Source organism: Lygodium microphyllum, chromosome 1 (assembly GCF_053477565.2).
Source record: "Lygodium microphyllum isolate KBCC chromosome 1, Lygodium_microphyllum_v1.1.10, whole genome shotgun sequence".
In the NCBI taxonomy this organism is placed as follows: Eukaryota; Viridiplantae; Streptophyta; class Polypodiopsida; order Schizaeales; family Lygodiaceae; genus Lygodium; species Lygodium microphyllum.
In genome coordinates this window covers 64,912,224-64,984,312 of record NC_141135.1, presented here as the reverse complement: position 1 = coordinate 64,984,312, position 72,089 = coordinate 64,912,224, and the positions used below count along the sequence as shown (strand labels likewise).

Below are 72,089 nucleotides of genomic sequence, written 5' to 3'. Positions count from 1 at the left end.
AGACACTGGATAGTATTGGTATCAGTCGAGATGCTTATATGCAACTTTTCCAACTTTTACAATCAAATATGAAGCAAGGACAGGTACACAATTGCATACTTCCGAAACCATTTGTGGTTAGGACTATCAGACAGAGAGTTAATAACAAAGTGATGGAGATTCTAGGTGAGCCTTTTCATATCAAGGCTAGCTTCAAGGGCAAGAAAAAGGAGGTTACATTCAATGAATTTAACAATATTTTCCTTGACTTGCCCACCCTACAATGCTTAATGATCAAATTTTATGACTTGTCAGTAGTTGAGGCACAGGGAGTGGCTAGATTTGTGATTAAACTTGATGAAAGTGAGATTCTGAAATGTAAAAAATTGGAGAGAATCTCTATCACCTTGATGAATAGAGCACTTTCGTCAAGTCATTGCAATCACTCAACATCATTTAGTGTTCAATCTGAATATAACATCTGGTGGCTAGGAGCATTTGAGGTAGATACTGAGAATTTTGATATACTATATTGGGTTTTTCATCAAACATCAATACCTAATGTTATTCAAAGGCAACAAGCAGGAGAAGAGCTATTTGTTGAAGGATTAGGGAACTACAGGATTGAGTGGCACATAGCTGGTGACCTAAAGACACTCAAATGTATGTATAATGTATCAAAGGGATCTAACTCGAGATCTCCTTGCTTATACTGCATGTCACCAGCTGTAGAGTTAAACTCAAGCAATTGGAATAGAGCTCCCTCTAGGCACAATAAGGATCCACAGTTTAAACCAGTCTTGGACATTCCTTTAGCGAATGCCCATATTTGTACACTTCATGCACTTTGCAGGATAATCGAAAAGCTTGTTCATCTCTATATAGGATTTGCATGGAAGTTGAAGCCATTATCAACTAGAACAGATGCTATAACAAAGGTTGAAAAAGTTCTCTCTGCAATTGGTTTGCATGGTGGCAATGTTGTTATTGAACCAGATCTTCAAAAGTCTAAGGATGGTAATTGTGTCCCAAAAAAACCATCTATTGGTGGAGTGAAGGCTAGAAGGTTTCTAGGCTTTCATGGGAGACTTGGCAAGATAAACTCGAGAAATGGTGGCTCAACTATTAAATTTAATCAGTGGAAATCCCTACATAATGCAGTTAAGGATCACACTGATAATGGACAAGCTCGAAATAGAAAAGCTAAAGTTTGGGAAACACTAGACAAAGTGTTTTTTTATTGTGATAAGACTGAATGGAATGACGATGATCTCAAAGACTTTAAAAACCAATTGAACCTTTTCAAAAAGGCGATGACAGAAGCTTGGGGTGATCAACACTTTACTCACTATATGGTAAGAAGTTTGTATATGTTTGTTTCTTCATTGTCGAACTCATATAATGTTTTTTAATAACTTTCCTTATTTGTTGACTATGCAGCATATTCTATACAACCATGCTCCATACTTTATTAAACAATATGGATCTCTATCTATCTGGTCAACCCAAGGTATGGAAAAATCACATTATCAAGCAAGAACAAAATATTTCAGACATACAAGACATGGAGGTGGAAGACACAAAGCCAACAGTTTATTAGAGGTCTTTCAATGGTTCTATCGACAAATTTGGCATAAATTCAAGCTTAAAGATACAACCACATCAAGCAATACATCATCTTTAGCAAGGACTATACAAATTGTTACCCAAAGAAGAAAAGATAGATATTTAAATTCTTGCGCAAAGCAAAGATTTACAGAATGGTTACAAACCAAACAAAGAGTTGGGAAAAGATGGGTTTCAAGAAACCCTTAATCTTTGGCATCTTCTAGTCTGATTGTGTTGCAGAAGAGTCCTTAGTTTCAGGCACCTCAACAGGGCCTTCAGTGGAGTCCTTGGTTTCAGGTAGCTCGACAGGGCCTCTAGAGGAATCTTTTGTTTCATCCCACTCAATAAGACCTCTGTATTTCAAAAACTCTTGTTTTCGATAGCCCGGAAGAAGCTTCAAATTCTTACTATCTCCTACATAAGAGAGCAAATAGGAGCCAAGAACTCCAAAATATCCAGCTCTAGAACCACTGTATCCAGGCATAAAGCCAAAAACTCTTATGGCTTCTTCCTTCTCCACCAAAATGATCTTGTCCAAACCTCTGCTGAAAACTTGAGATCCAATAACCTTTGAGATAGCTCTCAAAGCCATCATTGGTAGACTTGGAGAGCTTGACAATCTACTATGATATATTACAATTGTTTGATTGTTTAAGTTTCCAATATAATGGCCAAGGCTTTGATTTTTTCCAAGCTTCATTGGCCTAGAGCCCTTGGCCCTTCCAAGAAAGTTGTCCAGATCTTCAATCTCAATCTATAGAACAAACCACAACAGTACAAGATATAAGATATTTATCTATAATGCATAATAAAGTCTAACATAAACTCAATGGGTAACTTCGAATTATATTTCATACCTTAGGGTGTTCATCTTCTTCAAGAAGACTATCATCATAAAGATTTATTGAACTCTTGGGCTTCTCATCTGATGGTGACTTCAATCTCTCTTCATACCCTACATCATCAATATGAAGTTTCTTCTGGACTTGCAAGAACTCTTCTTCTGTAGGTAGCCCCCCCTTTTCGTATTCTATGATCTGATTAATACATGTATGTAAGGCTATAGAGCTATCTTGGAAATTCTCTCCCTCAACATCAAGACTTGCTAGTGGTTCTTGTTCATAACCTATAAAATTCATGTCATTTTTGCCCCAACCTGCAAGGATTGCTAAGCAATAATCTTCTCTAAGATCAAAAAGATGTTGAATATCATTTAGCAACACATATCTCTTCTTGTTGATAAGATAAGTGGGAAATGTTGGAACACAGGCAAGAGGACCTTCTTCATCAACCTGTGCACTTGGCTCAATCTCCTTTTCTTCCACCATTGTGATATTGTCACTCTTGAATAAACCTACATCAAAACCTTGGACAAGTTGATTCTCAACATCTTCTTGGAACATCTCCTCCTTCTCTTCGACCTCCTTATCCATACTTGCAATATCCTCTAGCTTTCTCTGTTGGTCTATATCTGGAGAAGAATTTTCCATGTACTGAAGATACACAATAAATCCAACGTCCTTGTGGATTAGAAGGCATTGGTGTTGATACCTGTGGAAAGGGCAACATGTTTCTTTCTTTCTGAATTCCTCATCAATGAGGTTGAACCTGCCGAGCAAAGTTGACCTGGATGTATTGGTGGCTCCCATGACATCACTATAATGAACAAATCCATTGACTTCCAAACCTTGCACATGTCTATCATAAAAACATCTGTACTCCTTAAGTTTATCATCAAGATCCTCTAATAACTCCTTCAAATCAAAAGCAACATTGAAAATTTCCCTGATATAGCAAAACTTGGAAGAATTTCCAGTGATGTGTAAAAAATCAAAGAGCCTATCATCAGATGTCTCAATTATCTCCTCCTCATCCATTCCTTCCAGAGATAGCTTCCTCTTTGTCATTTTGACCAGAAAAATATTTATCCCTGAAAAAAAAAGCAGAAAATAACCAATATCCAATAAAACAAGATGATATCATGGAAAAAGGCCCCAACATTGATTTTCCAAGACAAAAAAATCAAAACAGGAGAATTTTTTTAGTTGACCGGTGAAACGCGAAAATTCAAGTGTGTAAGGCAAATGCCTGTGAAGGAATCGCGTTTCATCAGACACTAGCTTGAAGACAAAAATTATTCTAAAATGTGGCCGGTGAAACGCGATACTAAGAAAAATATCATCAACAGAGACATTGTCTCGCGTTTTACTTGTCAAAAATTGCAAATGAAGAAAAGAAACATGAACAATAAATAAATTCTATGGAAACACACAAATTGATGATATAATCATTTTTGGAAAAGATATGCTGCATTTGAAAGATAGAAAGCACATAACATCTTTAATTGTTTAAGTGTTATAAAACATTCTTTCTATATTAATCAAATTTATTTTGTTAAAATGCTTGTAATAAAAAAAATTGTTACCTATCAAAGATTGTTGAACTGCTCTCCACACAGGATGCAAGGACCTTGAAGGGAAGTCGAGACGAAATTTTGGCAGAGAAGAAGACAATGTCGGAGAAATGGGTTTGAAATGCTTTTATATCGACCGTTAAGCATGTGGTGATAGTTCCAACGAAAAAGTTTGTGTAATAATGGAAATACACGTGTGTGACTTAACACAGCGTAATAAACTCCTCAGAAGACGTGCGCATTCTCTTTTTCCAAAAATACGTTTTACGTGTGTTAAATAACCCTTTTCCAAGTAAATAAAAAGTTCCGATAAGCGAGGGTACGTCACACGTGTGTTATTAACACTTTGCGAAGAACGTTGAGTCCATGCAAATTCACCGCCTTCACCTTTCATCGCATTTCATCGCTACTCCATCTTTGTTTTTGGTGTTCCTTCCAGTCTCCACGCATTTCCTTCCAATCTCCAAGCATTTCACTGCTTCCCCAACAAAGCAAACCTTCAAGCATATTGTCATCTTTAGGCTGAAATTGTGAAGAACAAGCTAAGAAGAAGGTATGGTTTCTGCATCTTGCTTTTCAATAACAAGCTCCATTCAATGCATTGTTTCGATATTTTTCCTTAATCCTTTATGTTATTATTAGCTCATGACCACTACAAAAGAATTTTTTCCACAGTGAAAGCATTCCTTAATATTGTGGATATTTAAGAAAATCTTACTGTGATCTGCATGAGCTATCTGAAATCCATGCTGCTGTAAATAATTACTTATCTGAGAATTCCATGCTCTCGGTGACTGTTTCTTTCCTCCCTAATTCTTTGGGTATTTTAAGTAATCTTAAAAGCTTTCCTTGGTCAATTTTTATGCTATTCATGAGCTGTCCGGTGAAACGCGAAAATAAGGTACTTCAAGCAGGTTTCCTGGCTTAAATTCGCGTTTCACTGGACACAATGGACAACAAGTCCGGTGAAACGCGAAAAGAAGCAGCTGCAAGGAGGCCCCCCTGCTTGACACTCGCGTTTCACTAGACAGCTCGAGAAAAATTCAGCTGATACGAGAAAACGCCATGCAGCATAGATAACTCTTGTCTGGGACTTGCGTTTTGCTTTACATGCTGGAGAATAAGTAACATATGTTTTTTTGGCAGATGGCTAGGACTAAGGCAACAGCAAGAAAACAGAAGATTGATCCTAGGGATTTAGCATCAAAGATTCATCAGTCTTCAAAGCCTCAGAAGCTGTCTAGAAAGTCAAAGCCAAGGAGAAGGTTTTCTCAAAATGTCAGGTGTCTAAGGGAGATTAGGAAGGCAGTAAATGCTCTTGACAATGCAATTCCAAAGTTGTCTTTTCAGAGGCTTGTCAGGGAAATTTGTGACAGATATAGTTTGGATAGTTTCAGATGGACAAGAACAGCTCTTAATTGTATACAAGAAGCCACAGAGGATTTTCTAATTGAGTTTTTCCAAGATGCCTACATTTGTGCTGCTCATGCTCATAGGCTCACACTCATGGACAAGGACATGGTAATTCTTAGGAGGCTAAGATATAGATTTTCAAAGGTCCTTGAGCCAATTCCCCTCACTGATATGAAGACATTTAATATCCTTAATGTGCCCCCAGCTAGAAGAAAGAAAGATGATTCTGGTGTCAGGGTTGAGGATGTCACCCATGAGAAGGATACAAGGCAACATGAAAAAGAGGAGAAGGCTAAAGAGGAACAAGCAGATAAATGGAGAGAGTATAGGAGGCAAAGGGTTGAAGAAAGGGAAATAGAGCAACTAGAGTCCTTTGAAAATGAGCTAGCCACCCTTCTTGAAGCAACTAATCCAAAAGGATTCAGTGTGTTTTGTTTCTTACCTGGTGACTTAGGCAAAAGAACTGAGGTTATCTCCTTTGATGCTGCATGTGTTCAGATTCTTAAGGATAAAAGAAGAGAAGTAAATGACAGTCTTATTCTTGCTGGCCTAAGGTATGTCCATCCATAATTACTTATACTTTTTGATATTTTTTTAGCAATAAGATTTTTCTTGTTTATACTCACTATTTCTATGCCTTTTCTAGGTGTATAATGCATGAGTTTCCTTTGGATATACAACAAAAAATTGAGGTTTTTGATCCATCTATCTCATTCTTTATGAGGAATGAGCTTGATGCAAGTTTTATTGAGCACTGGCTCAATTTGATTGACTTCGATACTTTGGAGCTGCTTATAATTCCATATAATGAAAAGTAAGTGATTCAATATTCTATTAGAGTTTTTGAGATTTTATCCTACTAATTTGTTGAGATATGATTGCTTTTAGTTCTCATTGGAGCTTGATTGCAATAGACCTTGTGGATAAGCAATGCTTTTTAATCAACTCTATGAAAGGAAGCCATGGAAATGCTAAATTGTAAGTTATATTATCCAAGGGCTCCTTGATATTTCAATTCTTTTTTTTGTAAGTACTCTAAATTTCAACATATTTTATATACAGAGGTGCCAAAAGATTAATTGAAGAGCTAGAGAAAAGACCCCCTATGCCATCTGATTTGCTTGCAACAATGCAATATAGACAAGTTGCAGTAAGTTATTCATTAAAATAATTGAAACATGAGTTTGTTCTATGAACTACCATTCGTCCTCTTTATAGTTTTACTTTGTGTTGGTGGTTGCAGTGTCCCCATCAGGATGATAGCCATTCTTGTGGCTGGAGGGTGATTGCAAATGCTAGAAGAATGGTTAACTTTGTTTATCTTAATGATGATAAACATGTAAAGGTAATATGAAAGATGCTAAACTTTAAGATAGATATTAATTGAAAATAGTCCATTGATGATAAAAATATAGTCTATTGTAAGAACAATAATGAACTAAAACTCTTTTTTCTATAAATGTGTGACAGTTTTCGAAGGATTGCTATACATCTGAGCATATTTGGTACATCAGAGCAAAGCTCTTGAAGTATATGATAATCAATTGTATACAACCAACAACAGAGATTGGTGGGGATTTGCACCATGAAGGAGATGTGGTGCCTATAACCACGGAAGGCAAATCCACAGCTTCAACACCTTCTATACCCAAGACATCAAAGAAAGGCAAAAGGACTCCTAGAAAGGATAGTTCTCCAAAAAAGAAATAGCTTTGCCATATCGCCTTGTAGGCCTTCATATATAGAAATTTGCCCTTCAGCCCTTGTATATCTCATAGAGATGGCAGATAGACATCTGCTACAAAATTTGTACATGTATTTTATATTGATAGTAAAGATATCTTTTCTTGAATGTCATTGCAGTGTATTTTATTTTCTCTCCTTTTCGATATCTGCAAAAAATAAATTACAAATGTTTGTTAGTTAGAAAGTGAGATCTTGATATACATCTAAGTAGATATAATATGATGTGAAAACTTACTCGTTTCTTGTCAAGTTGGAATACAAAGGAGCATGGTAGTTCAATGTCTTCATTTTGTAAATCCATCCTCACTTGATGTAGCGTACATGATTTTCTGATCTTTAAGATTGCAATAATATACTCGTTGAACCAAATATCAAGATCCACAATAGGATCCTTGCTGAAATCATTAAGATTCTGGTCTAAAGCAACTAGACTACTACCAACAAAATGCCATCGACTATAGTAAAAGCTAAGGATAAAATTTTGAGTAGCAATCATATATTTACAAGCTATAGAGTCTTGATCTATCTTACATATAATTTTTCCTTCTGTCCTTGTATCCCATCCTTCATCAACAAATTGTATGATATGATCATATGTTAGTCTCTTCACTGAAAGCATGGTTTTTGTTATTCTTATCTCCATATTAGAGAAGAAATCAATAAATATATTAATAGGCATAAATAAAGTAACTTTGCTTAGCCTACTTGAGATATTAGATTTTAGTGCTTTCTGGATCTCAGAAAATATCTTACATCTATAGCCCTCACTAGTAGCTGGACTTGGCAAAGGCCACTCAAAGCTTGAAAAATCTGGCAAAGGAAGGAGTTTTATTGATCCCCATTGGCAACACCGCATAGGAATAACATAAGAATGGTCATAAAAGAATATTCCATTCTCTGCAAGCTCTGTCTTCTTTCTACCTCTATACATTTCTTCTCCAATTGAACCATGTATAACATCAATAACATCAATAATAGATTCCACTGGTTGCCATTCCTCAAGATTAGAGGGATAGACATCTACAAGACAAACAAATATTATAATGGAAAAACCTAAACCATGTTTAAGAAAGGAAAAACTTTAAGAATCAAATTCTTACAATTTGGTCTATGCATTGGAAGCTTTGAAGATCCAGGTTTCAAACACAGCTCTCTATGCATGAACACATGTTGCACTAGTACCTCTTTGATACTATTCTTATTTGCTCCAAGCTTAAAATCTCGGATTCTGCCCTTCCAAGCAGAGATAAACGAGCTCTCATGTCTTTGCCTTTTTCCACGTTTTGCTTGTTGCATGGTGATCCAACTACCTTTGCTAATGATAGTAGGAATCCATCTTCCATCAGTTTGGAATGAGTTAAACACTGATATGGATGTGATTTGGGAGCTTGGACGCCTTGTTGAAGGTCGAATTTCTGTATCCATGGTAGAAGAGAGAGATACATGCACACACACACACAGAGAGAGAGAGAGAGAGAGAGAGAGAGAGAGAGAGGACTAGGCTATCATAACGGAGGGAAAAACAATAGAGGAATAAAAGAAACGAGGGAAAAAACTGAGCGCCATGCTTTTCACCAATTTGAATTTCGATTACATCAGTCATTATCATTAATCTAGAAACATCATTAAATAAAAGTAGCCGAGACTCTATGCCATTAATGCAAAATATGTCATAATCACGAATATAAGAGACTAAAAATACATAATAAAAATACAAATTCATAATATTATCATATTTATATATTTTTGTAAAATGATTTTTTTTTTTTTAAATTAGAAGTTCCGTTACGGAGGCTTTGCTCTTATTGGTCTAGAGCACTCTCTCTCCACATCCTAAAAGGCATTTTCGAGACCTCAAAACTCCCCTAATGAGACTGATGCATATCATAAAGTAGCTTATGCAACCAAGCTACCTCACATGCAGCCATTGCTGCACCCCTGTACTCAGCCTCTGTGCTCGACAAGGCAACTGTAGGCTGTTTCTTGCTGCTCCAAGTGACTGCAGCACTCCCAAAAGAGAACACATATCCGCTGGTAGATCGTCTATCAGAAATACTACCAGCCCAATCAGCATCAGTGTATCCATGCAGTTGTATCTGAACCCCAGTCTCATAAAATAGTCCATACTGCAATGTGGACTTCACATACCTGAGTATGCGTCTAGCCGCATCCAAATGCGGTTTCCTTGGAGCCTGCATAAACTGACTTACCAATCCAACAGCATAGCTCAAATCTGGCCTGGTAATAGTCATATAAATCAAACTTTCTACTATGCGTCTGTACATAGTAGGGTCTTCTAGAAGCCCACCTGCATCTGTGCTCAGCTTCACATTCTGCTCCAAAGGAACTGAAATAGGCTTACAGCCTGTCATCCCATATTTGGACAGCATGTTCAATCCATACTGCCTCTGCAAGAGCTGTATCCCACTTGGTGATCTAATCACCTCAATGCCCAAGAAATAACGCAGCTCTCCCAAATCCTTCATCTCAAACTTCTGCTTCAATAGCATTTTCACATGAAGGATATCTTCATCACTATCACCTATCATAATCAAATCATCAACATAAATGACAAGTAGCATAATACCTTTCTCTGTTTTTCTCACATAAAGTGAGAAATCTGCCTTGGAAATTTGAAAGCCAATAGTGACAAGATACTGTCCTATCTTGTCAGACCATGCTCTAGGTGCTTGCTTCAAGCCATACAAGGCTTTCTTCAACCTGCAAACAAACTCAGGATGAACAGCATGCACATAACCTGGTGGCTGCTCCATATAGACCTCTTCTTGCAAATCACCATGCAAGAAGGCATTCTTTACATCCATCTCATGTAAAGACCATCCCTTTGATGCAGCCATAGCAATGACTGCTCTTACGGTTGCCATCCTTGCAACCGGACTGAATGTTTCTTCATAGTCAATGCCATATGTTTGTGCATATCCCTTGACTACTAATCTTGCCTTGTATCTGTTCACAAAACCATCTGCATTGTGCTTCACATTATAAACCCACTTACAGCCAATTGCATTTTTACCTTTAGGCAAAGGTACCAATTCCCATGTAGCATTTGCTTCCAAGGCATCCATTTCTTCATCCATGGCTTTCTCCCATTTTTCTTTTCCCATGGCTTGCTCAAAAGAAGTGGGTTCTGGTTCCTATATCACTTTGACCATATATGCATAGTGAATGGCTGTAAATCCATCATATTTCATCCTATCCACAGGATACCTAGCTCTCGTAGACCTGCGCAAAGTAGATTCACTCCCAGGTGCTCTCAAAACATCCCTGGTCTTCCTTACTCCAGGTGTAACAATAGAAGGAATACCCAACTCATCATCAATGCTCTGTTCTAAGCCACTGGATTCACCATCCACATAAGAGTAACCTGCATTCACATCAAACATGGGCTGATCAACCTTCTCTTTTCCTTTTTGTGATACCTGCATACCACTATCTGCATTACTTTGAGAAGATTCTCCTGATCTCAATCTGCCTGTCCATGGCGAAGAATGTGAACCACTGGTAGAGGACACTCCAGGTCCACTAATATTTTGTGACTGCTGCTGTGAATTCTGTGCAACATTACCATTTTGTGCATCTACATCATCAATCACATTTACTGGTTTATACCAGCTACTCATCTCATCAAAAACAACATCTCTGCTCACTGTAAACTTACAAGTAGAAGGGTTATAGCACCTATACCCTTTTTGCTGCAAAGAGTAACCAATAAAGATGCACTTCTCAGCTTTTGGATCCAACTTGGATCTCAACTCATCTGGCACATGTACATAGGCAATGCAACCAAAAATTTTCAAATGAGAAATATCTGGTTTCCTACCAGTATACCTCTCCTCTGGAGTCATTCCATGTATTGCTGCAGTGGGAGTCCTGTTCATTATGTAGACTGTTGTAGCAACTGCTTCAGCCCAATAAAAATCTGGCAAGTCTTTTTCATTGAGCATGGCATGAGATACCTCTCCAATATGCCTGTTTTTCCTTTCTGCAATTCCATTTTGTTGTGAGGTATGACTGCATGCATATTACTGCTTTATGCCATGCTCCTGCAAGAACCTTGCAAACTCATTTGAGAGGTACTCTCCCCCTCCATCTGACAGGCATTTTATATGCATGCCTGTTTCTTTTTCAACCATAGCTTTAAGAGTTTTGAAGTGCCCAAAAACTTCACTTTTCTTTTTCATAAAATACACCCAAACTTTTCTGCTATAGTCATCAATAAAAGTGACAAAATAATGACAGCCTCCAAGAGATGCAGCTTTAGTAGTCCACACATCAGAGTGGATTAATTCCAATGGCTTCTCACTCTCTTGAACATGTCTAGGAAATGGTTTCCTTGCCTGTTTTCCAAACTGACAGGCTTTACATACCTTATGCATTTCTGCAACCTTGAATTTGGGCAATCCTGCAACAATATTTTGGGCCTGCATTGATTTAAGTCGCTGTACATTAACATGACCAATGTGTTTATGCCAGATATCAATATCTGCAACTACACCGGTCCCATGTGCAAACATTGCTACACTCAATTCAGGCATGTCTGCATCCAACGTAAACATTCTACCCTTCTTCTTTCCTTTTGCTATCAAGCGACCTTTATTTTTCATATCCTCAACAAAGCATCCATGAGGATTAAATCTGACCTGCAAGCCCTGCTCAACCATTTGACCAACAGAAACCAGATTCTTGGTGATATTCGGGACATGAAATACATCGGACAGGTATTTCTTTTTCCCATCCTGCATAGACAAAGGAATTTTTCCAATCTGCACAATAGGATGTGCAGTATCATCACCAGTCTCCACAAATCCTGGTTTTTCCATTTTCCTTGCATCCTCCATCCATTCTGCATGACCTGTCATGTGGTTTGATACAACCTGAGTCAACATACCATACATCATTGCTTTCTTCTGCACTTGTCACAGAATTGTTCATGTGCTGCACCATAAACAAATGTTCATTTCTGTCATCACCTTGTCTACTAGAAGATGCATAATTCCCTTGTTGCAGTTTTCCATTCATGATGTCATTCTGCTTTTTATAGCAGTCTTTAGCCATATGACCCATTTTACCACAGTAGTAGCATTCAACATTACTGTTTGCATTTTGGCCTCTTTGCCATCCACCACGACCTCTTTGGCTCCCCCTGCCTCTAGAGTTACTATGTCCTCCTCCATAGGGCTGGTTTTCTTGAGTTTGCTGCATATTCTGATTTCTGCCACGGCCTCCAAATCGGCCTCCTCTACCTCTGCCTCTACCTCTTCCAGTATTTGAGTAGAAGACAGCTTCTTTTAAAGTTCCTCCTGAAGAAGATGCACCACCATTTCTCTGCTCCTCAGAAATTAGAAGAGCAATCAACTCCTCAAAATCAGGAAATCTTTCACGAACTGAAATGGATGTCCGAAACTGTGCATAATCCTTTCCTAGACCATTCAAGGTCACAGAATCTAAATCATCATCTTCCACTGGCGACCCAATGGAAGCAAGTGCATCTGCAATCTTCTTCACCTTCATGTGGTAGTCATTGATGCTCATACTTTCTCTTTGCACATTATGCAACTCTTGCTTGAGCTGCATTTTCCTGGCTTGCGTATTTGTGCTATACATCTTTGACAGAGTATCCCATGCCTCCTTTGGCGTACTTGCATCCTGAATATGCACAATCATAGAGTCTGAAATGCTGATAGATAGCCAGTACATAACTTTTCTGGCTCTCTCATGCCATGCTTTAAATGCCTGCATTTGGTGTTGATTGGGAACATCAGGAAGAACTGGTTCTTCTTCATTTCCTGCAACAAATTCCCAATATCCTTTTCCCATAAGGAAATTCGTCATTCTAAACTTCCATGCTTGGAAGTTGTTCTTGTCAAGCTTTTCAGTGACAATCTGTGAAAGAGAATCAGACGCCATTACAAAACATTGCAAAAAATTCTGTCACTGCAAAAAACACAGCTTCACCCTCACAAGGGCAAATCTGCAAAACTGGCGAAAGTGGTATTTGACCACACAGTCACTTCCTAGTGACGATTTTGCATCAACAGGCAACAGGGATGATTCTGTAACTCACAATGTCTCTGCGCACAAGCATATGATGCAATTTCTACAGTAACTTTTCACCGACCTGTAGAACCGTGGCTGCACATCATAAAACTGGGCCTTTTCCTGAGTGCGTGCAGAAAACTTCCGCCTCCAAAACAGGCCCCGAAATGGCCTCAAATCAAAAAAACAAGGTCGCCAAGGGCTAAAGCCCTTGCCCGCAGCATATACTGCCCTCTTGCTTCACCGCGAAGGGCGTCTCAACCTGAGACAATGCACTCTTGCAATTTTCGACTGTGCTGCCTGCAGAGATCTGCTCCCAAAACAGAAAATGAAAGCAACACTGCTCCTCTTACCAGAACACCGCGAGCTTGGCTTGCTTTCTTGAGCTCCTTACCACGAACAAGGCTCTGATACCATGTCAAGATTGTGGGAGAGAAGGAAGGAGTCTCACTTGTAGCTTTCTTGCTTGCACAATGGGGGAATACACACAAAGGTGGAGGCTGAAAAACAGTTTTCCTCTTCTTAGTTGTGTAAGCCAAAAGAAGTCTCATACAAAGAAATAGAAGAACCCTATATATGGGTCTCAAAACCAAACTCAACTAACTAAGGTGGCATATTAACTGAGCCACGAACTAGAGTAGATAAGGATAGCTGTCATGTAGCTATTATTCATGGGCAGTGTACCAACCGCGTCTGCAACTGACAAGTCGGTGACATAAATACACAACGATCACCCTGGCGTATCACGAGTGGAGATCGATATCTCAACAGATTTAGCACACATTTTAGGCACTTTAGCTTTATCCTCCACTTGCTCCTTAAATCGCAATTCATTCGGCTTGTTACTAGCTAGATCCACCTGTTTGCTAACTAGGTTTTTTTCTTTTGATTAGCTTCATCAATTTTTGTCTATTGTTTCAGTTCTTCTTTATCCATCTCCTTTTCAACTTCATCTTTAGTTTCCTTTTGTTTACAATCTCAAGCAAAATGGCATGTTTTGTGACACAGGTAACATGCATCATTAAAGGGGCTAAACTTGACCTCAATGCATAAGTCAAATCATTTAGGATTAGTGGCCTCAATGAAATCCGGGGTTTCCTTATTCCTATTCCAAAGAACGAAAAGCTTCCTTATTTGATCTAATAAGACAAGTATTGGATTTTGGAATATATATAACACCTTACCCAAAATCTTTGACAGAGTTTTGATATCAGGTAGCCCTGAGAATGTAACCCAAATAGGTCATTCTTGCTACAATAACTCTTCAATATTAAAGTGAGGTGTCCATGGCAAGGCATATACAAAGTTGCCTTTGTATCCCACCGTTGATGCAGTGATCTAGTCTCTCTCGTGTTGTGACCCAACAAGAACAAAATAGAAGCCCCTTACAATGAATTTATATTGACAAAGTCGAGCTCTTCCTTGATAGGTAGCCATAAACCGCCTCACAAATTCATCTTCTCCTAGTAAATGACCCATGAAATAGAAATGTAGACCATAGGTAGTCAACTCATTAAATCATGACTTAATCATCTAAAACAAGAAGGCCATAGGCACTTTAAGCACCTTTGCCCCTCTTTCCACCATAGCTCTCCTTCTGCCATAGCTCTCCTTCCACCATAGCTCTCCTTCTGCCATTAGTGAACTCTTTAATGTTATATATAAGACATCTCTTAACTTCCATCATATCAACGTTATGTTGCCTTCAAGTAGCAATAGTAGAATAATCCATATCCATTGCATCTTCCCCCTTCTCCTACTTTCTCCTCAACAACTTTGTATCACCACCATCCTCTGCATGGCACTTCCCTATATTTGAAGATTTCATGGACCAAACCAAGTATTCTAGCACTAGCTCAATAATAAATGAGTATTTAATGTGCTCTAATGTTGCCAAACATACATTTTTCTTATTGGACTAAAGATGCTCTCAGATGCTTAGTGTTCTAAAATGTTGATTGTTTGATTGTCAAGCCCTAAATATAGTGTGTTTTGATTTATGAACATAGAGAGAATTATAAAAGGCAAGAAGAGATGGGGGAGAGAAGAAGAGAGAAAAAAAATAAAAAAGAGGAGAGAGATAAACAAAGAGAGAAGGAATAAGCGAGGGAAAGAGAGAGAAAAAAGAAAAAGAAGGAGAGGGAGAGAGAAGGAAAAGAGAGGAGAGAGAAAAGAAATAATGAAATATGAGAAAAAAGGAGAGAGAATTTTAAAAAGCGGGGAGAAAGGGAGAGAGAGAAGAATAAGAAGAAAATAAAAGAAAAAAGAGGGGAGAGAGACGGGGAAAGAGGAGAGAGAAAAATGAGTGAAGAGAGAGGGAGAAAAAATATGAGAGAGAAGAAAAAGAAATGAAAAAGAGGGAAGACAGACAGGGAAGGAAAAGAGGAGAGAGAAAAGAGGGAAGAGAGAGGGGGAGCTCCAATGGCATAGAGTAGTATTGTTACGAGATCCGAGACAACCCTACTCACATCCACCCCTCCAAAGAGCAGTTACAAACTTTTTCAATATAGCTGACCCCCCAACCACTGTCACCTTGGACACTACATCTTCTACTCATTATTGGGGATAAAGGTGCATGTGCCTAGCCACCTGTGTATTACCACATTGACAGTACCTCCGCACATGCACACTGCAGGTGATGGGCGTCCATCACTGTCACTTCATTCTTTATTATTTCAGTGACATTTGAATAAAGGGAAGACCGGTCACACATTGTGAATGTTGGAATTCTCACATCTTGAGTCTCTCTCTCTTGTTCTCTTGCTCCATCCGCCATTGCTCAAACCTCTCTTACTTCCACTTGCTCGTGCTTCCACTTGGCTTCTCCCTTCCAACTGGTATTAGAACCTTCTTCTCTATGAGCTCGGCATTGCTTCAGCTCTTATACCTACAGCAAGGTTTCACCATTGGCATCCATAGCTCCACCTCTTGAGGTTCATATTGAGCTCTCATTGCTCTAGGACTTTTCAAGACCTATAGGGCTATCTCAGGGCATTCTTGAGCATATATTAAGCTTATTTCAAATAGTATTTAGCTTAGTATTCAAGGCTAGAAATACAAAAACGTTTTTTTAGCTGTGGCCATTTTCAAGCACTTGTGCTTACTAAGGCATTAGACAAAGGCTTTGGCATTGTTTACCACTCCTCCCAGCATTAAGCATTGGTTTTGAGTCATTGAGCTTCAGTTATTAGCTATGCAAATAGAGCAGCATGCTATCATAAAAGATGGATAGCAATATCTTCAATGTTTGGAGCTCGTATATTTTTCCTGGGATACCCATATACCTATGTTTTGTTGTTAAATATGTCATTGGTTTGAGATGTTGTTGGATTGATTTGAGCACTCTTTTAGGTCAGATTTCTCATAAATATCACTGTTGTCATAAAAGGCCGAATGCTATTTTTCTTGGAAATGTCATGATCTTGGCTTATGTGATGCTCCCAGGATGCTCATTTGATACTAAACACTTGGGGAATGGTTTGCCAATGTATTGGAATGCTTTTGGATTGATTTGAGCCCATATTTGGCTTAGTTTTACTATCATTTTTATTATTGTAATAAGCAGGGTTAAATGTTATTATATCAGTGAAAGCATATGCATATTGCTTGTTGATGCTTCGTAACTACTTGGGATGATACACTGATGTCTATGAATGATGCCACATGCTTGGCCATGCTCCTAGAATGCCTTTTTGCTTCAATTGAGCTCGCTTTTGCTCAATCTTGACTGTAATTTTACTACTGTGTACATACAATGAGTGACAACAAGCTTTTATCATGGACAATTTATGCCTAATGTTCTTTCATGCTATTCAGCCATTCTATCGGATGTATTGGTGTATGACATTGAAGCTCTATGCTTGGTTATGCTATTAAATGCATTTGAGCTTAGGACATTTGACATTGGTTGTCAATTACTTTATTGGATGCTTCAAAGGTCTATGACCTTACGAGCTTGAAGCTTTTATTGGGTCTTATGCTCGCAACTATGTACTTGGTGTATCTTGGATGCTTGGATGCCACTCATATGACGATTTGAGCTTTGTTAGCTTGTCTGGCATCTAACTTTGTTCCAATGGAAGCCACTTACTTGACACTTGGATATTACATTGAGCTTTGGATCTTATTTGCAATTGAGCTTGAGCTACTTCAACTTTTGATTGTGTGTGCTATAGATTGTTGTATTACTTATGAGAGAAATCCCCTCCATTTGATACTATTTTGGTCATACTTTGTGGATAGCTCATTATTTGGTCTGTACCTCTTATTTTTAGCTTGTTTTGGTAGTGGTTTTGGGGCTGTTTGCAGGTAATAGCCTGTTTGGTCTATACTATGCCTCTTTTTCTTGGCAACAATTATGGCTATTGGAAGACCCAAATTTGGCAGGTTTTGATGAAAAAATCTTAGATTGGGCCAATCAAATGTAAGAGCATTAAGCCTGAAGGTCAAGATCACGATGTAGAGATGACTTAGATGAGCTTTGCAAGTCCATGATTATCATGTCCTTCAATAAGTAGGTTTATTATAATGTTGTCACAAATGGGAAGTCTACAAGGGATCTTTGGGAGAAAATATGTAATCTCTATGATAAGAAAAGCCTTGCTTCTCATATGTATTGGCTAAAGCAGCTTATGAACCTTTGTATGAATGAAGGTACCAGTGTTTCTCATCATTTGAGCGAGTTACATGCTATCATTGACCAGCTGTCATCACAGGGTATTGACTTTAAGGACAATCTTCCACCTTTGTTCTTGTTAGTCACACTACCTAAGTCTTGGACACATTTCATACTGCTACGTGTGCAAATATTCCCGAGAATGGGCTAAAATTGTTTGATGTAGAGGGTACAATCCTATGACTAAGGAGATAAATAGGAAGAATGTGGATGCTTCTCATACAGGGTCCCAATGCCAAAGAGATACATGTGGAACTGCAGCAATAGACAAAACATAATCTACAAATCCAGATGCAACCAAGGGATATAAAATGCCAAACTTGGCACCACATGCAAGAACAAGGTTCCCACACAGGTGATCTTCTAAGAAGAATCCCTAAAGGAAACAGAGTAATCCTCATCATCCAGTGTGCCAATAGAGATAAAATGCCAAACTTGGCACCTCATGCAAGAACAAGGTTCCCACACAAGTGATCTTCCAAGAAGAATCCCTAAAGGAAACAAAGTAATCCTCATCATCCAGTGTGCCAATAGAGATGAAACTCTTTGTGAGAGCCAATACATGTCAAACATTCTACAAAGTAAACATATTTCCTAAACCAAACTATAGCAGGATATAACCAATACTAACTATTTGCAATACCAAGTCATTCCCGAAATGGACAAATCTAGTCATATTGCGATAGGAGTGGAATCACTCTCTATGAGGGATCACATAAAAGGAATCCCCTAAATCCATCAACCAACACTGAGTAAAATTGGGTGACTCATCCAAAGAAGAAGCTACAAATATGTAATCATCATTAGAGTCAAGTTGCTATACTACATTGATCTCTTCGATCTTAACATTGGACTTAATAGGGACAATGTTGCAATCATCAGACTTATTCTGTGCTTTCCCTTTGCCCTTTTCATTGTGCTTGTCATCACTCATTTTATGGCATTGCAGCTTGATATATCCTACTTTCTCATAATAATGGCATGTCAAATTGGACTTATGTCCACCACGAGACTTATTGTAAGACTGCCCAAGGACTTAGAATGAGACTTCTGTGAGTCTCTACCATGACAGTGTTGTGATGCTACACGTCTACCACTGCAAACCTGAGGGTGGAGTTTTCTGCTAAGATTTTGGACACTTTAGTCAGCGTCATTATGATTTTATTTTCCGTTGTGTGTATCTTTTGTGTTGGCATTTGCATGACGCACGAGCACATGTAGTTAGGCTAGGCACAAAATCCTCAATGCATTCATAATTTTTTGTGGAGCATTGTTCGATTGATTGCAAAGCATGGTCTCAAATTTGCAAATTGCATGAATGATTGGGCATGTACTTCTTTGCATGATCTTTGATAGGGCACAATTCATGGAAAAACAGATCAGCTCAAGCTGCCAACAAAAGCTAATATAAGAATGGCAATGCATTGGCTTGTCCAAGGCTGTCAGTCTGGTGATTCACTTGTTTTCCATTACTTTGGCCATGGTTCATAACAACGAAATCTTACTGAAAATGAGGTGGATAATCTTGATGAAAAATTGTTGCCCATGGACTACAAGAAGAAGAATGGAGTAATTGTGGATAAGACATCAACCTAGCAGACCATTGCCTCGAGGTGTTCGACTACATGATGTAGTTGATGCTTGCCATAGTGGCACTATACTGGATCTTCCTTACCTGTGTTAGATGAAGAGCCATGGAGAATACGGATGGGAAGATCAAAGTCCCCGCATAGGGGTCTAGAAAGGTACAAGTGGTGGTGAAGCTTACTCTTTGAGTGGCTGTGATGATAGTCAAAAGTCTGCTGACACAACTCCACTTGCACAAAATGGCTACACAGGAGCTGTGACCTTCAGCAAGGTCGTGCAAATACCTATAAAGAACTTCTAATAGAAATGAGAAACACAATTTGTAATGTTGATGGTGGTGGTTTGGTTGGTCCGGTCACTTCACTTCTTCAAATGCTATTTGTTGTTGGAGGCTTTAGATGGAAGCTTGGTTAGGAGCCACAGTTAACAGCTTCAAGCCCATTCAATATAGACATACCATTTCACTTGTAATGGGGATGGCTCTGCTCAAGGTAGCTTGGGAGAAACACTAGTGCCGTGATGAGGTGATTGAAAGATATTTCAGATAATTGATGGGTTTTGGTATTCTCCAATACATATATTAAATTTGAGGTCTTGAACGCTATTGAAGTCCGACTAGAGGCAAGTGGCCAGCTGTGAGAACCTTTGAAGCAGGAGGCGGAAACTGTGCAATGTGCAGTATCCATTATCACTAGGGAGATGCTTGGAGGACGGTTTAATGATCTAACACCGTCTTCACTTACACTACAAATAACGATGTCCTAAGTCCTTATAAATCTGTGTTATGTGGCTTTTATGTAGGTAGAATTGTGTTAATGTCCCTCCATGCAAATAAGTGATGTGTGCTCCAAAGGCTATGATTTCGAACTTCAGGTAAGCTTTACATGAGACATCTTCTAGGGCTCCAATGCTTAAAAAAAAACCAAAGCATATTGCTTTGGGACTCAGCTGGGCATATACAATAATAATGGCGGAATAAAGACGTAATCTGTGACGTCGATGGAGTTTTTTTTTTGGCATCTCAAATAGAAGACAGGTATACGATGCCTTAAGCTTGTGTTATGACGCTGATTATATAAAGGCGGAAGGTGATGAAACGGCGAACCAGGCTACTGCAACGAAGAAGGGAACGATGGAGTTGAAGATGAAAGGACGGAGGAGATCTGCGACAAGAAGACGATGAAGCTATGAGGAAGAAGATCTCACTGCATGAGCCGACCTGCAGTAATAACGACGAACGATGGATTGAAGGAGGTGAGTTTGGACCGATTGGAGTGACAACGTGGAAGATGACGAAGTTGCAGTAGAGCTGAGGACGAGGTGACAGACGGACCTGAAGCTGACGACGATATTGTTGCGACGGAGATGAACCAGAAGAGTCAAGCACAGCTTGTAATCATAACTGCCAAGATGATTCCGCATAAAGAAGGGGTCTTTGGCGAGGTCGATGGTCTCAAGGGCCAGGCGACGAAGATGCTCGCGATGATCGACGGATTCTCTCTGTGCACCTACGTTTTTTCTGTCTCTCTTCTCTGTGCTGCTTGCTACCATGGAACGTAAGTGGGGTAGCAAGCCCGATAGCGGCGAGGCAGTGTGTATGAGAATCATGTTGGTGATTTGCCACCACTGGCATCTCCGAGCGGCAACTCCTCAGGGCAAAACATGGAGCTCTTGAGAACTAGTACAATGCCAAGTGCTTCTGACACCTCCACACAGAAGCAAAAAGCATTGACGGTGAAGAAGAAGTCGAAGGGACCAACCTGCAGACAAAGTGGCCATGACAAAGCCGAAGATGAAGACGAAGCTGAAAATGAGGAAAATATGAAGAGAGGATTACGTCTGCCTTGAGGAATTGAGTTTATAAGAATCCTCAATCCAGCTTCATGAAGGTACTCATCCTAATATTAATGTCAACTGGGGCCACACCAAGATGTTCGCATATCCCTCTACCTTTCTTGCCAATAACTCCAATAATGTGTGCTTCATCAAGATGCCTTCAACCACAACTTTAATTTCCTTCCAAGGCCTATGAGTCTAGAAGAGGTGTTGCCTCCCGTAAAACTACCTATAGATGTTCAGGTATGTTGTGTTGGAAAACATTTACTTTGACACCCGAACCACATGCTCCAACTACAATCGAAAAATGGTTCAGAGAGTCGTTGATAATCTGACAACCGCCTAACCACCGCCACGCCAACTTCAAAAATCAACATCCTGATTTTGTGAAGGATTTATGTAGGTCAAAGATGGGGTATTATTAATGCTGCAAATTTGTTCATTTATGTGTCAACTTATATAAAAGCACTTTGTTTGGATTCCTGACATATAGAACTTTAAAGAAGATTTATATGTATGAAGAAGTTCCAAGCTTAAATTTTGAGAAGCATGTCTTTCGATGATTTTTGCTTCGAAAGAAACATAAATCTATTCTTTATCTTATTACTTTGAGAAATTTTTTTACATCTAAGATTCTTCTTCTCTATGAATCTGATTTGAGTACACTTTATCATCTTTACTCCCATCTCTAAGAGTCCATGTGATGAGTCTCATTCACGAACCGCCCATGCGAATCCCATGCAACACCTAGTGAACCCGACGTGAAAGCATCGCTTCTAATTGTCGAGATGGGAGACTCTTCAAATACTCCACCCACTTCATTATTGAGTCCTTCTTCCTTTTCGACCGATGAGATGAAGAATTTATTGCAAACTCTATCTTCGGCTATTATGATGCAGAATCAGCAAATGCAGTTATCTATGCAGCAGCAGCAGCAGTTACATCAACAACAATTGGATCAATAACGAATGCTACATCAAGAACAAGAGCACATACATGGAGCAACCAAAGCGATCGAGGCTGTGGTAAGTGAACATAAATTATTTGATGGTGGGAATGTGTCAAATTATCTTAAAACTTTTGAAAGCTAGATGCACTTCTTTGGAGTTCCTACCACTGGAGCAATTATTTCTTATGGCTTGTCATGCCAGCTTTGCGATTAGAGTGACTAATTTATTTGTGCAAGATTCAAATTGGTGGAATGTCTTCAAGAAGGCACTCAAAAATGAATATTTCCTGGAGGTTTATAGTATTGCAACTCGCAAGACGTTCAGAGAGTGGGTCTATCATCCCAACAAATGACTTGTTTCTTTTGAGTTATTGCGCGAGTTTGAAGGACGTTACAACCAGTTGGATGCACTTGAGCAAAGAGCCCTAAACTCAGAGAAAGTGGAGTTATTCTTGCAGGCGGCTAATCCTGCACTTTAGGACGAGTTGGGAGAGCTTCTAGACCGTACGCAGCCTATGGGATTGGCAAGATGTTGTTGATGCGGTTTCCACATTGACGAAGAGGCGGAGATGGAAGGCTCGCTTACAAAACGGTATGCAAACACCTCTAACGATGTCTTCTCCTACCTCCACTTCTCCTACTTCTCCTATTGCTCCTTGCACTTCTTCTCCTACCTCTCATCCCATGTCTATGCCTACATCTATGCCTATTCCTGCGACAGTTCTCAAACCATCTACTAAACCAATTGTCGAAGACATGGTGGAAGAAATTTCAAATAACTTGAAGGATTTTTAGATAAAGATGGCCAGAAGAGACCAACAACTACTTAACCCAGCTCCAATTTATGTCCCATCCTCTTCTTCTCCTATGAATTCTTTCAGAAATGATCATGTTTGTTGTTGCATATGGTGCAATAGTCCTAACCATGAGTGCAAGGACTATCAAGACTTCGAAGAGGAGAAAAGACTAAAGTTGGTGGTGTGGAAGGATAGGATGATATGTTTCGAAGACACAGAGCAACCACTCAAAACAAATTTTGGCAAAGGAGGTATGAAGAAACTATTGGAGGAAACTCTCTTATGTTCTTATTATGTGAAGCAAGAGGCAGCAAGAGAAGCTACTGCCTATGGTCTTCAATTGGAGCAGTTACCGAAAGATAAGTCTCCTTTATGGTCTTATGCATTGCATGCAAAAAAGAAAGGTAAAGCTTCATCATCTGAACTTTCATTCATAGGAGATGCAATTAGAAAAGGAATCGGATGGAATGATCGCATAGATGTCTTCTCTATCTATGCTTATATTTCAAAATCTCAAGGGTTTGAAGCACTTGTTGAAGAAAAGTGCAAAAGAGATAATGATCAACTTGAAGGATCAAAGAAGACAACTAGGAGGAGTGAACCAATTCTTCAGCCTTCTTCTTCAGGACCAAAGCAGAGTATGACTGATATGCAAAAGCCAAAACTGCAAGAAGACCAAAAGGCCCCAAAGTTAAAGGATTCGAAGCCAAAGAAGCAACATGGATTCAAGCTGTTATCCGACATCAAGACTTCCATAGACTTGAAAAAGGTACTTGAGGATTGAATTCTTAATTGCAAAATTGAATTTACACTTGGAGAAGTTTTGGGTATTGCCAAGAGAGTGTTTCATGATGTTATCATTATCATAAAAAGAAAGTGCCAAATTATTGAAGAGCCAACACAGGATATGATCCATCGAGAGGCTTCCGAGGCTATTCTCTGTGGATTACAGATTAAGGAGGTTGATTTTGAAGAAGAGACCTTTGAGGAGCCTACAGATGGAGCTCTATGTATGCAGTTCAAGAAGTCTCTTCATCCTTCACTTCAGCCCGTACATTATGATGAGAGCGAATATGCGCCTAGATTGGTGCCTTGTAGCCATTTTTCTCAAAGTCACTGGGCTCGTGCAACTACGAAAACTGTCGCATCAAGCTTGGTGAGACTGAGACTCCTTGTGTTTCTCTTTTGGATTATGGTTTCGATATCAATGTAATTGTGTAAGGTTTATATGATACTGGTAGATGGCCAGTTGATGTTGATCATGGTTGGCGCATGCGTGTGGCCAACAACACTGCAGGAGATTTATATGCTGCTTATCCAAATTTCTATTAGAGATGTGGGTGAGTCTTATCATTTCTTTGTACAAAACTCTTGATCTTATCCTATTATTATGGGGTAGCCATTTATTGCAGAGTCTTGGATGGAGACTAAGGTTCTATGGATCCGAAGCAAGGATGGGAAGAGAGCTGTCCAGTTCATGACTGTTTGCATCAATCATCAGCGGAATATCAATTCTTTGAGGGATTTCCCTCTTCCAAGCAAGAGAGCCAGATTTTTGCTAGGTACCACTGTCTTGCGAGACGATGGTTGTATGAGTTAGGGAAAGCTCTCGTCTCCTAGCAGCAACAATTTTTCCTCATGTGTTTATAGTGTATCCACTAAAAGTACTTTGTGTTTTCATCATATTTCTGATATGCCTAGAGCTGTCATGCAGTATGTAAAAAGAAAAGAAAAAGAATTAATGATTGTAGGTGTTTTTCAGGAAGAAGACCGGATAGATGGTCTCTATGATGGCCTTTCATACTCAGATATCATGGAAGAACTTTTGGTTTTGCTAAATGCTAACAATCAAGAGATGTCATATGTCCTACAGGTTCATTCTCTAGCGATGTATTGTGAGATTGATGATTTCATGCTTCAAAAGAATTTGGGTGCTGAGGATTCTCAACAAAAAGAATTCCTTGCTGACATATTTCAGCAAAGGGAAAAGAGGGGAAAGAAAGGCAAAGAAAAAAGAGGAGAGAGAAAAAAATTACAAAAGTAGGGAGAGAGAGAAGAGAGACAAAGAGAAGAAGAAAAAGAAAAGAACAAGAAAAAGAGAGCTTCCCAAACCTGCCCTCTTCCTGAACCTATCCCCTTTCCCAAACCTCCCCTTTGTAAATTAAACCTCTCTCTCTCTCTCTCTCTCTCTCTCTCTCTCTCTCTCTCTCTCTCTCTCTCTCTCTCTCTCTCTCTCTCTCTCTCTCTCTCTCTCTCTCTCTCTCTCTCTCTCTAATTAAATCCCCGCATCTCTCTCACATGTAGGCTCTCTCTCTCTCTCTCTCTTCTCCCTCCTTTTTTTATTAAATATTTTTAAAAGTCTTTTTCAATTTGAAATTTTTTTGATATAGTTTTTCACATACTTTGAGAGAAAAGGGGGAAGGGAGAGAGAAGAAGAAGAAGAAGAAAAGAAAAAAGAGGGGAGATAGAGAGAGAGAGAGAGAGAGAAGAAAAAAGAGGATAGAGAGGGGGTAGACAAAGAGACAAAAGAGAGAGAGAGAGAGGAAGGGAAAAGAGGGAAAAGAGGGAAAAGAGAGGGAAAAAAATATTGAGAGAAAGAGGAAAGAGAGAGAGGAGGGTGAGAAGAGAAAAATGAAAATTTTAGAGAGAGAGAAAGAGAGAGAGAGAGATTTGGGGGGCAAGTAAAAAATAGAGAGAGAGAGAGAGAAATCGCAAAGAGAGAAGGAAAATTAGGAGAGAGAAAAGAAAAAATAAAAAAGAGGGGGGAAGGGAAAAGAGGAGAGAGAGAGGGGATAGGGAAAAGAGGAGAGAGAAAAAGGAGGGAAGAAAGGGAGAAAGAAAAAGATGTGAGAGAGACTTGAGAAAGAGAGAGGAAAACATAGAAAGGGAGAGGAAAGAAAAAAATCAAGGGAGAGAGACGAAAAGTGAGAAAAATTTAAGAGAGGGGGTGAGAAGAGAGAGAAAAAATGAAAAGAGAGAGAGAGAGAGAAAGAGAGAGGAAAAAATCAAGAGGGAGAGGTGAGAAGAAAGAGAAAAGAGCGATAGAGGTTAGGAGAGAGAGAAAGGTAAGGAGAGAAAGAGAGAGAGAAAGGTTTAACTTAAACTTCAAACTTTGTGAGGTCCAATTAGTACCAACTTTGTGTATAGATAAAATTTTATAAGTTTGATACATAAAAGAGATTGTATATATATCTAACATTTAATATTATAAATTTTATAAATTACTTTTAGTTTTATCTTTGATGCGAGCGAGAGAGAGAAGGAGAACAAGGAGATGAGAGAATACAAACCAAAATAAAAGATAGAGAGAGAGAGAGAGAGAGAGAGAGATTAAACATAGGGAATTGGGGGGGGAGAGAGGGAGAGGGAGAGGGAGAAGAAAAAAATTAGAAATAGAGAGGGAAAAGAGAATAGAGAAAGAGGAGAAATGAATTGTTGAGCAAAGTGCACAACAACTTCGCTTGCCACTTCACGGTAGCTTTGTGTGTGTCGCAAAGTGGCCTAGCACTCCGTGCATGCGAAACGCTAGTTTACTATTAAGAGACAAGGCAACAAGCGAATGCGCAGTGGATGAGATGTTATGGGAAGCGTAGGATTTGACACAAAAAATATCAAGAGGTCAATACCCAAAATCGTTAGCTACAACTTATAAGGGTCTTGGCCTTTAAGTTGGTGGAAGTGATAGGCGATCCTTCTTTGACATGGAAAACCACTAGGGAGAAGCAAATTCCACTAGTGTGTAAAGGTTTTGGACAATGGTGTGGTTTTTAAAAAAGGCAAAAGGGGATTATAGATTGAATACAAAGGTTCACACCCCATTAGTACTTGAAGAAGGGTTCTTTGGATGCAAACCATAATGTAAAGACCATATCGATAGCTCCAAAGGGTGATGCATAAGGTCATAAGAATGAAAAAGAAATCACTTTCCTAAAGAAATCATGAATATGAGTACAAGTAGACTAGTTGCTCATGAGGAAAAAAAGATGAGATTGTACCTTGGACAAGGGATTTGCCACTTAAGGCAAAAAGAGAAATATTGAATCACAATAAACAACTATGTAAAGCTTTTGTCCATAGACAATAGGATGCACTTTGTTGGGAATTATGAATATGATGTCAAAGCCTTCAAGATGGATGTATGGCTCTCCTCTTGATGTTGACCTACAAACCAATCACATTGCTCTGATACTAATGTTAGGTCCCCTCAACCATACAACAACAAACAATTAGAAATTTTTGAAAGAAATACAAATTGCAAGAGGGAAGATAAATTGAGAAGCATGCACAACACAAAATTAGGCACAATCTTCTTCCACACATGGGTGAGCACCTTCCTCATGCATGTATTTTTTATAAAATTAGAATAAGCTTTTGTGCCCAAAATACATTGAAAGCATCTTTTTTGTATTTCTTGCTTTTCCTCACCTTGCATGTCTTGCTTTTCTACAAATAGAACAAAACACACTCTATTTTAACAGCTTTACAAAAAATAATATTTTGTTTTTTTTAATAAATACATCAAAATAAATATATTACTCATGTATGCACACAAAGTCCTTATGTTAATAGGTCATACAAAATATAATACTTCTAGTAATTTTTGTTTCCATGCTATAGAGCGCATAACTTTCATCTACTAAATGCTTAACTACATTTAATTATGTGCTTACCACAATACGACACACACTAGTATCCTTTCATCTATTCGCCAGGCATAATGCGACTAGTATCACGTGCGTCTCATGTAATAAGTCATGGATCATGTGATAAATAAATAATCATAATAGCAAATGCCTATAAAATACTATGACAAACATAATTCCATAACAACATACTCATTTCCAAGGAGGATGCAATCATAAGGGTGCATGTGAATCATGTTGTAGTAAACACCCAACTTTTGCAAGACCTTTGCCTCATCACAAGCGTGTAGCATGATATTTAGCAAAATATGATACTTAAACAACCTATAGTTAAAAATCGAGAAGATCATAATCCTAAACCATAATTATGACATATCACATGCTTTACAATCGAATGCCGAGTCAAGTGCCTGAATAAAGGTGTTATACTTGTGTCACTCCATCCATGAAGGGATTGCAAGTTCAACAAAGATAGATAAGCATTGAGTCTCGATATTATTAATCTCTCATACAACAATGTATTGGCCTTCTCTTTCAAGGCATCAATACAAGGGTCATTATTCTCAAGACAATCATCAATTAATCGATCCATCTCTAATTTGATTAGGTCCATGTATGCTTCCTATCCAAGTAATGCCCCTCTAACAAATATTGCCATGAGTGTCTATCTCATTTCAACAAAGGGACTCTCAATTTCACTTAATGGAGCATGCTTCCTTCAAATGTGTCTTACAATTTAAAGTGCTCTAACTCTTCGTGCAAAGTCTAAATCATATGGCACATAAATCTAATTTCACCATTAATTAACTAAATAATGAGGGTATACTAATGTAGTCTACAACCACACCGACAATGGATTTTTTTTGTTGCCAAGTTGATCTATTTGGAGAGCCAAACCTCCTATAGCACCAAGCATGAGCTATGGTGGTGCAATGCTGCTACTTAATAGCTGCCTCGCATTTGTTGCGTAGTTAAGGTATTCTTTGATTCGTAAGCATGCCCCTATCATCAACTTGAGCCCCACCTAAAGTAGACATTGATATTTGAATATTGAAACACGGAGGAATATAATACTAGGTTCATAAGTTCCTCTTAAGAAAGAAAGTTGTAGATCGATTAGAAAATTAAATGTTTCAACATTTAATAAGGGTGCAAACCATATAACCCCTTTCTTTATTTTGTTAAGGAAAAGCATGGATATAACCTCTTTCTTTATTTTGTTAAGGAAAAGCATGTTCCAAAAGACAAATATCAAAAGTTTCTAAGCAAATCACATTTTGATTCTTATTACCATGTGCTATTGGTTTCAAGAAGTAGTTGAATTGTTGGACAACCAAAAACATTAGCCATAACCTATGCCACATTAAGATGGCACCCTATCAAGACATGTTTCATCTTTCTTCTTTGCATAATCAACCTAACTTGGCTAGATCATGCATCTAGAATGCTGCTATTACTTTGTGTAGGCCTCCCCAAAATAAAGAAACGATGCAATCTATAAAAGATGTTAAGTACTTAAACTAATGGATTTAGATATCTAAAAGTATGTTCATGGTCTAGTTTAGATTTATTGGGTAATTTGCAGCCTCTAACTAATGGTTGGCCTATGTTTTGAATGGGCTTACTAGGGAGAGGGATGCCAAAGATACATACCCATTGAAGCTAGTAAAGTCACATATTTTTCCTAATATGTGTTAGCTTGATGTTAGCTTCTACTACATATATACATGAAATTGTAGGTTTATATGTACCATTCTTTTCATATAAGTAAATTTATACTTTCTACTTGTTCATCCCTCAACTCCATGTAATTTTTACATTCCATCTTTATTTTTTATAAATTAATTTTGATTCTCCACCTTTTATCCCTGAACTCTTCACATGATTTCTACCTTTCATCCCCAACATGTCATGTAATTTCCACCTTTCATCCTCAACTCTAAGTTCTGCCTTTCATATTATTTTATACATAATGAATTTTATGATTCCTATATATTTGATCCTCAAATCTTTATATAATTCTACTATTGATCTTTTCTTTTTAATGCAAACAAGAAATCTATTCTACATGGAAAGAGAGAGGGGGATTTCATTAATTGAAACCCCTTTTTACGATGCATTGGCCAATCAATCTCTCTCTCTCTCTCTCTCTCATAATCAAGGAAGTCCCCCATTCTCACCCTCTGCGCTCCCCAACCCCCCCCCCCCCCCAAAATCCAATTCTTCCCAATTTTACATTAAAAATAGAGGGATTTTACTCATTTAACCCCTTATTTCACATATAATATCCTATTTCACTCTCTTGCTCTCTCCCCCACTCTCTCCTACCATTCTTCTCTCTTTTACAACCAAATGAATGAAATAAAAGAGATGAAAACAACACATATAACAATTTATGGAACCTACATTGCCGCTCTCTCTCTCTCTCTCTGCAATGCGGCGAGCAAATTGGGAAACACAGTTGCGAGCTACGGGGGCAGCATGGCTGGCAAACTGTGGCTGCGCGGATGTGTGTGTGTGTGTGTGTGTGTGTGTGAGTCACACACCAAAATATATTTACGGTGTGTTTAATATAATTGGAAAATAAGATAAAATGAGAGAGTGAGGAGGAGAAGAAGAAAGGGAGGGGAGAGAGAGAAGACAGAAGAGGAGAGAAAAATAAAAAAGAGAAAGGAAAGGAAAAACAAGAGGAGAGAGGAAAAAACAGAAGAGAAAATATCAAAATGAGCAAAAGGGAAGAAGAGGGGAGAGAAAAGAATGAAATGAAGAGAAATAAAAAAGAAAAAAAGGATGAGAGAGAAAGGTCAGAGGAGAGAGAGAGAGAGAGAGAGAGAGAGAATAAGAAACAAAGAGAGAGAAAGGGGGGGAGGGGGGAAGAGGAGAGAATGTAAGACAGGAAAAGAGTATGAGAGGCAAAAAAGAGAGGGGGAGAGAGAGGAGAAAAAAGAGGAGAGAGGGCACATGGGAAGAAGTAAGGGAAGCAAAGTTGCCACACAATAGTACAGCAACTTTCCTTCCCTTGCACAACTGCTTTGCAGCCACAACTTCGCGTGATAGCAAAAAGTTGCCACGAAGCGGCCTAGCATTCCTTGCATGCTTCAAATGCTAGTAATTATTATCTATAAAATATCGTGGAACAATCTTTCCAATTAAGGAAAAGATTATGTGATTAATGAGATTTTGTGCTTTCTTATAGTGTATGGCTATAGTCGATGATATATGGTGTGCATATGCATGACCCATTTTTCAAACTTATCTAGAATATATATGCTAAAATAAGGTATGAAAAGTTTGATTTTCATGCAGTTCTGTATCCTTTCTTGGAATTGAAAGATCTTTGAGTTATGCATGAGTTACAAACTGGAACAATGCATGCCTAGCACACCTCATCATGTAACTAGGAATATATCATCACATATAGCAAAACCACATCATTTTCCTTTCAAATTCTTTGTCATTAATATTTCATTTTCACGATAAAGTTAATCATAAAGCAACATATACAGCCAGTCGATAGTGATGGTCAGCATCCTTCAAGACCTACTTCTTGGTTAGGTAGATGGTAATCTAGTCCTTGGCAATCTTCAAGGCCTACAAATTAATCTCAGCAAAGAATATTCTTAGACAAGGTGTCTGGTAAGCTCCCTCGTATAGCATGAAGTTCCTCTGTCTCCACATAATCCAGAGGAGTTCTCCCCTCACTTTGTTCCAAAAGATCGACAGCACCCCTACATAATCCCCTACATAATCCCATAGCAGCAATTGCTTCCAGGTGGGAGGGACTTTGAGCACTTTGTTAAGTGGGGCAAGGATCTACTTATTGGTTGAGCAGGCACAGAAAAGGTGGCATATGTCCTCCAAGGACTGGTTGCATCCATAGCAACTTCCTGATCCTAGGTTCACTCGTGAAAGTTTCTTGCCAGTCCAAATAGCTTTCTGAAGGATGAGCCACATTAGAACTGATTTCTTGGGTTCAATGGACTGAGACCAAAGCGAGTCAAATTTAAAAGACCACTGTTTGGCCGCCAGATTAACCTTCCATCTTTTGTTCAAAGTGACACTGAGGGGGGGTGACAGCTCAGAGAGGATACTCTGCGGGTTGGATATTTTGAAACAGCCTTCCCAGCAAAAAGCTTGCATAGGGGGGACCAGAGGGTGAGTGTGCAGGGTCTACAAGAGCTCTTGGGGGAAAGAGGAACATCTTTCTCTGATGACAAGGAGGTCCCACTGATTCATTCTGAACTTGATGGATAATTCGAGGCCAGAGATCCAATTGTGGGTAAGGGGGTCCCATAACTGGTTCCAGCAGCTTAGCCCTTTATAATGTAAAATGAGGGCCTTCTTCGTACTTGCCTGAGGGGTATGAGGTGCTGAGATAATCAGCCACTAGATAGAGTCACTTGGGGGGACTAAGAACCTATGCTTGGATTCGCCATTGATTCTCAGGGCAGCACGATGCCTATTCCAGACTTGCCATATGGATCTCAGGAGGTCAAATCCTTTGGCAGTGACTTCTTCTTTGCCAAAGAAGATAGTTTTCCATGGGAGGTTGGCCCACCTTTGGCCTTACTTGATTTAAACTGGGGGAGATTTCTGAGCAAGAGAAGGGCCCATTCTTCTTGGGGAGAACTAAGGGCCTGAGCAATGAGTTTACAGGCCATCTTGTCAGCTGTATCCCTTAGATCTTTGATGCCTATGCCTCCTTTGTTCCGGGGAAGACAGCAGACTTCCCAACTGACTTTGGATGTTTTCTTGATGAAGGGATCACCAGCCCAGAGGAAGTTATGGCATATCTTTGAAATCTCTACTAGGTGAGAGTCAGTCGGTCTCCAACAGCAGAAGAAGAAGTGGACGTAGGTGTTGAGGAAGTGGTTGATGACCAGAACTCTGCCTGCAAGAGTGTTGGAAGCCAATCCATCTATTGAGCGTAGATCTAAAGTTATTACACCAATCCATCTATTGAGCTTAGATATGAAGTTATTACACACCCAACTCCACCTGGCTTTTAGAGAAGCTCCGAATCCCACCAGGATGCCAAGTAGCTTGAAGATTTGGCCTTCCTCCATGACACTGCAGCTTGCTTGCAACAGCCGGTCCGAGATAAGAGTGGAGGAGAAGACCCCTATTTTGTTGTGGTTAGTCTTGGAACCAGAAGCCAAATAGAATGTCTCCAAGGCACAATTCTTTTGTTGATGCTTTGTCATTGGCCAGCATGGCATTAGTGTCATCCGCGAATTGAGATAAGCATTGCTGCCTAACTGAGTTGGGGAGAGTGATCCCTTTGATCAAACCCTGAGCCATCTTGTCCTTGACTAGGCAGTTCAGGCCATCAACTACCACAGCAAACAAGAGGGGGGCAATCGGACAGCCCTGCCTAACTAATCTTTCCAAGTTGAACGGGTTCAACAACTGCCCATTAAGGGAGAACCTAGCTCGTGCGTTGCCAAACAGTGTCTTCACACACCTCATGATGTAGGGTCCAAACCCCATGGCTTCTAGGCTCCTGAGAATGAAGGACCATTCCAGCCTATCATCAGCTTTATCAAAGTCTATTTTTACAAAGATGAAATCCTGCCCAAATTCGGTGGTATGTTCAAATCCTTACTTTTCGGCCTTTAATGAAACCCTTTTTCTCAGCTGAAATCCATCTCATAAGAGAATTACATACCCTATTGGCTATTGCTTATACAAACACTTTATAAGTAGTTGTCAGCATCGTTATAGGTCTCCAGTTAGACAGTTCCTCCTTGACTCCTTTTTTGTGGAGAAGCTTGATAACTCCCGTGTTGATGGAAGGGCCTTGTGAACCAGGGACCCCTCCCACACTGCTAGCTGAAATGGGGAGATGATGTCCTTGAAGACTTGGAAAAACTTAGCTGGAAGACCATCTAGGCCCGGGGTTTTGTTTTTCTTAAGGGAATCAATGGCAAGGTGAATGTTAGGTATCAACAGAGGAGAGTCCGCCAGCTTAGCTTCCTATTGACCAATGACCTTGCATCTGGCTGCAAGGACTTCTATTTTGGTTTCAGTTGCTTCCAACCTTTGGGCTAATCAAGTTGGCATAGAAGTGTCTAGCATGCTCAAGATTCTGATCCTCAGAAGTGATGGGTGGGGAGGCCTTAACGAACGGGATGGAGTCCTTCTGATTTTTCCTCCTGAGTGATTTGAACATTTCCTTGCAAGGTCTGTCCACCTTCCCCACCCACCATTGCTCAAAAAAATTGGAAGAGTGTGTGAAAATGATTTCCTCCTCACATTTCAGTTTTGAGTGAAGCTCAGAGATCTACTACTGCTAGTGGCTAGCTAAGGGGGTGGAAGATTCCAGGGGACCAGCTCTTCATAGATCCTGTCTCTTCTTCTTTTCCGGATATCTGCCATGTCCTTGTGGGTGGAGACAAGGAGGGTTTGAGTCTCCTTAGGATAGCTTCCTGGACAAATGGAAGCTTGAAGAGCACGGGATTTGTGTGGAACCAGTGATTTCTTACCTTGTTAGCTTTGTCATCTATGGTGATAGCAAGGGGATAATGATCTGAGATGCACGAGGTATATCTAGGCTTGACCTTGATTCGGGAGAAGCTTTGGCTATGGATATGTCCACATAGCATCTCCTTTGTTGTAGTTCTGCCAGGTGAACTCTCCTTCATTGCCCATGTCGTAGATGTTGGAAGAGGCTTTGAGGACATCCCAAGCATTCTTTTTAGCTCCTCTGATGGTGGAACCTTTCTGAAGGAAACGATCTTCAAGGGATTCGACCATGTTGAAGTCACCCATGGTAATGCAAGAGCTTGGGATGGAAGAAAGTTCAAGCTAGAGTTTAATTCCGTTTGCCACAGAGCCCCCTGTATAAACCACAATCAACCTACAGCTCATAGGTGGGGGGGAGCAAAACAGAACACCTGTTATGGCAACATCTGGCTGAGGGAAGAATGTCCTTCATCTGGGAGGGTAAACCAAGAGCACACCCACCTGAGCCATGTGGGTGGGAGTCTATCACCCACCTGTGTTCCTTTGAAACCTTGTTGAGGGCTATTAGTAGGTCAAAACTTGCTACCTTAACTTCCTGGAGAGCAAAAATGTCAAAGTGATTGAGAGCAAGCCAGCTTGCTATCTTCTTAGCTTTGAGGGGGTCCCCCATTTGATCTTTTTTAATTTAGTTAAAAGTCTATGGTTCTTCTATGATGATGCATATACTTTGTATTACACACACACAAAGGAGCATTTTAAAGGTGCACAAAAGAATAACTATGGAGCCAATAGTGTCAATGAAGGATGGATTGTTTACAAAAAGGACTATTAAAAAATAATATGAATCAACCAGCTCACATAAAACCTTTATTTGATATCTAGGTGTTATATCATGAATAAAAACGTACTTTTTGTACAAAATTCTCACTAAATTGAGGTGAAGTGTCTTTTGCTTTCCCAAACTATAAGGCCAAGGAAATAGTGTTGCACAATGTTAAGATACAAGTGATATCAAAAAAGCAAAGCAAACCAAGAACAAGTAAGAATTTTTGCAAGCTTACTATTTTGGTCATAACCGATTATCTACATAAACATACGCTTTTTATTTTTTATGCTTGTGAATTGTGGCCAAGTGGTAAAGTAACAAAGGGCATCACTTTCTTACCCCATCTAGAGTACACTTCCAAGCCATAAATACATGGACAAGCTTTTAGAATTATATAAAGTACATCATCTGAGCACTTAGACAAATTCTATTGATAATAAGTCTTGCTTCAACAAGCATCATAAATAACCTCATTAGAGATGAGAAAGCCATAGCTTTTGTGGTTGTTTTAGGTTCTACCTCCCCAGCTTGTTTACTGACTTCGTCATATTAAACCAAGTCATGCTAACCGAAATGAATAGTGTTTGTTGCACATTGCTTAGTTTCTTCCAATTTAAAAAGTCATTGGCGATAATAGTACCCCTGAGAGATGCACACATGAAAACATACTAAGAGAAAACAACAACCAATACTTGCTTCCTTTCGTGCAGTTAAGATTTTTATTGCATCAACTGTAACATATGACACATTGGCTATGTGTGTGTGGCTATAGGTTGACACCACAATTCTTTTTATTTGATCGATCTCACATTCTGTGCAAATTTGGTCACCATTTTCACCGAATGCAAAGAGGAAAAATCCCGAGCAACGTACAACAATGTACTTGCAGAACATAGCTTGCATTACTTAAGAATCTATGGAAAATGAAATCTGGCCATTCACATATATGCAGAAACATTTGTGCTGACCCCGGCAGTACTATAGAAAGCATATTGATCATATGTTCACACAATGCAGTTTTACATCTAAAACGGCCTCAAAAACATCTTCTCTTTACAGTGAACCTCAGTTTTTCACGAACGCTGTTCATCCATCAAACACGTTGAATATCTTTGAAGTTTAAGCACTCGTATAGATGTTCAGACCGTTTTAATTCTCACAGTTTTTTGCACAATTTAATAAGCATGCTTACTTGCCCATGTAATCTTTCCATTGTCAAAACCTTAAGCAAGGATACACATTTCATGTGCAGAGGAAAAAGAATGTCTCTTTCAACTAAAGCCAACTCAAGAACAGCGAAAACATGGATAGAACATCATCTGCATGATCTGAATTAAACGCTTAAGCTACTAACTTCGCTTTTCTTCGTGCGTAGCAAGATCTCAATGAGCTGGCCAAAGATGAAATTCCTTGCACTGGGGGCTCCAAGGCTTGCCAAATCAAGGCACAAAAATGGAAGGCTCAGACCCAAAATGTCAGCTATGTTACTCATCCTTGAGCTGGCCATATTATCCAATCTCCTTGGACACTCTTAGTTCATAAACAAAGCTTTGGCAAAAGTTGAGCATTTCATCCAATCTCTTCTATCGACCACCTTGAACAATTAACATCAAAATCCCCATACAGAGTCCACTGCCAGCATGTCAGCAGTAGCTCCAGTGAGGATCCCTTATAAGATACATTGAACACCTCCAAAATGTATGTTAAGTGCAGTGGATCAATGGTCCAAGACTGGCTGTAGTTTAAAAAATAGAAAACATCTGTACCAACAGGGATTTCTGCCTAGAAACCCAGATTTAGACGATAGTGAAGAGGCTTTCCTCATCAAATTTAGAAGATTGAGCATGCAACAATCTTGATGATGCAAAATATTCTTGGCATTGGAGCCACCAAAAAAATGGTGAATAAATGATTATTAAGCAAAGAGTTTTGGGAGGGCAGGAAAAAAAACAAGTCAACCCTTTTTGCATTTTCCATGTGGGGGCCTGCAATGGTTTCACCAACAAAACTGGCTAAACTTTGGGGACACCAATTAGTAAGGATTTTGGTACTGAACGCCACAAGGTCACTGGGTAGGATGCATGATACAGTTTAGTAGTCATTACAACCAAAACATGCTGAACAAATGGGCCTCTTCAATTGATTCAACAATTACAAATGTTGGACTTTTGTACAAGCCCTGCAAAAGGTCATCTCAATGGAAACCCCTCATAGATCCACTATCATAAACACCATTACTGTAATTCAAGTTACAGCGTCCAGAGCTTCTGTACAAGTACAGGGACATTCGATCCGTATAATTTACAAAATAAAGCAGGGCCGCATTAGAAGCTGGAACCCCACAATTAGTACTACCGATTAATGCTACCTTGGGGTTTGTTCTGAAATTGATGCACTTGTCACCGCCACCATAGTTCCATTATCAGGTGGCGGAACTCCCCATCTGCCCTCTGACTCTGAAGGCTCTAGCACTTGTACACCACCATCAGTCAACCCCAGAGCAAATTGATTGGGCTCCATGGGATGTGCTGCAATCACTAATGGATAAACAGAGCTGCAGCGAAAAACAAAAACTTAGATTCTTCCTCTTTCCCTACCTGCCTCACCCCTCCTGCCTGTGAACACATAAATACTCCTGCACAGACGTGTGTAGACTAACATATAAAGATTTATTTTTTTTAGACAGAGTCGTATCCCACGTGCTCATAGAGTAGCTATTTATGTACCCTAGAATCTTTATCACAAGTTTCGAAACTAGTAACTATAGCAGCTCCAGTTATTCTACAGCATGACCCTCATAAACAAAAGACACAAAAAATTCCACATTTCATCTTCATGTGCGTATGCAAACCTGCAGGAAAACACACCACAAAACTAGAATCTAGGCCATACATTTACAAGTACAGTGTATGCAGCTCCAGCTAGGCTAGTAGGTAATTCTTGCAAATGAAATATGGTACCAGAAATTCACATCAGCATAATCTGCATGAATACGCATGCATAGATATTTTAGAGCAAGACCTCAAATGCAGAAATCAAGCACATGAACTTACCTTCCTGCACCCACTATTGAGTAAACTGAAGAAGCTATTCTGCACCGAGGACGTAAACTCTCTGCATCAAAAACTCCTACTGAACCATCACAAAAACTGGCATATATAAGCTGGCTATCACAGGAATAAGTGGCATTGGAGATGGGTGCCATAAAGGAGTCATGAGGAACCCACTGCAAGGAAACAAGAAAACCACAAAACTGATTTGAGCAAAATGTTTCGGGATCTACCAAGGGTTGATTTTAAACCTCATCATTATACAGTATATTCCTCCTCAGTAGTGTCATAACCATAATCATAATGCTCCTTTGAACTACCCATTTACAGGTGCACAAGTAGTAACATTAGAAGAAGAATACGTGAAAGGACCTTCAAAATACCATAAGGAAGGTGTTTCAGAACATCTTTTTGTAACAATCTGTGATATAATATGGATGCACGAACACAAGTGTAAGTGGGTAATAAAATGTGTGCATTCTTAGTCACATGTGGCATTCTACCCATGCAATAAAACCTTTTAAGGATTGTAAGCTCAGATTGAGGTCATCAAAAGAAAAGCAAGACATCTAAAGATCTTATAGGTACTATATAGAAGCAGGTTTGGCTCACTTTTACCATAAGCATCAACCAGAACTGGTTCAAAATGAAAACTTGCAATCAAACCCAGAAGTTGGTTATAAAGAAAGCAAACCTGTCGCAGGCACTCTAGCTTAGCACCATCATAAATGGCAAGCTGGCTTTCATGAACAACAAGCAACCGAACTTGATCATTGTGAAACTGCACTCGAGTATCTCCCGTGGCAGGGGGTGACCTTCCAGCCTGTAAAAGCTTTGATTTCTTCTTTTCCCATCCATCAGTTGTCCATACGCACACCTACGCATCCACAAGTTGACGTTTCCATTAAGCCAATCTAAGCTTACAGTTATATTCGGAGAAGCACAAAGTCATACAAACCTGAGCATCTGCCCCTGATGAGACAAGCACATTCAGCTTTTTCGAGAACGCAAGACCAGATATTCTTTTTGAATGCCCCTTCAGCTTGCTTTTTACCTGTAAAAGTTGCTTTAATTGTTAAAACACCTCAAAACTTTCTGTTGACTGCATCCTGCATGCTTTTCATAAAATTACCTCATCCACTCTAACATTGTAGATATGTATGGTGGAGTCTTCCATTCCAATCGCAATTATATTGTTGTCTAAAGGATGAAATGCTAAAAAGGTCGCGGCTGGAGGAGGTGACATAAATGTTGTCATTACCTGTACAGACCAATAGTGCATTAGCGCCTGCTCATTCACTAGATTGGCACATGCTGGCTGGGAAAATGAGCAAATGACTGCACCTTGAAAGTCATCATGTTAAATAGAGATACTTTGCCTCCTGAAGCAGACATAACATATGAATCATTCTTTGAAAGTGCTATGCACGGTACAGCTTCTTCAGGATTTGTTTCGCTGATATCATTAGTCATGAGAATACCACTAGCAGGCTGCCACAACTGGGGGGTTAAAGAAGCTGTTGCCTACATAGATCCACCAGACCATCTTGTCACCCCTTAATGCCCACTTACAATAATCAACAAATACTTTCACTTCTTCATATTCATACCTTTCCAGATGGATGGTGATCACCCCTTTGCCACTTCCATAACTTGTGGACAGCATTGGAAGCCAGTGCCAATAAGGAAACGCCAGCATTGGTATATATCAACCTCGACACCTGCCATTGTAAAGCAAGCTCGCAAGTCAATAAACTAGATATCACTGTCAATAAAGCATAGGGAAACTACCCTAACTTGAAGCATCTTCCTGTGAAAAAGGCAGATTACTAACCTTGCTTGCTGGCAGGTTATCTGGGAGACGCAACGTTCGACATTGAGCTGCTTCCGTAATCTCTGTCAGTTTCCATGACTTACTCTTATCCACTGATTCTTCAATCCTAGGCTTCACATCAACAGCTCGATTGCTATCCATTGGCTGCTTGTACAAAGAACATGCGAGTCATTCCAAATCTCAAACAAGCAAAATGAGCATAGCAAAGCACTTTAAACAATGCTGTGTAATATGGATTGAGGAACATAGCTTTAAGTTATTTCAGTAACAACAAACCACCTGCAAAAAAAGGCTATGTACAAGGGAATGACTTACCAATGCAACCATTGAGACAGCAGGTGAAAGTCTGTCGGAAACTGTGGCGCTAGCAGCCAGACCACTTGCAGCACTTACTGCAACCATTGCATTCACACCAAGCGACTACAAGAGCACACAAATCTTCCTTAACCAGTCATTCTCAAGGCCTCCAAACAAACCAATGGTGGTACTGTGTAGAGCACCAAATCTCACCTTAGAAGCAGCTGGTTCAACTGATGTCCTTACAGATTCATATGTACGACTGTCGCCCCGGTTTTCAAGAGCACGTAGTAGCCTAAGTCCCTCTGAATTTGCTAATATTTTTATTCCATTCTCATTTGTAGTGACAGCAAGAAGCGAACCCTCTTTGTTGAAACGAAGACGTGGACTTGCCTAAGTATTGCAAGATGGATTAGTTTCAAACATTTAGAAATCAAATTAAAACCTCATTTTTTATACGCTCCCAAAGAGTGGCTTACAGGCAAACCACCCTCAGCATCAATTGTTGTGAGTATATTTGTATTATCCATATCCCAAAATTTGATTTGAAATTCATCCCCTGCTGCAAGAAAGCGGTTCTTCGTTGTATCAAACTGCACAACACCCAGGGAGCGCTTCCGAAAACCTGAATAAGTCCTTTTGATAGCTCCTTCACTCTCGTTCCATTCGACCAGAGATGATTCACCCTCTTTGCTAGTCCCACAGGAGAAAAGCCTAAGATCAGGAAGATGTAAAATTAGAAAAACCACCCCAGACCTGTATACTACCTCATTACCAACTCACAAAGTGCCACATGCTTTACGTATTTCCTGCATAAGAGTACATAACCCTATGACATCAAAATGGGCAGACATACTGTGATGCAGTCATTGCATCAAAAGAATATGACTGTTGGCGGTTTGAAAACCACTTTCTCAACTTCAATGAGAAAATTGAATTATAAGCAACCTCAAACAAAGAGAAGAAACAGTGCTCATGGTGACAGCTGCGAGTCCATCACGTATTATGTACTGACAAACTTGAAAAATGAAGAACTGGAAGTGCAGAAGGGCACTGTCTAGGCACACAATCAACAAGCATACATACAAAAATGGTGTGTTTGTAAGTACAAAAAGATCCACATCAACAAAGTAGCTTGTCATAATACCTTGTCCCATCTGCACTGTAAGCCATAGTTGTGCACCAATGACCAGGGGCATCGTAATCCACCCTGGATCCCATATGGTCATACAGCCAAGCCTTGATTTTCCCATCAATTGCAGTTGAAAATATGAACTACACAACAAAGGAGTGTAATAAGCCTTTCGCATCAGAAACAATCAACACAGAAGAGAACCACCATTCCTATCTCCCAGAGGATACATTCAGGATTTTTAAGGCAGATTAGGACACACCTGAATGTTTTCCTTGTGATGTGGACACACTGAATAGACTGAAGCCTCATGGCCTTCAAAAGAGTATTGTTTGCGACCACTCATTGCATCCCAAACCTGTGTAAGAGATTCAATTTTAATTGCCTCATTATGATCATATGTTTTACTGAAGAGAAAATATCTTTAAATATCACCTTGATAGTTTTGTCATCTCCACATGTGATAATGCACAGCTGTTTATTAGGATGGGAGAAGGCAATATCATTCACTCCCCCAACATGTGCATCTATCTGTTAGTAGAAGAAAATTGTCAACAGTATACATCACAAACCTCCATAAGTTGGCGGATGGCCCTATTTGTCTCTTGCAGTTTTCTGAACATATTTGAACCTGGTGCATTGATTAACAAAACTGCAAATAGCTGTACAGCCAATTTATCTGGCTTACCTCAATATGTGTTCGAAGATCAATACCACCAAAATATGAGTATGTATGGACAACATGCTTGGAGAACGCCACCCCTGCCCAATTCAACAACACCATCAAAAATGTAACTAAACCCCGCTCTGCCACAAGATCAAACATAAGAAGCACATGAAACAGTCTCTTACCCACTAAAGTTCCATCTGGACTCCAGACACATCTATTGACAGACACAGCAGGATCTTTGACAAGTGCAGCCTGAATACATCGGTAGATATCAAGTTCCATTAGAAGATGATTGATGCCAATGCAAGAGCAAACGAGCTAAAGTAGAGAACTCTAATTTACCTGCATATTCACCGAGCATGAGCTGATATCCCAAACTTTGAAAGATTTGTAAGCTAGTCGTTCCCTTGAGCCAACATCCCATATAGCAATATCCCCCACATTTGTACCAACTACAATCATTTACACAAACACAAGCTCTCTAACAATCTCATCTTTGCCGGTTTCTTCATGAGCGCTACATCGTGCTGAAGTTGCATATCATAATGTTTAACTTGAAGTTACCGAGTAATATGGTCTGTTGAAGAGGATGGAAATCCATGCTCATCACACATGAGCCCTGGTTCAATGTTCGTGCCACTGTCTTCGGCAGGTCATCAGGTGGATACATGCTTGGAAGATGGCTGGATACAGGCCCCACAGAGTAGCTGACCTGCCAACCATTACATCTCACATAAAATCTCAACATAATCAAGAGAAATAGTCAAGTGTTCCCAACTTGCTGAGTTTTGGGGCACACTGACAACTCCAACAGCTGCAATAAACTGGTCCCTTATTGTTACTTTCACCAATGGATATCCAGAACAATACAGGGATTAGAAAAAAAAAAACCTCATCAGCAGCCTGTCCAGTGGAGCGAGCCCTCTTCATGATGTGCTCCGAATCTGCAGATTGGTAGTCAACAGCAGGATTATTTGCTGGAGGTGTCCTAGGTCGTTTCAGAAGACCAACCGCTGCATTTATTGAATGAACCCCCTACGTCACATTATCAGGCAATACAACTAACAAAATGAACTTCCCACCATGCAGGACTACAAGGCTCACCTGCATTCGGAGGAGGAGCAATTGCAGCCGGTCCAGCAGCAATGGCTGTATGAGGGGCAGGAGGATTGGGAGTTGCTGCCATCCACCCAGCTAGAGCACTTGCAGATGAGGCAGCTGCAGGGGGGAATGGCTGTACACAAAACATGCTCAGATTAGGACAGCCCTTGTATGTTGGCCAACACACACTATCCATAGTTCCAATGAGCTTACCCCATGCGCCAGTGGAGGGAATCCACCACCTTTGGGCAAAGCACCAACAAGTTGATTGGCAGTGGGGGGTGGCGCACGAGTTCCATTAGGTGGTCCACAGCTATGGTCAACAAACAATGTTTTGATATCTGGATTGGGCCGGGGATTCTTACAAAGCTGATGCTGCCAATTCAGGCTGCAATTTTTGCAATACGAACAGCATACGTGGCAAAACAGTTACAAGAATGCCAACAACAACGCTGCCACACCATGCATGGCTTTGAAAATGCAAAAGCACTGTGTACCTTTGATTAATCAGTGTCCTTAGTCTTGAAGCCTTTAGTCCAGGAAAAGTCAATTTGTCCCGAAACAGGGGATTGGCCTCTATAAGCTTTTTAAGCTCTACAAGCATAATAGTTCTTGCCGACTTGGTGTCCCCATACTTAGACAGCTGCTCATTCTCCCTGCATTTGCTTCAAGGTAAGTTTCCTGACAACAATTGAAAGCTAAAGAAAACGTCAACTTGCAACAATTACCTAAAATTATCCAAGGTCAGAAGCTGTGTAATCTCCTTGTACAACTCCTCATTAAACGAGGAAAAGACTTTGAGGTCTCTAACCAGAATATCGACAGCTTTCGCACGATCTTGTCTGCAGTGCCCAAAAACATCAACAACTAAGCCATGTGATCTTGTTTAATCCTGCCGTGTCTTAGGTACCATACATCTAGCACTCACTTGTCTAATGCTTCCAAGTATTTCTGCTTCCGGATCTCAAAAAATATCTTCATAGAATAACGGTTGTCATCAACCTTGGTGAAACCAGAAAGATATCGCTCAACCTCCTCCCATTCTCCTGCCTGAACTTGATCTTCAAAGTATTTCATGTTGAAAAAGAACCCAGACTCCTGTTCTAATCTGATAGAAGCAGATATAATGTTAAAAAGTGACAGTAGGACAGGCTAAAGAAAGAATTTTCTAAAGGGTCAGGAAGGATGCTAGAATTCCTAGACAAGAAAAGACGCTTTCTAAGCGTTGGGCCTTCCTGCATGACATTCGACAGAAGATGCGGGACCGAGAGAACACAACGGAGAGGCAGGAACACCGGATAAACCTAGAAAACTTTCGATTTGAAAGAAACAAGGTGCTGATAGGCTCCTAGAAGCAGACGCAAAATACATAGAAACACGAGATGCAAGACACAGCAGAAAACACAACTTTTGCACCAAAACTGGACCAAATGAGACATTAAACTGCAAAGAGGAAACCGCAGAAAACCAAATAAGAAGAAAAACACAAAAATCGTACTTATGCACGGTTTCTTTGAACTTCTCTTCGTCCAGGAACTGCAGGATGAGGAAGACGAGCTCGCGGCTGAGGGACGACATGCTTCGTTCTGTTGGCTAGATCTTTGAAGAAGGATCTGCTCGGAAGAGACCAGCAAGCGACCGACGGAAGCCAGAATCGGGCAAGGAAGCTAAAGGCTTGCGTGTAAGCCTCGGGATGGAAGTAGGAGCGTGGCCATGGCGGAAGTAGAAGGTGTCAGAGAAGCGGAGGAGGAGAGACGCATGCCGAAAGTCTGGCTATGGCAGGAGATCTTTTTTTCTGAGAATGTGTGCAGGCCTGGTGAGAGAGAGATGGAAGAGGTAAGAAAGGAAAGAAGGTAATTAGGGGAGACTTTCAGGCCGGGGAGAGCAGAAGAAAGAAGGGAAGGAAAAAAATACGGTCCCCCCTTTTGATACGCGTTCTGGCGTTTTTGATATGTCCAACGGCGTATAAACGCTGTGGTGATAGCTTTTTTGAACGCCTGATCTGGTTATCGGAAAATAGGATAGGCTTTCAACAAACGAGATCGCTTATCGGGCGAGATGATAAGCTATCAGACATTGCCCTACTTATTGCGCCTGTCGCGAAGCGGTTATCTGATAAGTCGACTGACAAAACGAGGGGGCCTTTTCTGGATGCCGGGGGCTGACGGCAGCATCCCCGCCCTCCCTTTCCACCTGCCCAAGGCCCCGCCATCCAATGACAAAATCCGAGAAAGAAAATGTGAAAAAAAGGGCCTGAAAAAAGGAAAGGGGCAAAAACTGTTCTCTGGGCGCGGGTGTGAAGGAACCGCCGAGGGGCGACCCGTCCTGTGACAGACTGGCATTTTATTTATTTATTTTCTATAATCTGAAACGTTTTATCCGAACTCTCCTGGAAAGGACCATACGTCCGGAAAGGGGTTTAATTGAAAAGCCTTCCATCTCGTGGCCGTGTGTGGGGCCCGCAAACGTGCCGTACCCCCTCGATGTGCATAAGATTTTCTGTCCCCTTCCTCCAAAGTTCAAAACCCTACCTAAAGCTCCCATTTTAACCCCCCCCCCCCCCCCCGTACGCGTCTTTTCATTGGTGCGCATTTTTCTACTCCCCAGTAATTCCCGGTTATTCAAATTTCACATCCCAGTCACGGATTTTATTTTTTTTAATTAACACTTTTTCAAAGCCAACACAAAAACCTTTCAACCTTGGAACATTTCAAGTCCCCCCTTCCCCCTCCCCCCCCCCCTTCCTTTCCTTTACCTGGCTCTCGTTGGAACTTGCCACTTAGCATTTCACTAACATCAGCTAAGTAAATTTCACTTTTACAAGCTTACATAGTCGAGTTTAATAGTGTGTGGTTGGCTTAAAGCCAGAACACACGCAAGTCAATTCATACAGACTAAGAAACAACTGGTCTGGCCTATTAACTTGACCTCGCCTGACTTCATCTCCTGCAAAAGTGAAACTTGCTACAGTGTATGAAGGAGCTTCAGAAATAGAGAACGCTCCATTAACTAGCACAATTACTGTTGAGGTATTCGACAACAATTGGCACCGCAACCATTCCTAGCTCACAAACAAATCTTCTCTCAGCTCCTCTAATGAATTCACCCAAATATATATAGCCAGGTCCTTGAGACGTATGACTTGTTGGTGATTGTGCAACCTGCAAGTTTATGGTCCTGCCACTACAAGTTTATGTACTTGTGCGTGGCAGGGCTCTTATTTGGCCACTCTTAACTTTACATCAAAACTTTAGGGAGTTTAGGGAGTACCTCAAAAAATGGTGGTACTCCATGAACTTCCAGAAGTCCAAAGACTTAGCAATCGTTAATTGGTGGAAACCATGTTTTCTCTCTTGAAGACTTTTTTCTTTCTCCTCTACATGGCTCTCTCTCGCCTTAATCATGCTCTCTCTCCTTGTTAACACAAATGGGGTCCTTAAATCATCAATGTGCGGGTGGCCTTGCTTCTTTCATACTCCCTCTTGCTTGTTTAAGTATTGTCAACTTAGGTGTGGCATTCCCCTAAAACATAACTAAATGGAGTTAACTTCATCAAATTCTAAAACCTTTTCTTTCTCCATTTCAAAAGTTATCTTCCTTTTTTTTGCTGCCCCCTCGACACTCAAGGTTGCATCACGGCAAGGCTAAAAGTGTTAGAAGTGTAGTGAAACATATCACTTCACCACAGTCAATAGACCACAATGCTAGTAGGATTAATAGTGAATTCAAACAAAAAGTTCACCAATAAAATGTCAACAATTTGTGGATGACTAAATTGACATCTAGTTAGACCAATAGAGATTGTTAGCAATTGTAAACCTTGCTAGTCATGCATTAACATTGCTCTTTTTACAAGGGTTTATAGGGTTATGGAGGGGCATTGAAACCCCATTCTTCCTTTCCTCTACAAGCACAACATTGTTTTTGTGAGGGGAGGGGTTGTTACCTTCACTCCACTGAAGCCAAGTACTACTTCACTCTAACCAGTAACCTCAAATTTTCACAAACACAGATCCACACATGTCTTTCTTTCCTTTTTTTTCCCCATAATGCACGATCATATAAGCTTTTTTTATTTTTTTATTCACACCTAAATGCCCACAACAAGAGGTGTTGCCTCCCTTGCAAATGTTAGCCAAGAGAGCAGGCAATAGTCACTCTAGCATAGAAAAGGAATCATTACATGAATAACCTTGCCCTATTGTACAAAGACTTAGTGCCACTAAAGGCTTTAAGAGATGTGACTATCACATGTCCATTTGCATGTTGATCAATTTGTCCCATTAAATGATTTGTTATGTGACTCACTCAAGGCTCCTTGAGTATGTGTCGACATGGAAATAGATCTATAACCTTCACAATTATGTTTAGCCTCTTCCCAAAACGCTTATTTTGTAATGTAATTAAGAATATGAGTATGTGCTCCAAGCTAGTATATTTGCACTTAGAGTTCTTCTTTAGTATATCAAACACCTTCTTGACTTATCATTAAAATTCTCTAGCAAGTTTATGTGTTGGAGCTTTGTTCCTTGACCTAACAAACCTTAAAAGGGCAATGTTTATGCCCACTTGTCCATAACTTTTATTGAACAATAAAATTTCAAGTGAGAATCCATGTAGACCACAAATGGACAATAAAGGAGGAAGTGCACACTATTTTACACAATTGAGCTTGGATTCCCATGTATGGGTAGTGTAGTGTCACTTTGTAAAAGAATGGTGCATTATTATGTCCTATAAACACATAGCATCAAGCCATTGGTTTCAATGAGCTCAACTCACAATTGCCAAATAATATTTTTCACACATTCAAATTATGTAATACCTTGAAATTGACAAGCTTGAGTTCATGAGGTTTTACCAAAATAATGTTATAGTTTTTGGTTGACTATTATAGGTTCTTTATTAAAAGGCATATTGTGTTTTTTGGAGCACATGTACAAGTATTTCTAGATCCTTAGATCTATGATTGGGGTTTGCTATGGAAGTTTTGTATGTACATGAGCAAAGTAATTATTTGTAAAGATAGGCAAATAATTGTAAGATAAATAAACTTATGGATCACAAAAGCATTTGAGCACCCGTCATAAATGTATGCCTAAGACTAGAGGCTAAAGGCATCATTGATGTTGAGAACTTGATTCTCCAATATTTTGAGAGATCCCTTTGTAGTGTATTTGTAACCCAAATAGTATTGAGAGTGACCACTCCCAACATGTAGCTCTTAACACTTGATGCTGATGCACACTATATACTAGCTATTTGAGATATGGGTTCTCAAAGACTTAGATTTTTGCAAAATGAGGCCATTGCTTGTTAAACACCATTTTCCCAACAACTTGGGTGTTAAAAACTTGTAAAATGAAAGAAGGAAAAATGATGTCCTTTTTCAACTACATAACTATTTCCATATGAGTGAAACATGTTTACACATGAAACCAAACATAAAGTTGCAAGCGTAGAGTTCTACTTTTATTTCATCGAAAAATGTAGCATAAATAATTGTAAATTGGAAGGTCAAAAGCTTGGAGGTAGGTGTAAATGACACAAGGTTCACTCAAGTATGGGCCAAAAACCAACTAAAATTTGATCTAAGGTCATTTTTAGGCTTTAATGATGCATTCTAAAAATCGATCTAAGGGAGATACATTCTAAAAATGTGAGAGAATGGTTCATAACTTTTGTGGCTATCTCTTATTATCGCTTCCCTTGCGTATTTGATGTCCTCATCATCTTCGTTACTTGATAGAAGCTAAAACATTGCATCTTCATATTATAAACTCAAGGTGTCATTTGTATATAGTTAGTAAAGCTCAAACTTGAGCTCACGCATGACTTCTAAACATAGTTGATTCTTAATAGTTCCAATCCATTTTTGTAGATCCATAGATTTCCAACAAAAGTTCTTTCAGCATACGCACCAAGAGACGTGAGTAATTGGAAATGTTGATGTCAAAATCAAGAATAATAAAATCTAGGGGTGTTGTGACAAATGATGTGTGGTGCGTCCTACGCATGTCCACTTTGTTGTGGACAACACTAAGGTTAAGCTTTTTAAGTAGCCAAAGTCATGATGTTATTCGGAGGATCTCATTTTCACACAACCTTAAGAGTGGCATTGACTTTTGAAGGAATAGAGCTCACCACTATCTCTTTTGGAAAGGTAAGACCAACAACATAAAATTCACCTTTACCAATGAGAGGAGGTCTCTCTTTCCTTCTTTCTCACAGCACAACAATCTTTTTTCTCGAAGCCATCATCAAAACATTGTTTTAAGTCACTTTCAGAGCTCAAACTTCAAAACCTTTATGCTTTTGCTAGAATAAATGGATTCAAGAGCTACACATGGCTCCATGCATAAATGTTAGGACTCATGCATATATCAAGGGCATATCAAGCACGAGGGACACATAGAAACTTATGAAAGCAAAAAGAGTTGTTAATCTAAACAGATAACGTACACACACCAAGAGTAAAGTTATTCCCCACTTAGCACTTTGCTTGAGAAAGCTAGAATGTGGGAAACTTTAAGGTCTTATAACATGTTGAACCTACCAAATTGTTAGCAATTGCAACTACTAGATTGTAAAGCAGGGAACTACCTTTTACCTTATGATATTGATTAAATATAAATTCAAATTTATCAATGCTTTAGGTTTTGCTACATTCTTAATTTACTTACTAATTACTAATTCATCCAAGAGACAAATGAAGACTTGATCAAACTCCTTTCATGTTCTTAGTGTTTCATAAGACACAATTATTGATTGTAGTGGGTTGTCTTCTTTACCCTTTCAAGAATGAAATTTTATAACATGAAGGAAGAATGCATAAAGAGAAAGTAAAGAACAAGTGTGTATGCAACTCTCTCTCTCTCTCTCTCTCTCTCTCTCTCTCTCTCTCTCTCTCTCTCTCTCTCTCTCTCTCTCTCTCTCTCTCTCTCTCTCTCTCTCTCTCCCCCCCCAAAATGCCAAAGAACCTAGGACATTTGTATTATTCAAATTATTACCCTCAAGAACTAAAGCACCTCCTTTGTGATATTTAGAAAACCTTTGTTCTAATGGTTATGATTCTTAACACAAGCCTCAAATTGCCAAATCATGATTTTATGACAACTAAGCAATAATCCCAACATGTAAGTGATCAAGCCAATGGAATGGTTCATTATTGTTGCTAGCAACATGCACATGCTTGCATCCCCCTCCCCTCGCCCCCCCAACATACATCTATAAGCCATAGTAGATACATATCTTCTATTTTTTTGAAGAAATATGTACCCCTATCCTTGGTGGATGGTAGATATTGGACCCATAGTTGATACTTATGCATAGAAACTTATACTTTTACATTGAACTCTTAACTTGAAATACATGGGTTCAAAATTTTTCTATTTCCATTAAAGCAACATCATCTAAACCCATGTGTCACAACAAACATAAATATCTAAATGTTATTTTTTATGGGTTTGAATATTGCCTAAAGTAAGTTTATATCCTAGCATTCCTTCCTTCCTAGACAAACTCGTCAAATGGCCAACCTTATCAAATTTTTAATACACTAATGGTATTACCCAAACTCCACATGGATATTATCCCTATGTATATTTTAGCCTGGTATGAGGATATATTTTATCTTGATCTAATCACAATGCATACTTTGAATTGATAAAAGGGCACAATTCTTATCCCATAGTTATTATCTTTATCTTTGATTATATAGCATACAAGTGTTTAATATGCCTTGAGCTTGTATCTACCAAATAAATACATTCCATATGTTCATAAAGCTAACCATGCGTCTCCTTCCAAGAAACAAGGTCTTATATACACACACAATTGGGTGTTCCCTAGCCTAGAATGCATGTAAATTCCTAACTTTACATAATTAGGATAACCATGTATATAATCTCCCAAAATATTTCAAAATCCATACATTGATAGGAAATTTTAGGAGGTCTCTAAGTATATTTACCTTATCAATCTAGACCTCCCCTCTATATAGGGATGGTTTTCATATAGCCATTAGTAAAACAATTATACCTTTAACTATGTATGCAATCATCTTAGTACATAAATACACACCATATACTTTCTCGAGGGTACAGTGTCTAAGTACGGCATAAATATTTATGTCATAACTTAAAAAGTTGTTCTTAATGTTGAATTGCCATCCCAAACAATCACTAACCATGATGTTTTGTCATTCAATAATATATTGATGAAGAATATATTTATTTCTTAGGCTTTGCATTGAAATAGTGCTCTTTGCCAACTCCCTAAGAATAACTCTATAAAAAATTATCTATTATAAAACAATCAAATTATAGCACAAGAAATAATGAAGGAAACAACACAACACAAAATGAAGAGAATGAAGGACACAAGATTGGGTACAATCTCTTCTTAAGCATGAAAGGTCCAAAGTCATGCTCATCTTATTTTGTTAAATTGATTCTCAAATAGATAGACCAATAATAGAATTGGATACAATCTCTTCCTAAGCATGGTCTCAACAAGCTTTTGCAACTTTGCCAAGGCATCAACATCTAGCCCTTCAACCTATCTCTTCTCTTGCATGTGGTGGCAACACTTTCCTAGGATAGAGGCAAATATTTGTAATTTCATTCCCTCTTGAGATTATCCTTCCTCCATCATGTACCTCTTTCAATCCATCTTTATGACACAACTTTTTATTCTTTCCACTTACTAAACTCTACAAAATAGACAAATCTAAAAGTATTAACAATATCTAGAAGTTCCAATGCATTATTGTATGGTATTTATTTTATTTTTGGGATGTCATCCAAGCACCACCATAAGGGATGGACAAGTGTCGCAAAGCACATTGATAATGGGGAGGAAATCTAAAAGTTGCATGCATTATTATTGAGAAAAAACGTAGAGATCATTGTAGCAAGGCATCAATACTTAATGAGAGTGTTATACACATGTTAGTTGTCTTTGAAAGCATGATTTCTTTAGTATGCATGCATAATAACTATTTATTTGATATGTTATTACAACCATCAATTCATTGTGCATGCTACAAAGTTACAAATGTAGAGCCCCAATAGTCCACCCTTGATCAAAAGCCTTAATATAAGAAGAAAATCAAGAATAGTCACTTTTGATGTGAGTACTATGGCCATTGATGACTTATCCTTTGCACGGTGTATGGCATGGGGCTAGTAATATGAATGGCAATGGTGCAATCACAATAATATTGATCACAATGCCTTCATCAATGTGTCTTATTCCTTGGGCTCTTCAGAGAAACTCTATTTGCTTTGTTGATTCCCTAAGAGTAACCTCTAAAGTAAATTATGTTTAGCAATGTGGCAGTTAACATTACTAGAGTTTTCTAGTTAAATGTTACTCTATATTTTTTATCATGGGTAATTACTCTTCACTTTCTATTATGGCTAATTACTCTTTATAGTATATTGTCATTCTTATTACCATGCTTGGGAAATTTACTCCTTTGAGTTTGCTATTGTTACTATTGCCCAAGCAGGGTAAAATAGTAATGTTTAGTTGGATTGCAAGTAGCATTAGTCTTTTAGCAAGGTAATTTATTCATTGTGCTTAGTTTTATATTTGTTTGGATGACTTTGCATTCTAGTTAATGTTTGAGTGCATATGATAACCTTTGACAACAACAAGAATGAGGATAAGAGCATTCAAATGATTGGAGAACTAATTTGATTTTGGAGAGCATATTGACAATGCAAACTATTTGCGCTATTATTTGTCAAAATTGATCAAGATAATTGCAATACTTTGGGAAGCCTAAGTTTTAGGCTTCCCATCATTTGAAAGTGGGGAGTACGACTGGCCCTATGAAGCTTTTGTTGAAATCCCCAAGTGTAAATTTCCCTAGATATTATTCTAGGGTCTCACAAGTTTGTATCAAGGGTTACGCATTAATTCCTCGTTGTGGTTATATTCCACTATGGTTTAAATGAAACTAGACACTTACACAACCCATGTCAAAGAAAAAATTAGTGGAATCTTAAGTGTTTCTACAAGCATTGGTGGAGGACACATGCAAGATCAATATGTGAAAATCTACATCTTCTATTATGTGAAAGCATAAAACGTCTTACAACTCTCCATGTCGATTCTCTTTGTGCTAAGTACAATGGCTTCGATATAACTGGTCTCTTCAAGAAATTAATGCTCTTCAAGCAAGGTGTGGTCTACTACATTTAAAGTTTGTGGAGAAAGGGTTCTTTCAAGTCAGTGTGGGCACTCAAGGTGGATAAAGAGACTAGTTTCTATCATGCTCAATGGGTTTTAAAGGTGACCTTGTTGACACCTTCCCATTGCTCGTTACCTTCTTCCCAAATGAGATACCACTTTCTAAATTTTTGGTTTGGGTTTCTTTCCTAAGCTTGCACTCCATCTTTGAATGTTTAGTTTGGGTTTCTGTCCTAAGCTTGCACTCCATATTTGAATATGAGATCAACACTATTGCAAGTGCCTTGTGGAAAGTTTTCTATGTCCCTCACTTGCAAAACAAACCCCAAAGAGGATAGAAAGGCTTGTACTTGGGATTGAATGATGGATCCATATAAGGCTCTAAAATTTGAAGATCTAAGAGGGTTTGAGAGAATTTGTGAAGTCAAATTTGTCCCTTTTCTAGATGCATGATATGTGTGCCATGAATTTGGGCATTTTGCAAGAGAGTACTTAAAGGGGGCTTAGAAAGATGTCACACAAATGGATGGGATTTCCTTTTAGATAAAGGGAAAATTGAGGTGTAGATCAATGTCACTCAAGTTAAAGCTACAAAAGAGAAGCTCAATAAGTAGGTTAGATAGCCATTTCAATCACAAGATCAAAGTAAACGTAAATATAATTCTTAGGAGAAATGCAAAGTATTAAGCTTGCTAATATAACATAAAAAGGTTCTATGTTGCCTAAGGATAACCAAAGCAAGGAGAAGAATAATAATATTATGAGCAAAATTTCACCTAAATTTTTTTATGAGGATAAAATTCAAAGTAGAGAAATCATGTCTTATAGATCACAAAACCATGCCTCAATGAAGTAACTTGCCAAAACAAGTCTCAAACTAACTTAGTCAAGAAGCTTCATACACAAAAAAATCATGGGACATCTATATTATGCTAGATGAAGATATGACATCATATATCATCTATATTGTGCTTGACAAAGTAACTTCCCAAAGAAATTCTCAAACTTACTCACTCAAGAAGCTTCATACACACAAAAATCATAGATAATCTATATCATGCTCAATGAAGATACAAAATGACCCAAAATTTTTCTTTTTAAAACACCCAAGCAAAACCACTAAAACTAGTGAGGCATGGTGTATCCACACATTCTTAGTTTATAACTTATTTTGAAAGAAAGCTTATGCCGATGATAATATTGGAGTATGGATAAAGGAGAGCTACAATATTAGGAACATTGTAGAGAAAAAAGCTCTCATACATAGATCTCATTACATTTTCATAGTTCCATTCATAATAAAAAGGATGTAAATGACAAGCCATCTAGGTATGTTCCATTTGGTGATGGCCTTTGTTCATGACTAGTTTCGTTTGCATTTGAAAGTCCTCCAGAAGTATGAAAAGATAGAGGACTCTATTCCAATGCTATTGAATCTTATTAGACATGAGGACTCAAAGGACACTTATTTTTGTTACTCAAAGTTTTAAGAGCAATTACAAGTAGTTTTTTGGATTTGCTTTAGCTCACAAGATCGAGCTTTATACTTTTGGCATTTGGTCAAATTTTTATATTTTAGCATTTTTAGGAAATCTATACATTTTGATAGCTTCATTTTGGATATTTTACCTTTTTTTGCCCATAAGGTTTGCACATAATAAGCAGAAGCATAATGCCATTAATAAAGCAAGGATTACCATTTCCTTTAAAAGAAAACTCTTCCCTTTTTACACCCAAATTAAGTTGACCCCCAACCAAGCTTAAGAGTGTAATTCAATAATGGTAGTTCCACATGCAACTCCTACACCACCTCCAAAAACTTGCCAATGTCAAGCTCTCTAAGATCTCTCACTATGCACCCCCTCTCCAATGTCCATTAGCCTTGGATTTGTAGCAAACCACCTTGCAATAGTCTCATTAACCTCTTGCAATAGTCTCATTAACCTCTCACTATGCACCCCCTCTCCAATGTCCATTAGCCTTGGATTTGAAGCAAACCACCTTGCAATAGTCTCATTAACCTCTTGCACGAAAGCTACTACTTCCATGTGAGGTGTCTGCCAGGCTCATTCCAAGGCACATTCTTTTGTAATCCATCAGTAGGTTTTCCAAATGAGCCTTCCGGTGCTCCCTTGGAACATCACAGGGTTTGTCACTTAGACCCCACTGAGTCTACATCACAACGGAAGAGTTCCGACCAAACCCACTAGGATCGACCTGAATTTCGAGGTTCCTAAAATCAGACGGGTTTCCTAATAGCCAGCTAGTGTCATTAATTTCGAGTTCCCACTTCTACAGGATTACTCGATTTGAAACGGACTTGCCATTGCACTTGGTTCAAAGAGAATGGGAGAAAGAGGGGAGTGTAGTAAGTCAATCCTCCTTCCAGCCATAAGGCAAAATACCATTTCAGCCCCCTAAAATAATGCAAGTTAGTTCTACCTAACGACTAGTTGGCATCTTCCTATTTCTATTGCCGATTTAGAAAAGCTCCCAGCTAACCAAGACCACCCTATCGTTGGACGGACCCGTCGGGGGTTACACCCATCCACTTTCCTTTGACGAAGGAATCATCTTTAGTTTTTTAATTACCTGCAACACATTTATTGGAACATATACAACTAGCTTTCTTAATTAGCCTATTAAATCACACGTTCCTTCACGTAATTTTTCATGGACACACATACAATTCAAACAATCCTTGAATAAAACAAACTTCTTTATTATATTGGAAGCTTATTACAATTTCCATCTTTCTGACCTTGCAGAAGATACACATAATTCCACAAGGGTATTCTGCCCACCAAGATTCCACCCTTGTAACTAGTATGTAGGGTTCGAGGATACCATCCAGGGTCATGAAGGGGCTCATCAAATTCTAAGAACAATGCAGGATTTATGGCCAAAGCTCCCTTGGCACCTACATTTCCTATTGCCCGAGACTATCCCTACTACTATAGATAGACCTTTCGCTACGGAGCCGATCTAAGCCTCTCGAAGTGATAACCATGACCCCCTTGGAGTAGAGTCTCGCAGCTAGCTTGGGGGTAGCCTAGCGCGACCTTTCCTTTATTCGTGTTTGTCAATGTTTTTAATCAGAGATCTAGATTCTAGCAAACACAAACAGTCCTTTCAAGCGTATATCAAATGATGCAATGACAATCACACCATCGTGCATCTCACATCTTCCATAGCCAAGGTAGACCTTATCCTAAGGTAACCTCACATTCTAATGAGGATTCTTCTCCCCATAAAGAAGTGTTGAGTACATCTCTTACAACATGTTAAGCAAGGCATGAATTTTCCGTTTGGGCTATCTTACCCAACATAAGCAAAATTCCTTAAAGTAATATATTGTGCCAATAACTTAACAAGATGACTTACAGATCCTTTAAAGAGAGTTTTACTTTTTAAGCGTTAGTCAACACTTAACCTGGTTGCATTTGATAATAATTATATTTTACTAATCTCGAGTGCGCATAAAGTCATATGTGCAATAACCTCTTGCAACTATTTCCATCATGTTTCCATGATTTAGAATCTCAATTAATCTAACTACAAATCATAGCAATTAATTGTTTATGCATATACTAGTATGTTTTCTAGATGAAACTGTCAATTCATGTAAGTGTAAAATATGGAAGCTAATATTTTATGTAATTATTTTATGTGGCAAAATAATAACCTAGTAATGAATAACCTGGTTTGGCACGACGACATTGGGAATTTCATATTTTCTTGTGCTTGCGTTCACCACACCCAATGTTCCATTGGTTACTGCAACTCCGGCAACCTTGGGCACTCTCGTATCTCTGGCAATACCCATTCCTTGATCGATTGCGCTGGTTCCCATGGTCATTTCACCTCGTCGATTTGGAGCCATCGTCCGTAAGTGGATTCGAGAGATGAAGAAGAAGGAATTAATTTGAGATGGGGCAGCATAAGAGAAGATGGCTTACTCGAAGACCAAGACAGGGGGAATTGAGCTAACTCTCTCCCTCGCAGCCTCTCGAGGTAACTCCTCTCTCTCTCTCTCTCTCTCTCTCTCTCTCTCTCTCTAGCTCTGTCTCGCAACCTCTTGGAGGGGTATCCTTATACCTCCCTCTCTCTACCTTCCTCTTGTAGCCTCTCAGGGTCTCCTTATGCTTCTCTAAACTGCTTCCCATGTCTCATATTTATAGCTAAATTAGAGAAGAAGGGTTGTGGTTGGATCTTGAAAAAATCCATAATCTGATGCTCAAATCACAAATTTGATGGTTTTGTTGGCTCTGAAAGGTAGGTAAAACTCCAAGACACTTGATTAGAAATCTTCCAGACCACTCCTTCTTCTTCTTCCTGTTTGAAGTGATGTTTGCTGCCTATAAATTGTGATCGCAATGTGCGCGATTTCGCCAAACCTTATTTTTTTATTAAATCTCCAAAACTGCCTGAAAAAAGTCACTTGTTTTTTTTTACATGACATCCTGTTATAGAAATTTTCATAGTTTTTTAGGCTATTTACAATAAATAACTTCCAAAATATAAAATATGCTAGTTTTTATCCTAAAATCTAAATTTTTTGGACCATCCATACTATACACATTGACACTAATGACTAATACAGCAGATAACTCGCATTCATGTTGTTGTAACTTTCGTGATGGGTAGCTACAGTCCTTGTCAATCTGAAAAAAAAGTCGAGTTATGATTCTCGATTTATTTATATTTGTAATTAAATAAAATTGTTAGTTATTAATGTTAGTTAGTTTTTACTTTAGTTAGTAACCTTACTAACTTATTAATTGACTAACTAACTTTCAAACTAACCAACTGACTTTTAATTGCGTGGGAGTATTACATCCTCCTCCCCTTAGAGAAATCAAGATTTCCTCATCTTGAGAGAAACCATGGGTACTGTTGATAAAGAACATTCTCATCTATCCATGTCGCGTCTTCTTTAGGATAATCCTTCCACTAGAAAAGGTATTCTCTAAGGGTTCTACTCCTCAATTTTCTCTCCCTTACATCAATTACTCTGTCAGATTGTAGCTCAAGGACTCCTTGGCTAGGTATTACAACTTGTTGATAATCAAGGATATGGTTCAAGTTAGCTACTTATGCTTTTAATAAGCTAACATGAAATACATTGTGGATTTTTATATTCTCAGGGAGTTGTATCTTGTAAGCGCTTGGTCCTAAGCACATTGGAACCTTATAGGGTCCGTAATATCTTGGACTTAGCTTCTTTAATTCTCCTAAAGACAAAGAAATATTCTTTGGATGGACACGGATGAAGACCACATCTCCCTCTTTGAAGATTCGTTCTTGCCTTTTTAGATCAACATACGCCTTTTTTCGATCCTTGGCAGCTTGAATATCATGTCTGATAATCTTGATTTGATCATCCATTTCTTCTAACATTTTTCTCAAAGCTTCTACCCTTAGAGTAGGATTGGAAAAATTAAGTGACATATGACATTATTGATCATATAGTGCATGAAATGGAGTCATTTGAATACTTCGATGATATGAGGCATTATAAGCAAATTCCAGTAAGGATAGATATTGAATCCACCTTTTAGGTTCCTTGCTGCAATATGCACGTAGAATATCCTCAATTACTTGATTAACTCATTCTGTCTGCCCATCAGTTTGTGGATGATAAGTAGTATTGAAACTGGGTTCCAATGGCTTTAAATAATCTCTTCTAGAAATGTGATGTGAAAAGAGAATCATGATCGCTGATGATCCTTTTAGGTAGCCCATATAACCTAAAAATCTCTTTTACAAAAATCCTTACAATATTTGAAGCTTTGTAATTGTTTTTTGTTGGAATAAGATGAGTGACCTTTGTTAGCATGTCTACTATTACCATTATTGAGTTATATCCTCCTTGCACAGAAGGTAACCCAACTACAAAGTCCATGCTAATAAACTCCCATTTCATTTGGAAAATGTCAAGTAGTTGGAGTTTTTCCTGGTAACTTGACATGTTTAGATTTTGCCCTTTGGTAATTTAGACATTCAATAACATACTTAAGTATATCGCCCTTGAGTCTTTGCTACTAATATCTTTTCTTGAAAGCATTAAGAGTCTTTGCATACTCCGGGTGTCCTGAAAAAGGAGAGTCATGTGCTTCCCAAAGCATCCTTCTCTCGAGAGTCTAAGATGAAGGAATGCATAGTCTCATTCTGAAATAAACAAGTCCTTCATCTTCATCTGTAGAGAATTATTGATACTTAGTCTTGAGTTTGGGATCTTGTACCTTATTCTAAACTTCCCAAAACAATTGTTGATAGTCTGGGTCCTTATTTGCTTCATCCTTAGTCAACTCGATGATAGGATTAGTTGGCATTGATACCATTGTAGCCAGAGTTTCTGCCCTAGATGGTTCTTCAGTGAATATGAGGATAAGAGCATTAAGAAATGATTTACAACTGAGGGCATCTGCCACTATATTTTCTTTACCAGGTCTAAACTTAATTTTAAAGTCATACTCTTGTAGAATTTCAATCCACCATCGTTGCCTCATATTAAGATCAGACTGAGCAAAAATCCACTCAAGACTTTTATGATCTATGACTAATGAAAACTTATTTCCAAGCAAGTAATGTCTCCATAATTTGAAAGCATGAATCATAGCTAACAACTCCAGGTCGTGACTAGCATATCTCTTTTCATGGGCTTTCAATTTTCTCAAAGAATAAGCTACAGGATGACCTTCTTGCATTAGTACGCATCCCAATGCAAGAGAGCTGGTATCTCTGCGACAACTTCAAATTCCTTACTTAAGTCAGGTAGACTTAAAATAGGAGTAGTTACCAAACTATGCTTTATTTGCTCAAAGCTAGATTGTTCAATTGGCATCCAATTTAGTGGCAACTTGCTTTTTGAGTAGGTTTTTAAGATGTGCTGCAATTTGGGCATAGTTTTTGATGAATATCCTATACCATCCTGTTAGACCTAGAAAACTTCTCACTTCCTTAATAGTGGTTGGAGGTCACCAATCTTGAATGTCTTTGACCTTGGCAGGATCTACTAGTATACCTTCAACAGACATTATGAATCCCAAGTATTCAATCTTCCTTTTGAAGAAGGCACACTTCTTCTTCTTGGCATACAACTTGTGTATTCTCATTGTCTCTAGCACAATGCAAAGATGTGGTTCATGATCTTCTTCCTCCTTAGAATAAGTTAGGACGTCATCAAAGAATACAAGAACAAAATCATCGAGATGAGGTCTAAAAATGTCATGCATTAACCTATTGAAGGTAACTAGAGCATTTGTCATCCCAAATGACATCACAATGAATTCGAAATGACCGTATCTTGTGTTGAAGGCGGTCTTTTGAATATCTTCATTCTTGACTCAGATATGGTAATATCTTGACCACATATCAATCTTAGAAAAGATCCTTGCTCCTTGTAGACAATTAAGGATCTCGTCTATCCTCGGGATTGGGTACGTATTCTTTACTATTACCTGGTTTTAGCCCTCGGTAGTAGTCGAGATACAAAGACAGAGAGTTCCATCTTTCTTCTTTTGGAATAATACTAGGGCTCCCCATGGTGAACTACTTGGCCGAATATACCCTTGTTCTAGTAGTTGTTTGAGTTGCTCTTTTAGTTTGATGGCTTCAAGAATAGACATTTTGTAAGGTCTCTTTGCCCCACTGGAGCGGCTCCTAGAACAAGTTTGATCACATGATCGACTTCTCTTTTCAGAGTAACTCAGTTAGCTCTTCAGAAAATATGTCGGTGTACTCTTTTAACCAGGATGGTTCTTCTTCTGTCTGACCATCTTGATTTACCTTGTTAAGCTTGATCAGGTAAATAGGTAATCCTTCAAGCCTTTCACAATTTGAGAAGCTTTTGCTAATTAAACTTTAGGTTTCCTTGTTTCACCTTGTGTAGTTGCTATTTCATTGCTCAAATCCTGAAATGTGGCTTGAACTTTTCCATAATGGATATGAGCATCATTGGGAATCAGGCAATCCATTCCCAGTAAACATTCATAAGCTCCTAAATTCATTACTTTGAACCTCATACTTAAAAGGTTTTCTCCTAGGTTAAACTCTACCTTGGTAGTTTGGTGTGTAGAAGGTACTTCCTTTCCATTTGCTAATTCAACAAGCAATTTTGATGCATTTACTGTATCTATTCCTAACTTCTTAGCACACTTGGGTGAAATAAATGAGTGTGTACTTCCACAGTCAATCAAAACTTTAAATGATTTACCTAGGTGACTAGCTAGTGTTTGTATTGAATATTGACGATTTGGACTCTTCTTGTGGAATGTAGCATGAATAGTTGCTTTTTCAATATATTCTTCCGTAGTAGGGTCTTCCTCCTTATTAATCTCTTTTAGGGTAATATTTGACATTCTTCCTCTTGCCATAGCTACTTGACCATGGCCTTGGGCGGCTTTGCCTTGACCTCGAAATTGGCCTTGGTGTAACATACCCACCTTTATTGCTTAACAAGTAACGTTTTAGTAGTTGCCCAAAGTTTACCTTCTGGTCGTCGCCATTCATACTCTAACCAGAATGATCGGATTTTGTTCGGCTCTATAACCCTAGGTCCACCCCACAGGGAAAGAGTCCTGTCGTTACCTACTATGAAGGACCGACTTAAAAGTTCCTAATTGACCTAACAGTCACCTATCAACAACTAGCTCACATTCGGAGGTATCTTTCGAGAGGCTTCTTGTCCAAAAGGAGCGACTGCCATTACCCTTGGTTCATGGAGTACAATGCTTTTTTCCAACAGCAGCAGACTAAGGATTTATGAAATCCCTCGCAGAGCTCTGGCACAACTGCCATACCTTTCCCCTAAGATAATTTACAATTCAGGTTCTAAGACCAAACCCTAGGTAAGTAAGTGAATCAGCCCTTCCTAGAGTTTCTTCCTAGTGTTTGTTTTTGGGGAAACCTCTCGACTAATCGAGACCACCCTGCCATAGGATTAGATTCGTTGGGAATCCATCCACCCGTTTCCATCCATGAAAGTTCTTAGTTATCCAATTACCTACCACATTACGTGAAACATATAAAAATAGCTTCATTAATTAGAAAGAATCCTTTTACGCACAATTATTTGTTTGCGTAATTTACTCACGAACATACAATCAGAATAAAACAAATTCATTGATTATGTTCCATAATGTGTGTTGTCCCGCCCATACATGAGAAAAATTACAATTTCACGTGCTGCCTCATCCGGTACATCTATACATCACCAAGATCAAATCCACCTATAGCTAGCGTTTTTAGGTGTCCCAATTAGATTTTGGGACATACAAGGGACCAAGTAGTTCTCCTAGGTGCGTAAAGGATTTACTAGTCAGAGCCCCCCTAGCACCCTAACCATCTCCCACTTAATGCGATCCCTACTGGGAGACCTCTCGCCATCGGAGTCGGTCCATGCTCCGAGGCGGTAAAAGCATCTTGTCTTGGTATGGGGATTCAACACCTATCCTTGGGGGAGGTATAGGGCTCCTCGATTTATATATGTTCCAATACTTAATTCAATTAAGATCTAATCTAGAAAATCACAAACAAGATTAATGTCTTCAAGCAATTATGACTTCAAACACTCATGCAACTTTCAAGTGATGATTAATCTCGTAGCAATTGACCTTTGAAATTCACACAGTGAGCTCTTCCCCTAGGGTATCTAGATTTTTGGGGTCTCTAACTTCTCAGTTTAAGGTTTATAATGACATTCTTGTAACCAAGTTTCTTAGCCTTAAGTTCATTTTTTCAACTTAGAGATATTTACGGTCTTAAAATCTTCTATCAAAGCTTCTAGATTAAACTATATCCTTGACTAATTTCTTTAGGGTTCGTTCTTAATAAATCCGTCTTGAAAAATTCCTCATGATTTCTCTTGAGTACTAGAATTTCATAGTTTACCTAACAGTTTCTATCCTATAAGATGTTCTAATAATTTACCAAGTGAATACTCTAAGATCACAGTATTTCTTTAGAGACTTATCTTATTTCTATTGAATTCGGATAGTTTTTTTTTTTGGAAAACTTGTGGTATCGCGATTCGCAAAGGGTTGTTATCTGCATCCGTGACTCCTGTACTTGCAACTCCAATTGTTGCTTCTTTGTTAGTGGGGTCATTCACGATTTTTGCTTTGAATTATTTTTCTTTGAGGCCATGACAGAAATATGATTCGTAGAAGAAAAAGAACACGACATTAATACCATTTGGCAAGGGTGTAAGACTCTTGATGATGATGATGGTTATTGCGGGATTCAATGATGTAGGCCTCGCGGATGGTTCTCCTTGCCTCGTGGAGAGCAATACTTCTCTCTCTCTAGTAGACTGAATAGGGACGAGAGTAGAGGTATGACTTCTAACTGGATTGATAAAATAGAATAAAGTTTTTCAAGGTCTTCTCTTTTTGGATTAGAGTAGAAGAGGATGAGAGACCTTCAGCATATCTCCTTCCTTGGGTTGAATGAAATGATGTCTCTTTGTCTCATGAAATAAAGTCTCCTCCTTCTCGATCAACATCTCATCCTCATCAAGATTGCTCTTGTTCCCCTTCTTGGTCATCCCCAAGTCCTCAATTTGTAGCTTTGCAAGGGGGTACAAGAGAGGACACTTGATTTTTAGCATTTTTTGATGACATCATCGATGACAAAGAGAGAACACGTGATTCTAAGGAGGGGTATCCACAACCAAAGAGGGGTTATGAATGATTATTGTTGATTATCTTATTGTACTATTGAGAGAGAGAGAGAGAGAGAGAGAGAGAGAGAGAGAGAGCCAAATTTATGCAAAACAATATATCTATGAGTGAGAGATTGTGAGAGGAAGCTATGGAACCTTTGAAGAAGAATACTATGTGATGATTTCCATTCAAAGTGGTGTATTCTCTTGTGTCTTTGTGGTATCTTAATGAATTCTATGAAGAATATGAAGAGCACAATCAATTTTGGTTCAAGTTAAAGTCGTGGGAGAATTGTTTGTATGAAGCTGTGTGATTTCTTGTTCCTAGTGTTCTTTTTCTTATTGTGGACATACCAAATATGAAAAAGATGCATGTTGATGATACAAGATAGATTTTCTTGTAGTAGATTCCATGTTTTTTCGATCTTCCTCTTGTGGCTCCAAAGGTGTTCCTTTAGCTTATCAAAACTCTTATACTTTATGGGATTCCATATTATCTTGGTCTACTTCTTGAGAAGTTCAATTAGGGGTGTGCAATTAGGGCATAGTCCTTGATGAAAACACAACACCATCTTGTGAGCTCTAGGAATCCTTGGATTTGTTGAATAGTTTATAGAGGTAGCCACTCTTGGACATTCTCACTTTTGCAGGATCAAACAAGATTCCCTTGACTTGAAACAATAAATCTTAAGTACTCGATCTTCTTTTCGAAGAATGAATATATGCTCCACTTTGCATAGAGCTTGTTTGCCCTCAAAATTTTAAGGATGACTCTAAGGTGGCTTTGGATGGTCTTTCTCTTCTTTAGAGTAAGCCATGATATCATTAAAGAATACAATGACTAATTCATTTATCTAAAAATTTCTTGGACGGATATATTTGAAAGTAACCAATCTTGTCTAAATTAGAAGAAGTCCATCTTACTCTTTCAGGAGCTAAATCTGTTTTTGGAGTCAAAGAAGTCCTTGTGGTCGGACATATGTGTGGTCCATATGGCCGAAAGCCTTCTCCATCCAAAATAGATGATATCGGCAAAATGCAAGAAGAATGTACAAATGTTTCAGAGGTGACAAGATTTGTTGGTGCATGTGTCTTCTACCTTATTTGGATTCCACATTTTGCCCATGTTGCTGAAAGTCTTTATCAGCTTCTAAGAAAGGGCCAAAGGTTTCTATGGACAAAAGAACACACTCAGGCTATTCGGAAACTCAAGAAAATGCTGATTTCAGCCCCCACTTTAAAGAGGGCTAACTACTCTAATGGACAGCCCATTATACTCACAGTGGACACAAGTCCTATCGGAATAGGATGGGCAGTTGGTCAAGACGACCTTGAAGGCAACAGATATGTAATCCGCTTTGGAATAAAGGTTCTTAATGAACGACAAAGAAGGTATGCTCAAATTAAAAGAGAACTTTGGGGAGTAGTAACTGCATTAAAATGTGACAGGGAGTACTTCATGGGTGCACATGTTATAGTTGAGACAGATTGCCTTCCACTCTTGGGCATGATCGCCAATTGTTCCACTCCCGATATAGTCATGCTAAGATGGATAGCCTATATTAAATCTTTAAATCCTGACTTGAAACATATTGCAGGTAGAGATAATCCAGTTGCTGACATGCTTTCACATGCCAGATATATGGATAAAGAAGAAATGATGGATGAAGAAGAATCAGAGTTTATAAATGATGTTGTTAATGCAGGTACAAATCTGAAAACAGCAAGTATAACTGAATCTAATATTGATTCAGCAATAAAAAATGCAGGTACAACAAAAATTACAGCAAGTACAACAGGTTCAACTGCTAAAACAAATTTTTCATCAGCAAGGAAGGATGATACAACCAAAAAAGGACAATGGACAGCTAGTAAACAGCATATTCAATGTTTTGTCATGTTATGTTCACACTTCAAAGAAGAATATTATGCAGATGATTGGCTAAAAATTGGCCAATTTTTGAGCACTATGACAAAGAAGGAAGATTGGACTAATGAAGAGTTCAAGAGAATTAATAGAAAAGCTTATGGTTTTTTTCTTAAAGATGGTTACCTTTGGAGGCATGCGAAAAAGAAAGGAAGGGCGCCTGTTCGTGTCTTAGGAGATAAAAAGGCACAAAGACAGGTCATGCAAGAATTCCATGAAAGCCTATTGGTTGGTCATAGAGGCATATGGGGCACTTTTGCCAAAATAAAAGAGAAATTTTGGTGGCAAAACATGTATAAAGACATTGAGCATTTTGTTGAGTCTTGCTATGTTTATCAAATGTATTCTATGGTAAAGCATAGAGATGGGCTTCAGCCTACCTATCCTTTATCCATTCACTATAGATGGGTTATTGATTTAGTAACCATGCCTACAGGAATTTGGAACATGAGATATCTAGTACTTGCTAGAGAATATCTCACAAATCAAGTGGAAGGAAAGGCCTTGACAACAAAGTCCACTCATGCTATTTGTAGATTTTTACTTGAAGAAGTATTTTGCAGGTATGGATGTGTTGCTAAAGTAACTGCTGATAGAGGAGAATTGGATGCCGATGAGGCTCGCCATTTCTTTGCTCAATTGGGAATTACGCTATCTCTTACTTCAGCCTACAATCCTGAAGGCAATGGTAAGAGTGAAAGAGGCCATCAACCAATTCTTAAAGCTTTAGCAAAATCATGCAAAGGAAAGTTGAGGGAATGGCCTAAAATGCTACCGTTCGCATTATGGGCTGATAGAACTACCCATAGTGCAGTAACAGGATATATGCCAGCTGAACTCATGTATGGACAGCCACCCATTATGCCTATTGAGGAATCCATTGTCACATGGAGTATCTTGCCTTGGGATGAAGGAATGAATAGAGAAGAATTGCTGTCTTTACGCATAAGGCAACTTGAAAGAAGGCAAGAAGATGTCAAAACAGCCATTGAAAGGCTAAAAATAGCAAGATTAAAGAATAAGAAGAGGTTTGACAACCATCATCGACTCCGTCCAAGAGCTATTCAAGAGAATGACTGGGTTCTTGTCTATGATAGCAGCCTGGACAATCAATATAGTGCTCATAGAAAGTTAGCCAAGCGATGGTTTGGACCATATGTTGTAAAAGTAGTACATGATAATGCTACTTAATCTTTGGCTGAAATGGATGGGACCATGATAAAGATTCCAATAGCTGGGAAACGAATCAAACTCTTCAAATGAAGAGAATCTTCAACTTATGAACTTGATGACTTAGATATAAGCCCTCTACTTGAAGACATACAGGAAGAAAAAGACTTAGAGAATGAAGATGAAGAAGAAGACCCTCCTTGACCTGTAATCTTATGAAATGGCACATGCCGGAGGATGTGCAGGTTAGGAGGGGGTGAATGTCAAAGAGTTTATTGTTCATAATATAAATCATGGGATTATTATGAACACAGAAGAGCTTCGCTGGAAGTTATATGAGAAATTTGCACACAAAATTCAGACATTGTTATCCAATAACCACCTTAGTTACACAAGTTCTTTTATAATTTTCAGTTATACCATGTATACTTATGAAAAATAAGTCTATGGGAACCTACAACTTGGTCATCTGGAAGTAATTGATAGTTTGCAAGATAAATCACATTAATTCAGGTACAAAAATATGGTCAGAACCCAAGAAAGATACCAAAAGTTGCCAAAAGTCCACTAGGTCTACATGGGACCTGGAGTAACAGACTTAAGTGACCAGCAAGTGACCTGGGTAGGCCAAAAAGTGACCAGGGACTGAGCAAAGAGCAGCTCGTATTTTTTGGCGCAAAATGCGGGTTGCATAGTCTGAGGCAAACTGGAGAGAGCTGGAGCTATGGTGCATGAAATGGAGCATGCAAATTGAAGATCAATAGGCCCAACTACTGAAGATGTAAACATGGTGAGAGCTCCACTTCTTTGCCTCTTTGGTCTGATGAAAATGCATGCTGAAACTGTCTATAAAAGAGGGAAATTTGAGAGAAGAGTATTCAGCCTGCTCTTATGCACGACTTCTCTCATTTTGTCTACCATATTCTTGGTCCAATGAAGTCCGACTTGTACCCAAGTACTTGAGTGACTTTGGGGCAAGTAAAGGGTGAGGATATTGAAGACATACGGGCTATTATGGGCTGAAATAACCAGTCATAAACAGGGCAGCCCATTGTTATGGTCCATTTTTATGAGCAAACATGGGATTTTTATGGTTGTAATGGAAGGAAATGACCTCTTTTCTTCAGGACATTGTTCATGAATGATGAAAAGTGCTTCTTCTTGAGTTTATGCACTCATTTTGAACTTGATTATGGGCTGGAATTTTCTGTTTTAAAACAGGGATGAAGCTAAAATTATACTTCTTCAATTCATTTCATGTATCTTTGGCCCAAATCTTGGATGCATTTGAATCTATCATCAATATACTTGATCCAAAGGGTTGAAATCCATCTATATACTTGAAATAAATGCCACTAGAACTTGCATTTGACATTCATAAATAAATTGAGAATCTGAAAATATCCTTTATGATATGATGTATGTATCCAGAGGCAATTGATGTAATTAAGATAGACTTATTCCTTCTGTTCATGTATGCTAAGTACAAAGTGAAAAGGCTTGAACTCTTCTTCTGTACCTAAATCATTTCTAAATCCCGGATCTTATTAAACCCCAATCTATTTTCCCTTCCCAAATCTTGAATCCTAAACTCTTCTTCTGCACTAAAAGCCTCGGTGGTAGACCTTCAACTCTTAACGCGACGACAACGTTGGTCTCTTATGCGGGATCCGGAGGTAAGGAATTTACAGCCAGAGTCTCCCCTGGCACCGAAGCGTCCTCCCACTCCAAGTAGCATCCACGGAGAGACCTCTTGTGACGGGTGCGGTCCACATACCCAGTGTGGCTAAGAACCCCCTTAGATAGGGCCAGGCAGGCAGTCGGAGGTAACTAAACCTGCCACTCCCTCCAACCCTTTAACCTGAAGCATTAAGTGTTTTACCTTGAATTAGTTCCTTGAGCAAAGAAGTTCAAACAATGTACCTAAGTGTACAAGCATGATCATCTCAGAGGTCGTTTGTATGACCAATTGCTAAGGGGTGATTCCTTCTTCCCGAATGCTCCTAGCATTCGATCTTGGATCGTTCGTGACTTGGCCAGATTCCTGGGGCTTGGCAAGCTAGGTTGCTTGTTTTCCCTTTTTCTTCGGGTTAGGGTTTGTACCCTACCGACCCTAATTATCCTTATCTTAGGTCTCTTGGTAAAAATAGGTCATGGGCAACCCCATCGTCCTCGGTTGGTCAACTTGTTGGTTATCTCCTAGATCCCTTGAGGTACCTATGTACCTTTATCTTTGATCTTAATTGATCAAGATTGTCTATCCCCTTGACCATGGTTGGTCAAGATGGTTCTGTTTGGAACAGTTCCTACTCCATCTTAAGTATAATATTCTTAAGCCCTCTTAATAATACTCACAAGCACGTAAGCTTTTACCTATCCCTCTTGAAGTCAGCAAGGACTTTGATATGGGACTCATGGATCTCAGTCCCATTTGGTAGATTACAAACAACGTTGAATTTTCCCAACAACTTTAAGGCACGCAATCTAATGCCATGCCTTCATTTCAATACTTACAAATTTTGATATAATCCATACGATATTTTATGCCACACATGCGAAGGTTCTTTCGATGCATGCAATCTTAACATTATCCTCTATGTAATTATTCACATGATCTATGAACTTCTTGAATGATCTAACTTTATGTGATCATTGTATGAGCCTAGCTGCACTTTAATCTTTTCAACAGATTATTACATGTACCTTAGAATCCTTCTTGCGGTACGGAGATGCACTTTGTTTCTTTCAATGTCCTCTGAAATGCATTTTAAGCAAGAACTTGTGCAAGGAACAATGCACTTTATGCAGGAATTCTTGCGAGACGTTTTTGGTAATTTATGATGCAATTATCTAATTAATTTCACCTTTGGAAATTATCTTGCTCGTTACATACATCACAACTAAGTTCATACCTAGGAAATTATCAAACATGCAACTAATGTGATGCATGTGAATACGACTTTTCACCGTGATAATTATAACCTATGGTTTAATAATAGAGCAACCTGGGTTTGGAGTGATGCCGTGATTCCAGTGGTATTGATGTGCCTGATGAACCGTTTGCGGTTGCGGTGCCACCTTGTTTCGAGCCTCTATCCACGCTTGCAGCGTTTTCGAGCATCTTTGTGGAACTACGCTTTCGGGGCCATACTCGAAGACGCGTGTGCGAGTGATAGAGTTCTCACACTCTCCTATGTAAGATTCTCACCGCCTCTCCTTGAGTGGAGGGAGAGATTGAAGGGGGAGGGGCGTATTTTCGGAGATGTCGAGAGGGGTGTGTGACCTCTCTTTAGGGGGGGTGAAGAAGCTTCCAAAAGCTTCTCTCTCTTCTCTCTCTCTCTCTCTTTTCTTCTTCTTCTTCTTCTTCTTCTCTCCCTCTTATTCTTATTCTTCTTCTTCTTCTTCTCTTCTTCTCTTCTTCTCCTTCTCTCTCTCCCTCTTCTTCTTATTATCTTATTCTCTTCTTTTCCTCTCTCTCTCCCCCTCCTCCTCCTCCTCCTCCTCCTCTTTTTCTTTTTCTTCTTCTTCTTCTTCTTCTTCTTCTTCTTCTTCTTCTTCTTCTTCTTCTTCTTCTTCTTCTTCTTCTTCTTCTTCTTCTTCTTCTTCTCTCTCTCTCTCTCTCTTCTTCTTCTTCTTCTTCTTTTTCTTCTTCTTCTTCTCATCGATGATCACGGGGGGTGGGGGGCTGAAATCACGAGGGGAGGGGTGTTGCGTGTGCTGACCAGGGCGGGGACTGCCTTCAATGGGAGGGGGGGAGGGCTTCCTTTTAAGGTGGGGGGAGGTGGTAAGGGGGGAAGACGGCTGTTCACAGCCGCCACCGGCCACCTGGGGGGGTTGCATGCCCCCCCTTTTTCATTAACTCCTGCTCTCTCTCTCTCTCTCTCTCTCTCTCTCTCCTCGTCATGCAGTCGGCAGGGGAAGAGAGTAAAAAAAATTGTCCTAATTTTAAAAATTATTTTAATGGGGGGATTCTCATAGGGGGAGGCATGGGGGGGCATGGGGGATATTACATTGGCAAATTCTTTTCATCCATCAATGTGCCTGCAATTTCTACAATATGCATATTTTTCCCTCATTTTTCCTTTCTACAACTCCATTTTGCTGTGGAGTGTACCAACAAGTAAATTGTATGTTTATCCCATGAGACCTCAAGAAGTCATTGAACTCATTAGAGAGGTACTCTTTCCCTCCATCTGACCTCAACCACTTAACTTTCAAGCCTATTTCTATTTCAATAGCAGCCTTGAAAGTTTTAAAATGTGTAAATACATCACTATTTTCCTTCATGAAATATAATCACAGCTTTCTTGAACAAGCATCAATAAATGTGACAAAATATTTCCTATCACCAAGAGATATGTTTTGTGTAGGCACCCAAGCATCTATGCGCATAACATTCGATTTATTCTTGCTCATATCTCTATCATGTGAAAAATGTTGTCTTGCCTGCTTACCAAACTCATATGCTTCACACACTTTATGAAATTTTGTAACTCTAGAAGTAGACAACCCTATAATGTGTAAAAATTACATGGTGTAGTGAATAGAATTTGGAGTTAAACTAATTTTTTTCTCCTCTTATCTAATGTATACTCTCTTTCTCTAGGGCTCAAATCACGAGGGGAGGGGCGTTGCGTGTGCTGACCAGGGCGGGGACTGCCTTCAATGGGAGGGGGGGAGGGCTTCCTTTTAAGGTGGGGGGAGGTGGTAAGGGGGGAAGACGGCTGTTCACAGCCGCCACCGGCCACCGGCCACCTGGGGGGTTGCATGCCCCCCCTTTTTCATTAACTCCTGCTCTCTCTCTCTCTCTCTCTCTCTCTCTCTCTCTCTCTCCTCGCCATGCAGTCGGCAGGGGAAGAGAGTAAAAAAATTTGTCCTAATTTTAAAAATTATTTTAATGGGGGGATTCTCATAGGGGGAGGCATGGGGGGGCATGGGGGATATTACATTGGCAAATTCTTTTCATCCATCAATGTGCCTGCAACTTCTACAATATGCATATTTTTCCCTCATTTTTCATTTCTACAACTCCATTTTGCTGTGGAGTG

At 39.1% G+C, this 72,089-nt stretch overlaps 1 protein-coding gene and 1 pseudogene across 4 annotated transcripts; both read right to left on the bottom strand.

Moving 5' to 3' along the window:
* Window positions 1-31,516: 31,516 nt before the first annotated feature.
* Window positions 31,517-35,726, bottom strand: LOC148041200 (uncharacterized; annotated as a pseudogene).
* A 1,383-nt stretch (window positions 35,727-37,109) lies between these two features.
* On the bottom strand, window positions 37,110-44,980 carry LOC148041199 (protein TOPLESS-RELATED PROTEIN 2-like). 4 transcript variants are annotated; one of them, XM_087677946.1, is made up of 25 exons: window positions 44,577-44,975; window positions 44,007-44,186; window positions 43,807-43,920; window positions 43,576-43,734; window positions 43,292-43,466; window positions 43,082-43,211; window positions 42,869-42,990; window positions 42,542-42,689; window positions 42,320-42,429; window positions 42,160-42,229; window positions 41,996-42,069; window positions 41,743-41,838; window positions 41,570-41,665; window positions 41,323-41,450; window positions 40,655-40,889; window positions 40,389-40,568; window positions 40,194-40,298; window positions 39,879-40,022; window positions 39,655-39,765; window positions 39,389-39,568; window positions 39,177-39,305; window positions 39,003-39,098; window positions 38,739-38,921; window positions 38,048-38,220; window positions 37,110-37,548 (listed from the first exon to the last, which is right to left on the bottom strand). In XM_087677946.1, the coding sequence occupies exons 1-25, from the start codon at window positions 44,654-44,656 to the stop codon at window positions 37,359-37,361; spliced, it is 3,408 nt and encodes a 1,135-aa protein (XP_087534072.1). In that variant the 5' UTR covers window positions 44,657-44,975; the 3' UTR covers window positions 37,110-37,358. The 4 variants fall into 4 exon arrangements, with proteins under 4 accessions (XP_087534072.1, XP_087534063.1, XP_087534045.1 ...); XM_087677937.1 differs by having other exon boundaries at window positions 41,996-42,229; window positions 43,292-43,391; window positions 44,577-44,980; XM_087677919.1 differs by having other exon boundaries at window positions 41,996-42,229; window positions 44,577-44,979.
* Between the last annotated feature and the right edge of the window lie 27,109 nt (window positions 44,981-72,089).

What these genes read in the sequence shown, in the direction of transcription:
- LOC148041199 (XM_087677919.1), bottom strand. Translation starts at nt 44,656, where the DNA reads ATGTCGTCCCTCAGCCGCGAGCTCGTCTTCCTCATCCTGCAGTTCCTG. An exon ending in CTGTCTCAATGGTTGCATTG is followed by an intron (nt 40,023 to 40,193) that starts GTAAGTCATTCC and finishes TTGTACAAGCAG; the next exon opens with CCAATGGATAGCAATCGAGC. An exon ending in AGCTAGAGTGCCTGCGACAG is followed by an intron (nt 38,221 to 38,738) that starts GTTTGCTTTCTT and finishes GTTTCCTTGCAG; the next exon opens with TGGGTTCCTCATGACTCCTT.